Source organism: Xenopus laevis, chromosome 2S (genome assembly GCF_017654675.1).
Source record: "Xenopus laevis strain J_2021 chromosome 2S, Xenopus_laevis_v10.1, whole genome shotgun sequence".
NCBI lineage: Eukaryota > Metazoa > Chordata > Amphibia > Anura > Pipidae > Xenopus > Xenopus laevis.
The window spans coordinates 82,832,680-82,904,768 of NC_054374.1; the positions used below are offsets into that span (position 1 = coordinate 82,832,680).

Genomic DNA, 72,089 nt, shown 5'->3' on the forward strand with positions numbered 1-72,089 from the left:
GGGCTTTATGCCAGGGAAAACCACTGCCCTCAACATCAGACGGTTGCTATACAACCTTACTTCCGACTATACCAATGCAGGCACTAGAGCTATTGCTGTGCTGGATATCGCCAAGGCCTTTGACACAGTAGAATGGCCATACCTGTGGAAGGTCTTGGCGGCATTTGGTATAGGCCCAAAATTTATAGCCCTGATACAACTCCTATATAAAGCCCCTATGGCATCTCTCAGGGTAGGGAATGGGGACACATCCCCCTTCCCGCTCTCCAGAGGCACGCGGCAAGGCTGCCCCCTGTCACCCATGCTCTTCGCCCTCGCAATTGAGCCTTTTGCCGCAGCAGTCCGCCAGAACCTAAACATACAGGGCTGGGAGGCACAGGACCGAACAGACAAACTGCAGCTATATGCAGATGATACCATTATTTACCTGGGAGACAGGGACCAGTCACTCAAGGAACTTATAAGACTAACAGATACCTTTGGCACGGTCTCTGGTCTGAGAGTCAACAAATCGAAATCAAACCTATTCCTGGTAGACCCTCCTCAGCCTGATGAAAATCTAGCAAATAGTGACCTACCAGTTGCCCCCCAATTTACTTACCTAGGGGTGGTCATCTCCTTGCCAGTGTCCTCATACGTAAGCTTAAATATAAAACCATTACTTACATGGGTGCAAGGTAGGTGTGCGGCATGGGGCAACTTGCCAGTGGGGCCAGCAGGCCGCATACATCTAATCAAAATGTTTGTGCAACCGAAAATTTCATATATGCTGTGGCACTCCCCCAGGTCACCGACCCGGTCCTTCTTTAAAGAACTAGACGGAATTATTAGGAAGTTCATCTGGGGCAAGGGTAGACCCAGATTAGGTCTTCCCCTTCTGAAACGCCCTAGACAAGATGGAGGAGTCGCCCTCCCAGACTTCCACATCCTATATCTAGCTGCACAACTGTCACACCCCAGATGGGCCGTGCACTCCTCTCTACAAAAGCTGGCAACAGGGGTGCAATAAGCAGCTACCCACTTGGCAAGGCCTAATAAATATTCCCTTGAAGCCTGACAGGTCCCCACTAAACCAAGCATCCACATCTGCTTACACAGCTGCCAAAAAAATCATGAAATACATGACAATGGACCCGGCCACCCCCCTTTGGGGTAACAAAGCCCTAGGCAAATTAGCCGAAATGGTTCCCCCTAAGTGCTGGCCAGAATGTGGAATTGTAACTATTGGAGACGTCTGGGAAGGGGATGACATGATACCATTTGCAGCTCTTAGAAAACAGAGCAACCTACCTGCTAACCAATGGTTAACTTACTACAGAGTAAAGGGATACCTAGGGAAGGTGCACAGGTTCTCCCACATAAACATCGCAGAGTACCCAGTGTTAAGTCTAATTAAACAAGGCCCATCGAAATGTAAGATTTCAACCTTATATAAGCCCATCACTACTACTCAGCCGAACTCCACTAGTCTAAAAAGCAGACTCCTATGGGAAAGAGATGTAGGGGACTTGACAGACACCCAATGGAAATTAGCACTCAAAACCCCCAGGTTGGTCTCAAAGGACTGTAGGCATGAACTCCTCCAGCTTTATCTAATACACAGGGCCTACTACACTAAAGACAAACTGCACAGAATGTTCCCAGACCAATCCCCTTCGTGCAACAGATGTAAGACGGAGGTTGGATCCCTCATACACACTCTCTGGCAATGCTCAGCACTGCAACAGTTCTGGAAACAAGTCTTGGGTCTTACGAGCAAAGCCATAGATACATGCAGACCCGGTACTATGCATACTAGGGGTGACCACAGATCAGAGCATGCTGACAGAAAAGAAACAGCTCTTAACTAAAGCACTATTCCATGCCAGAAGGCTCATAACTGAAAATTGGAAATCAGAAATCCCCCCAAGTATTGAGGCATGGGTGGGGGCAATGCAGGATGCATGTAAGTTAGAACTGCATATATATAGGAGAAGAGTCACACTCCAGCACTTCACAAGGATATGGTCGGGGTGGATGGCTAATAATGCGGACATGGAGGACCCAAAAAGGGGTGACCCAGGGTAAAGCGCTCCAAGCAAGGTAGGGACAACTAACGCAATACTAAACTGAGTGATGATGATATGTTATATGCATAAATAATAACAATGTACACTGCTGAGAAATGTTCGGTGTTAAAGGTGAACTGTTATCTTTAAGGATTGTGCCAATCTGCGCATTGGCTTGTAATGTGAATGGACTATTGAGTACTCTGTCATGTTTGAACTGTTCAATAAACCTATTTTGAACCAAAAAAAAAAATTGTAGTGCTATAACATGAAGTAATCATGTATAGTGGGCAAGTTCTGTACATTTTAAGAAGGAATGGTCAGCTGCAGGTAAAAACAGGTGAGCTCAGAAGACATTTACAAGCCTTAAACTTTTTGTTTCTTTCTAGGCACGATTACCAGCATGGCATCTTTCAGTCAATTGGCTTCAAGGAATTCCATGAATACTTTATAAGTGAGAATAGTGCTCCAAGTGTAAAGGAGGTCCTGCTTCGAAAAGGTAAAGTATTGAGTGACTGCTCTTTAACAGTGTTTTTGTCTTTAGGTATTGATAGTCTAAAGCAAAGAACCCAGAAATATGTAAAGAAACAGAATCATTGGGTGCAGAACAGATTCATTAAGCGCACATGTTTTCAAAATATTTGCTAAAACCGCTGCCGGATGCCAAATAAATTGTAGAAACACAATGATCAGGGGCAGGGGCATAATGTTAGAGGAAGCAGACCCTGCGGCTGCAGGGGACCCAGGAGGTATAGGGGCCTCACAATTCAAATACAATTTCAATAAAACTGGTCAACCTCTAGATATTTTGGGGGCTTTGATAAATAATTTGTGGGGCCCAGTAATATCTAGTTATGCCACTGATCAGGGGAGTTCAAGCTAACATCTTACATTTGTCAAACTACATTTGTGCACCTTTTGTCATAATTATGTTCCCTTAAAGTCTTCATCTTGTAATTTGCAATCCCCTTTTCCCTCCTCTGGAATGCAGCCAAATTTAGCAGCTGGAACTCGAATCCTCATCTAGAGAACACAGTCTAGGACAGGTGCTAAGCCACACTCCTTTTCATATTCAAGAAACAGCAGGTGGAAAGCAAGCATAGTTTTGAATGTAATGGTCTCTTTGTTATCTTTTATCAGTGTAGGGCATTTTTGATGTCTTAAACAAAAACTAGATTTTAGACTTCTGCTGTAGAAACTATTGTTCTGAATTATCAAGACATGTTTCTACAGGATTTTCCCACCTTTTGAAAGGGCTAGTTCAACATTTCTCACTTATTTTGAGAATGCACATTCTGTGTGCATAGATGCTTGGACAAGTCTATAAAAATAAATAAAATACAGACAGTAATGCCATGGTCAGTAGAACCAACCAAATGAACATGGAAGAAGGGCTTACAAATAAGCAAATATACAGGTTTAAAAGGACAGATCGCGTTTCAGCTTATGGTGAGATTTTTTATGGTGAGAGTTTATCAGACATTATGGGGCAGATTCCTTAGGCGCCGAATTTGCGCTAGCGTCTGCTTCGCTCACATCGCAACACTTCGCCAGCCGTAAATTCACCCAGACATTGCTAATTCACTAACATGCAAAGTTGCGTCCAGGGCGAGGAATGCTGGTGAAGTTGTGCTAGCGTTACTTCGGCAAGCAAAGTGAAGTTGCCCTAGTGTTGGCTAATTTGCATACGTCAGGAAGTGAAAGTTTAATGGACGTAAATGTTGCAGCAAATACATTACACTACACAAGCCCAGGGAACCTTAAAAAAATAAAATAGAGTTGTTATAATGCCCTACACATGAGCCCAGTGTATAGTTTATGTGCCATATGTTAGGAAATGTAGGGGGGAACGTGGGTACCCAAAAACATTTTTACGGACATTTGCAGCCTATCACCCTCAAAAAGTGAAAAGACACCAGGGTTTTTTGGGACAAAAAAATTGAGGAAGTCCTATACACTCCATTGCACTTCACTGTTATAGTGCGAAGTTGCGCTAGTCTCTATCTCCTTCATTAGCGAAGTTACGCCTACGCCCAACAGTAAATTGGTGAAGTACCCAAATGACGTCACGCTGGTGAATTTTCAACAGCATTAGTCACTTCACCCTTTAGTAAATTTGCCCCTTTGTGTTAGCTTAGTAAAGAGTTCAGAAATTTCAAATCACATTCACCATCGCCACATCAGTAGTTTGACTATATGGATGCATGAGTGCAAATTTTAGAACCTTGTGGCAAGGACTTTTCTTGGAATCAAGTAAACTGATTTCCACATTAAGCCAACTGTTGGTATGTTTTAGGACAAGGACCTTCTGTGCCTAGGGTTGCCACCTTTTAAAATAATCTTTACCGGCAGGTGGAGGGGCAGGGTTAAAAGGGAGGGGCCGTGATGATAAAGGGGACGGGACCGTGACACGCTTTTGGCTGGCCGGGTCGTGACGTCAAAGGGGCGTAGCCAAACACGTGAATTTGGCAAGAAGCCCAGGAAAAAAGGTAAGTTTGAGCAGGCTGGGGGCAGGCCACTGGCTTTTTTTAGGTGTAATACAAATTTACCGGCAGCTACATTGCCGGTAAATTTGTAATATTGGCCCCGGCCTTGGCTGGTGTTTTACCGGCTAGGCCGGTAAAATACCGGCCGGGTGGCAACACTATCTGTGCCCCGTGTGCTGCTTAGATGTGACTGATATCTCAGTCTGGGACCAGTGTGTTCTGTAGCCAAGAAATTTTCGGTTAACTGCACACCAACACCACCCTTCTAGAACTTGTCACCTGGTGCACAACGATAGATCCCACTGGTGTCTAATAAAAGGGCAGCCAAGTTTGGGAGTTTTACTTTGAAAGCAGCTAGTAAGTTGCAGGTAAAACTTAGTCCCTTTGTAAAATGTATAATGAAGTAATAGAATTCTTAATGAATCAGATGAAAATTGAGCATAGGACTGGCCAGATATGGGATGACTTTGACGTAGTTGGCCAGCTTAAACATATTGCAATATATGGACAAACAATCCCTGTTTTGTTTAAAGGGTAAGGCCCATAATTGGTGATCTGGAATGGGCAGGTAGGGCACAACCTAGGAAAATGAGTTTTGTTTTTTTTCTTTTAGCAAAATGTTTATCTAATGTCTAATCTACATTGTCAGCTCACATCAAGTCTAAATCTCATCTTAATATTGCAAAAAAGAAGAGGAAATTAGAAGGTCAGTGTGATCTTGGAAACACCCAAGTGAAAAAAACGATTGTGCACCCAGGATCCAGAGAGTGTGAAAGAAAATGAAGGAGAAAGCACGTCTAATACTGAAACAGCATAGGAGTTGTCAGGTAACTCATGTATGACAAATAGGATTTAAGAGTACATTGATTTTGGGACTCATTAAGTAAGGGTTAAAAAAAGATGTTTGCATTCACGTGAAAAATGTTGATTTTTACATAAGAAATTACTTGGTAATGGAGGATGAAGAGAAAACAAACAAATATTGGTTTCACACTCCCACAAACCTTTGTAGATCTTGGACTGAGGAAGGAATCCTTCCAGGGATGTACAAAGATGGTGGTCTGAATCGCTACTAGGATGGCCTTAGACCATAAAGAACCTGGCAGTAGTGTAACTACATAGGAGCAAAGGGGAGTGGTGGGCCTGTATGGGTCAGGAGGCACATTCCTTCCTCTCCCTTGGTTGATGTGGAAACGAGCATGTGACGGGGAAGAACAGGGACCCCACTGCGGCAAAGGATTTTGCCACTGAATCTTTTTGTGCATATAACTTTTGTCTGCTTCTATCAGTCAAAAATAGGTTTGCAGACAAAGACAAACACTTAAATAAAATATTGTACTCAGGAAAAGCAATACACGTATTTTTCAGGAGACAGAATTTATTTTCATATGCTTTATATTTATTTCCGATTTTAATAAATGTTGTGATTTTACTTAACTGTTCCATATGTCTTATCTTAGTCTCTGTTTGGTGTTCATTCATTGATTACTACATTTCTGCTTGTGTGAATGAATGGCTAATGATACAAGGGGTGCTTTTCTGAATAGCCCCTACACCTACAATTTAAGTCAGTTGGATGTGCCTGTAGTGTGCATTCTAACTGTACAAATAGAAAGATAGTGGACAGCAGCATGATTCTACAATGAAGGATAAGTCTTTATGAGCTCTGGCTCCTTCTTCAGCAGATACATGATGAAGAGTTAGGAGCGGATAATATAAACTGGTTATTGTACTCAGTGTGCTTATTGCTCATTCTAATGTAGCACTTGTCATTTTCTCTGCTGGTGTAAAAAAAAACTGTTCCAATCCACCACAAGTTGTGTGACAAACTGCATCTGCCTATCAGTGTTCTCTTGGGGCAAACCCGAAAATGCTCAGTTTTGCGGTTTTGGGGAAAAAATATACAACACAGAGCAGATAGAAGATCTGTTTTTTTTATCACAATGCTATCGGATAGTTTAGCTGTAAAATTCCATAACAACAATGTGAATTTGCTACTATAATCAATGGAAATGTCAATGAGTTAGGCAGGGGTAATGCTATTGCCAAAAATGTGCACCTATTCTCTATTATAGGACAATAAATGAGACAATGCTGCATAATACTGTTTCCTTTACCTGCAAGGAGAACAAGTCTGTAGCTGTTGCTATATTGGCAGGTGTGTTTTTGATAAATGATCACGGGCTATGCACATTTTTGGGTGACAGTCACATGCCTATGCATTACTAATAAAGAACCATTCTTATGTAATCTCTCCCTCTTTAGTTCTATTTACGCTGTTGTGGTGTAGGTCAGATAGTGTGCAGGGTCATCTTTTCCACTATTGGACGTTTCCCATTCAAGCCAATGAGAGCTGGCTGGATATTTGACCCCAGAAACAGAAGGGACATAGGATCAGTTACAATTGCTTCTTCTTACATTTCCTTGCATGCAGCCTGGCTTTACTTCTTTATTTCACCTCTTTCAAATGCTTCTTTTCCCCTGTTTCCTTATTCCTTAGTCAGTAGTGCTCCAGCTTTTCATTCCTCCTCAATGCACCTTTTACATTCTTGCTTCTGTCATTTACTCACCCCTCCCCCCAAAAGACTGTAGGTCTCCCGCCACTGTTACCCGCCCCATATCCCTTTGGCGGCAAATTCTTTGTCTGGAACGCGGGGAAAGCATGACACTCCTTACACTTTGGAAGCTAGCCTTCCAAGTGTCACCTTTGTTCACAGTGACAAATGCATAGCTATTCAGGTAGATGTAAATATAGATAAGAAGCTAGTACATTTACAGAATAGGCTGTGCTCTCAGACTGTGGCCTGGCTAATGTTTGCCTCACATGTTTTCAGCATGGAAAAAAATCCAATTACTTGTACCACCAAGGAAAGCAAATGCTAAGGGGAGACAATGTATACAACAATTCATGCCATGCAGAGATACATTAAAATACTGTTGAATACCAACAGGGTCTCCTAGCCTAAACCACCTGAAATAGCCCCAGACTCTACAGGTGGCATTATGTATTCAGGCAGGTAGTATTCTCCTGACTTCTGCCAAACCCATACTCACCCATCAGATGGTGAAATGTTATTCATCATGCCAGGAAACATGTCTTTATTAGTTTAGAGTTCAATGGTAGCGATCTTTAAACCACTTCATCTGATGCTTGTCATTGTGCATCATGGTGTTAGATTTGTGCGCAGCTGTTTGCCCATGAAAAACCAGTGTAATTAAGCTTCTGATAAATAGTTGGTTTCAGAGAAAGTTCAGGCTCCAGATTAGCGGTTGCAATTTTTATGTGCTTCTAGATACACTGCTGTCCCTTTTGATGAGTCTGTGTGGTAAAACTTTTCTAAGATTACTTAGGTACCTGTCTCTTTAGGTTGGTGGCACACGGGGAGATTAGTCACTTAGTTTTCCGAAGTTCCCTCGCAAGGAAACTTTGGCAATTTCATAATACGAAGCTATGCAAATGCCATCCCACCGGTGATTCACATTCTTGTCGGTGGGAAGGCATTTCGGGGGGTAGGGGGTTCACCCGCAGAAGCGAAGATTTATTGATTGCCGACTAATCTCCCTGTGTGCCACCAACCTTAGGGTAATGGCTGACAGGGAGATTTATTGCCCATGGTTAAATCTTTGCTACGCGGACAACATCTCACAAAAATGCTTTATCACCAACAACTTTGGGCAACTTCAGAAAATGAAGGAGATTTGTTGCTCATGGTAGCAAAGATTTAGGGTCTGGCCACACGGGCAGATTCGGGGAGAATAGTCGCCAGGTGACAAATCTCCTTTTCTTCACGTTGACTAATTTCCCCGATCTGCCTTCCCCTGGCTTTGTTTTCCGAAGTCAGATAACTTGGAAATATGGCAAGTTTAAAGTCACTGAGCTATTTGGAACATACATGGTTGTGTGAAAATGATATACTGTCTGTTTCAGCCATAGGTGTGACATAAACAGCCATTGCCACTAACTAGAATGAATGTCTAGATACTTTTGGTCATGACATACGATTGTGTTCAGAAGAATAGCAGTCCTCCAACATCACTAACCTGATCAATCACGGTTTTTGTTAGAAATGATATTTCTATATGGCAAATAATTTACTATTAAGTATAGTAGAGTAATAAAAATCAACAGACCCAACAGACACTATAAACATGCTGCTGATTCTTTGTAATTGAATAATTAATTCAGGCTTGTTCAAAAAAAAAAATAGCAGTGCATAGTTCAGGTATTGATATCATTCGTTCTGTGTAAAAACAGGTGTCAATTATGGCCCATATTTAAGAAAGAAAGGCAGCAAATGTTGTGCATTCTGGTTATAGTGCATTTCTCTCTGAAAATCGGAGTAAAATGGGTCATTCCAGACATTGTTCAGAGGATTCAGAAGTTCAGAATATTGATTAAATACTTGATTGAAGATTGGATATAAAGAAGTTCAGAAAATAATAGGCTAAATAATCAGCTAAAATGATCTCAAATGCTTTAAAATGGCAACCAAAACCTGAAGGGTATGGAAGAAAACAGAAAACTACCATGGGTAGAAGATTAGCCAAAATGGCAAAGACTCTGCCAAAGATGTTACAATTAGAAGGCGCCTATGTACAGCCAAGCTATTTGCAAGAAGCCCCCACAAAGTCCCATTGTTGAAAAAAAGATGTGCTGAAGAGGTTACAATTTGCCAAAGAACAAACTGACTAGCCTAAAAAGAAATAGAGTATATTTGGCCTATTTATCACATACCTGTATCAGTTTCAATACATTGAAATACTAGAAGAGGACATGTTGACTTATGCCAAAAAGGAAATTCCCTTGAAATGGTTGTTTCAACAAGACAATGACCCCAAACACCCCAGTAAATGAGCAACATCTTGGTTCCAGACCAACAGGATTGACGTTATGGAGCGGCCAGCCCAATCCTCTGACCGTAATCAATTGAAAACTATTGGAGTGACACCAAGAAATGCAGAAGAATTGTGGAATGTAACAGGTGCCAGAAGTTGGTGGACTCCATACAACACAGATGTGCAGCAGTTCTCAGAAACACTGGTTATACAACTAAATATTAGTTCAGTGATTCAAAGGAAAGCAAAATCTTGAAACATTTTTCGGTTTATACAGTGAATCTTTGAGTTTGTAAAGAAAAATGCAGACACTGCTATATTAGAACAGCCTAATATTCCATTTTCTTCACTTTCTGTTAAGGAATAACACACATTTTTTTTCATGTTTTGATTTGGAAGTGAATGTTCATCGTTGCAAATGCATTTATGTGTAAGGGAAATAAAAGCTATTATAAGGATTTTGAGCATTATTCACTTTTTTAAACACACTGCTATTATTCTGAACACAACTGTGCATGAAGATACATTACCCATACCATTGTTCTCACATGCCTATGTTGTACAAATGTACCCTGGGCTAATGCATGCTTTAAGGAAGCGGAGCAATGGCCCAGGTTAGGACATATGAGGCACGCCCAGTGGTTTTATAATTCCTTTTCCTTAAATGGATAGTAGACGCCACTAGGATAGCACACACACACATAGTTTATAATACAGTAGTAATTACATGTGCCTTTAGTTTCTTTTCCTAATAAATCCATAGGATATTGCATGGTGTTATTCTGCATTTGTATGCCTATATCTCTTTCATTGTACATTGTTAGTTTTCCTCTGAACTGCCCTTCTCAAGAAACAAAACCAGTTTTCCAAGTCTCTAACTGCATTGTTTTTGATCTAAATGTGGATTCTGAAATGCATTTCTATCCTTGTCTGCCACCTCCTGGTCTTAAAAGTAAAGTTCACCGTTAATTTATGTTATAGATGAATCTTTAAAAGAAACTTTTCAGTTGGTCTTCAATCTTTTTTTATGATTTTCAAGTTATCCATCCTATTTTTCTTTGTTCTGACTTTAAACTGAAAATGTTCTACAAAATGTTCTACAGTTTTATTGTTATTTTTTATTGTCAATATTTCTATTTCGGCCTTGTATAGCTATGTTCCTCTATGATTTCATAACTTCTGCTTTGTTGCTATGTTAATAAAACCTAGCAACCAGATTGCTATTCATGTGAGAGACTGAGAGCTATACTACGGGCACATTATTCTAAAACAAGACATTAAAATTAATTTAATTTAGAATAATGCTCTCTGTAATGTACTAATATTTACTATGCCATTAATTAGCAGTACAGTTCAACAAAGTATCTAAATATGGTTCATCAAGCACATTACCACAGTGGTTTAGCTATAGAGGGAGATGATGGAGCTATGCTTGTGAAAGTACGTGTCTGCATTTCTATTTAGTCATAGATAATAATGCTAAAGGATAGATTTACTTATTAAAGGAAAACTATACCCCTCAAACAATGTAGGTCCCTATAACAAGATATTGCATAAAACAGCTCATATGTAAAAACATACTGGTTAGGTCACATGAGCCAATTAACAGACAGAGTTCTGTCTTTTGCTTCCACACTTCTTCCTGTTACAGTTACAGTTGTAGTATTTCTGGTCAGGTGATCTCTAATTGATATAAACTATTCATTTTGGGGGTATAGTTTTCTTTAAAGAGCATGTAAAGCCTACATCTTTCTACCATGTATATAAGTTGGGCATATCTTCCCCATAGGGTTGCCACCTTTTCTGGAAAAAAAATACATATTTCCCTATTAATAAGATTGGGATCAACCATCATTTTTACCGGTCAGGCTGGTAAAATACCGGCCAGGTGGAAACCCCACTTCCCCACCTAAGCCACATCAATTGTACTGCCATTACATTTTCCTAAAACAAATGGCAGCTTTCACCCAGCGACCATTTTTCCTCTGACACATCATCAGTAACATTGACATCTGCAAACAGGACATGTATGCTGTAAATTTCATGCCATGCAGAATGCAGGTTTACACAGGCACAACATACTTTGAAAAAAAAGTTCTGTTGGGGTTGAGCACTGTAATAGTTAAGCTGAGCTCAGGAGAGGTGGTTAGGATAAAAAATAGGATCAGACAGCGACAGCAGAGTTTCTATGGGAAACAGCAATGCTATCTTTTAATCTTAGATAATAATGCTAAAGGATAGCTTCTCTTATTAAAGGACATGTAAAGCCTACATTTTCCTACCATGTATATAAGTTATATCTTCCCCACCCAAGCCACAAATACCTGAATGTTTACATTTATAGGATTTACAATCATTATTATTCAATCCAGTTTGAAGGTCCTTGAATTCCCATGTACTTTGGTATTGTGAGATTGCAATAATGTAGACATCAACCTTTTAATCTAGGCTTAAAATCTGTTTTAAAAAGGAGGGGAAAAGGTAACACAGAGGGGTTAGAAGAATAGACAATAATAAGAGAATAGGCAAGTGAAATTGAGTCGGGATTTTATCTATTGATCTACCTACCAATATTTACATGATCCCTCATATTTCAGCAGGATCTAATTACATATGAATTGGCCCTTGCAGTGGCTCTTGTTTAAAACAAAAAAGTTTCTAACTACAAGAATACATGTCTATCCATACAGTGATAGCACTGTCCTGTTTCTACTGTTAAAAATGTATTCATACTTGTTTCACTCTACGTGTTCCTACCGTTAAAGTGTATTCATACATGTTTTAACCACTGGACTATTTCCCTACTGCCCTACCCTTTAGTCTGCTGCTTTTTTAAGGTTCATGAAGGTGGGTTCAGATTTCTGTTTTATTTTCCAGAGAGCACAATCAGATAATGATTACTTTGTCAGCTGCGCTGAGAACCAGCAATCATCATAGTAATTTTTATTCTTTGTAATAAAATTCATTTACATTAAATGTGATGAAGGATATATTTAGAGACAGTGTAAAACATGAAACGTTTTACAAAGATTGTTTCTTTAGAATCACTGCAGAGACAATTATATGACAGTGTCTTGTGAAATACAGTACATAAAGTAAAAATTGGGCATCAGTCTGAAGTATACAATATCAGTTACACTGCAAACATTAACTGAGACATAATATGCTTTAAGGTAAGTCCACACTGAGCGTTTTGGGGAGATTTGGTCGCCTGGCGACTAATCGCCTCGTTTTTGCGGCAAATCGTTTTCCGAAGTCGCCCGAAGTTTCCTCGTGAGCTGGTGTTTTTTTTCATTTTAGCTGGCGCAGAGTCAGGGAAGGCGTTTAGGGAGATTGTCGCCGCAAAAACGAGGCGATTAGTCGCCAGCCGACTGAATCTCAGTCCAGTGTGGCCTGACCCTAATGCTCCTTTTATCAGCTGTATGGACAAAGAATCGTCAGGTTGAGGAAGGCATAGATACAATGTGTGTGTATATGAATGAATAATATGCTGATATGCTTGCAAAATATTAATTGTTCCAAACGTTTATAATTTCTTTCAGTGGTATAGCGTATCCTCAAGCAACTAACTCAGTTACATCCCAGGCACAGTTCCAGTGTTGCAGATCTTTTAGTTGTACTAAGTGGAGACGTTGCTGTGTATTTGAAGAGGTTCAGATGGTTTTTCAGAGCAATCATACATGTGACTGTTGGAAAAACAATTGTGTATAAAAGTAGAACAACAAGTAATGTTGAAGCAACTGTGAAGAATATGGTTGTATATTACTATGGAATCTGCCAAATTAAGAGCATGGTTCAGCAGAATGAAATAACTACAGATTCACCTCCACATTCCCCCCATGAACAGCACCAGAGGTTTCAGTAGATACATATTCTCATGGGTTATAGTCCAGTAGTATAGTTATTTGCAAAACTTGGAAGGCTGGTAAGTTATTGCACATGGTTTTACAGAAATGTAAAAAAAAATCTTTGCAAAGTATTGCAGATGAACTTTGTGGTTGTTACACAGTTGCAGTTAAAGGTTGATGCACCCTTGGCTAAATTAGAGGTTTCCATTAAACTCTGTTGTACACACATGCATTCTTCACACTAACGATTCGATGATTTGTATAGACTGAAAGAAATGTGACTACAGCACATGCAAAGGTCTGAATATGCTTCTAGTTGATTCATCAATGCTCTTTTATGGTACTAAAACAAATATGTTGGGTGGGCTTTTAGAATTAGTCTGAGGATTTGCGAATTAAGTTAACTCTAAAGCAGTGGGGGGACTATAAAATGTTTTCGAAGTGCCTCAGAAACATTGATACATAATTGGAACTATTAAAGTCAACATTGCGATTGCTCCATTGTTAAAGTGTAGTCACCTTTGGAGTAGATGTATGCATGTCCACATACTATTAGTTGCACATTTAGTTGTATGTAATACCAAACAGAATCTGGACCAGTGAAACAGAAAAAAACATATAATCCATTTGTAGACAAAAAAGTGAAGCATTTGTAATAAAAACACCTGTAAGTTATCAAAGGCTAGGCAGATTTAAGTGAAGGATTACAAGTACATCTTTAAAGGTGGCAGGTCGAAATGCATGTAGAAGTTCATGCAGTTTGACAGGTGTGCCTTAAATAATGTTCATATATTTTATATGTGTGCACAAATGAATATTGGCAAACCGGTACAGCACATGAATTTTTGGCGCAATGTTGGGTACATTTCGTCTGAAAACAAAAAATAATATACACCAACCTAATGGTGCTCTGCTCTGCTAATGGCATGAATAAATAATCTTTGATACACATATCGGAGTGCTGCTGGAATTATTGCTTTACAATACACCAACCTAAGTGTGATAAATATAGGACACAGAGGAACAGATCTAGGAGCTTTAATAATAAAAATTTCTTTAGAATACCAATGTACACAGAATTCAGTGTAGGGTGTCTACATAAAGAATCTGGGATATACACACCAGCTCTGGAGTGCAGTGCTACTGCCAGGACTGGCTGCTGTGTATTTTGTATTGTTAGAGACCCTAAATCACAATGATGCAGCAACAACTAAATCTAAAAATCACAATCCTCTACCTGCAGATAATTGAACACAGGAGTAGGAAGGCAGGAGGGACGTATAACACAAGACACACAAAACCCTCTCCCCCTTGCTGTCTCAAATACAGTGAAAATGCACAGTTGTATTACTGGAGCAAAGCTCGGATCTGCTTGGATGTGGTATCATCATTTAGATGGCGGGTTGTATATCTGAGAAAAAAAGAACATAGTTATGTTGTTAAATCTGCATCACAGGTTCATATATTAATATAATACACAAAAGCCATGAATATCTTGTAAATTATATCCTTATAAACGGTGAGTTCTGATGTCATCAGTTATAAACGGTGAGTTCTGATGTCATTTCTGTCACATGACTGACTAAAACTTGTGTATTATAATAAATAAAGTACCCCCAGTTGCAAAATATGAGGATATTAGAAGTTACCTTGGAGTTCCATGACCTGTATAAAAACACTCGGCCTTCGGCCTCATGTTTTTATATGGTCATGAAACTCCTCGGTAACTTATAATATCCTTATATTTTACAAGAGGGGGTACTTTATTCACTATATATTGTAATGATGAACCATCTATTCTACCAAAGACATATTGTTACATACCTCAGAGCATTTAGAAGGCCCTCTGTGCTTGTGGATGGTTGATCCTTCAGCACTTTGATGCAACCTTTCATCTATAAGTGAGAGAATAAATCATTTATAGGAAGAGATAATCTACTGTGGAAATTGTAGAATCCCTTTCTTTTTGGAGTTAAACATACATGATCATTGACTGACCACCTGACTGAACCATTCAAGCTGATGCTAAATCATCAGATTCTGGCATGGATTAGTCAGATGGCTACCAGAATGTGTACTGATCTACATGTCATTGATCTGTTTGTTTGACCATTTTGTCGTACAGGCAAACTGGCCCATATTTACATAGTCTGGGGCCTCCATCAATCTGAACAATGTAATTAAGTTGTAGTTGCATGTGGTACATTCTACAGGAAAAAAACTAATTATCTTACTTTGTTCAGGTGGGTGAATCATTGCATGAGCAGGTTTGACAGGCATTACACCAACAAGCATGTGTGTATGTGTCTATACCACTGCATAACAAGATAATATAACTGTAAATATATATATATATATATATATATATATATATATATATATATATATATATATAAATATATATATATATACACACAGTGTAAGTGTGATCAGAGGTTAGTGAAACCATCTTATTAAACCTGAGTACTTACATCAATTTTGGAGGTTTTGGCAAAGGCTCCAACTGGGTGTACATGATCATACAAGATGATAACTCCAACCATGACTCGCATACAGAAGAGAAGTGTTTCATTGCTGGTAAAACGGCTGCGGTACCCTCTAAGAGATAATACGGGTTATTTACTAAAACTTGGGTTTTTTTCTCATATTTTCTCAGAAACAAACTCGACCTAACTCCCAAATATGGCTTATTAACTAAATCTGAATGTATGATTCATTTGCTTCATTTAGGAAGTCTGGCACTGAACTATTAACTGAGGTCGAATTTATATGTAAACAAACTCAAAAAATGTTAGTTTCAATTTGAACTGTACGACTTGGAATCACATTGGCACCGGAAAAACTTGAATTTAGTGAGTTTTCAAGTGAATACCAGCATCAAACACCCAAAAACTCCCAAAATTCATGAAGGTTAAGATCCTCAAATGGTTCAAGGGACAGCTGTCATTGGTTTTTACATGAATTTGGTTTTTCAGGTTCAGACTTTTAGCAGCGTTGGAGGATAATAAATCTCAAGAAAATCTATTTTTTTTCCTCTAAAAATGAGAGCAGAGACGTGGAGATTCGGGGAGATTAGTCGCCCAGCGACAAATCGCCTCTTCTTCGGGCGACTAATCTCCCCGCAATGCCTTCCCGCCGGCTGTAAGTCGCTGGCGGGATGGCACTCGGATCGATTCATTTTCCAAAGTCGCCCAAAGTTTCCTCGTGAGGCAACTTCGGACGACTTCAGAAAACGAAGCACTCTGAGTGCCATCCAGCCGGCTACATTCTAGCTGGCAGGAAGGCCATTAGTCGCCTGAAGAAGAGGCAATTTGTCGTCTGGGAGACTAAATCTCCCCGAATATCCACGTGTGTCTCCGCCCTTAGAGAATTTTTCACTAAAAAAAAACTTGACTAGACTTTATATATTATAGTCTGGAATATAATAAGCTGTTACATTACAGAAAACAAAAAGATTGTAATTTGCAGCTTCAACACAAATATGTAACGAACAAATAAATATAACATTTGACTGTCAAAATGTTAAATAAAAAGTTAAAAAAAAAAACTTGACTAGAATAAATCAAATTCTAATAAATAACCCCCAAAGTATTGATATATATCTGGAGGTGTGCTTGATTAATGACTTATTAGGACAACTATTGGTACTCACGGAGTCTCCAGCATTACTCTACACACACAGGCCATTGTGCTCAAACAGTCAGTTGTGTCTTCAATCGGCAAAGACTTGTTCTGCAAAATGTATAATAACTCTTGTGTTGTGGTCATAGATTTTTCATGTCCATTACTTTGTACTACAGCTTTTGCCAATATATAAATATTTGTACTGGCTTCTAACATGTGAAATGCAATAATCATTTATAGGCAATGCACAAAATACCATGTCCCAGTATTTATTTCTGTAATGCATTTTTGTGCTAACCCTAAGCTTCAGCATACAGCCATCATCTACTAAAAATATATCACATTGACATCAATTACATTAAGCTCTGGGGCACTTCCTCCTTCTTTAGACTATACTTCTGTATTTCAAAACAGTCAAGACATTACATCATTTCCCTTACCTCAGACACAAACTTAGTGGTTGCATTGCTCAGAGTCTTCAGCATGGGGGTGGCATCAGCATAAAACAAAGACATGCGATTGGCCATTTCATTGTTTACATCACTCTCTGCATCCACCTAAGAGACATTGTTACAGGCAAGGTTAGAGTTTTAGGTTTGCATACGCTTTGAGAAGACCAAACAATTTAAATTACCTGAAAATTGTTTAGTCGGTTGCGACTGACTGTTCGTCTGTAGTAGCTGAAGTCATTTTGTATTGCAGGATTTGTCATCTGAGGATGTATCAAATTAGAGACATTAAGCTATGGAAAAATAGAGCAGCACATTGCAGTTGCATTACTGTATAAGAAAGCTAATAGGTGTTCTCTCAAATGTTTTTGTTACAATTTAGAATTCCCTCCCCTAATTTTATGTTTTATGTCCTTAAGTTTTAGTTACATTATACAGGTATGAGATCTGTTATCCAGAAACCCATTATCTCTAAAGAGCCAAATTATGGGAGGGCCATGTCCCATAGACTCTACTTTCATTAAACTATTAAAAATGTTAAATATTATTTCATTTTTCTCTGGAATGATAAGAGTACATTGTACTTGATCCTAATTAAGATACAACAAATCCTTATTGGAGGAAAACCATCCTATTGGGTTTAATTAGTGTTTAAATTATTTTTTTAGCAGACTTAAATTATGGAGATCCAATTTAAGATCCCTTATCCGGAAAACTCCAGGTCCTGAGCATTCTGGATAACAGGTCGCATACCGGTATTAGATGTACCCATGGTTAGCAGGCTACAACACTGCACATGTCCCTACAGTTAAATTGATAATTTAGCCATGATAGCTGCATATGATGTGCAATGTGTTTTTTAATAAAATATATGTGGAACTCCGCATATTACACCATTGAAAATATTAGTTTAGAAATTTTTAGTTGTTTTAGTTGTTTATGGTCAACTGCAAACATGCCATGGATACCTTGTTTACAGTGACCTTAAAACGTATCCATCTTTTATGTGAAATAACATTCATCACAAGGTAAATCAACATTAATATTTACAAGTAGTAATGGGCGAATTTGTTGCGCTTCACTTTGCCAAAGAATTAGCGAATTTCCTGTGGAATTTGCAAAACGGCAAAGCGTGAATTTTGACGCCGCCGTCAATTCGCAGGCGTCAAAATTGATGCAGACGATAGCAAAAATTTTCCGTGCATTAAAGTCAATGGGCTCGCATTTAATTGTCGCCAGCGTCAGAATTGTCGTTGGCGTCAAAATTTGCCGGCTATTTTTGCCGGTGGCGAAACTCGAAGTTCGCCGTGAATTTGCGCCTGGTGACTAAATATGCCCATCACTATTTACAAAGTATAAATACATGAATACCTTAAGTTCATCAAAGCTAAGGGTGAAGTGCAGAATCTCAGCAAACTGTTTGGCCAGAGCTTGCTCTCTCTCCAGATGTTGAGTAGGGGCAAATGGGGGGGATGTGAGAGCTTCCAGGAGACTGTGCAAGGCATTCTCTAAATAAGACAAAATAAGGTAAACTGTAAATTCACACAACTAAGAGAAAAAACACCGTTTCTGAAAACGGTGCCATGAGCTTTTAAAAGAGAAACATGACTATTACTGTGTTGAGAGAAATATGTGTATGAAATGATAATCACCAAGTCGAAGGGAAAATTCATAGAAGCGCTTGAGTTTGGCTACCAAAGGACAGACAGCACGCCAGGCCTCCTCTTGTAGGTGCAGATCCAGTGGATTCTGAATTGCCTAATCACAAGAATTTACAGCAATTAATATAAATGACTGTGTGAGCAAATATTTCTAATAATCATAATTTTTGTCACAATAATCATTTGCTTGTAGGGGCTACGTAAAGTTTCCCCTGGGTCAGTAACCTAATCAGCAGTTAGCTTTATCTTTTGTAGAAAAGATAAGAAAAGTTAAAGCAAATATCCAATTGTTTAACAGGTTATTAGACACAGGCATCCATAAAGCTCCCCATAGACGCGACGATTCTTCTTGCCGAACGACCAATTTTTGAGAAGTCCGACCAATCCTTTGAAATTATTGTGCGGTTAGTGGGATTCGAACGATCGTACATCTTACGATTTTTCGGCCGACATCTGTCAGGAAATTGATCGGCCAGGTCAAAAAATCTTTGTCGGTCCCAGTGCAATCTATCTATGTTTGCAGGGCCAAGCAGGCAGCTCCCCTTTGTTTTCCTGGTAAATCGGTCTTTTTAGTTGATGGTCGATTCGTACGATCGTTCCGAGAAAATCGCGGTCTCATGATGAGGATCGAATCTTTTAAAAATCTCAACATCTATGGCCAGCTTTACTTATTTTGCTACACAAAGTTGATATGTTCACAATCAAGCAACATCAGTTATGGACACATAGTAGGTAATATACTGTACTTTGTATTATTTTATGCAAATGATTAGTGCCTTGGGATACCAAATGTACTTATATCAATTTTTTACCCCAAAATAACTGAAATAAGTATGGTCTGATGATTATAGCTAAGAGAGATGTATGATGTTATCGAATCTGCCTAGTAAAAGTTACTACCTTTCTATGACAACAGAAGGAGATCACAGGAACAAGTATACACATAAATTATATCACCATTAATACACAGAGTTAACCTCACTTAAGGACATATTAATGAAGCTAATGTGTAAAATGATTCATGGTGGGAAAAATACATTTTACAAAGTGTTTATAACGGTGTATGTCATTGTATGTCATGTGACATGATCTTTGTCTGCTAACGCAGAAGTGTTAATAAAGTTTTGACTTCTTGAAGCAAGAGAAGCTTGGTGTGCAGTTTAAGCTGCAACCCTGGTGGACCCGGGCCCCATAGTCTGACACTGTGGGCAGAGAGACCTATCGATGGCTGTATGTATGAGTTGTATGTATGAGATGTAGATCAATAACATTCAATTGATATAACCCTGAGTCCTTTCTACTTGCTTTACCTGTCTTATCTCTTGTCCTGCTCCCCTGTATGACTGCAGCTCAGCCAGGACACCTTGGGCTTCCTCCAGCACAGAATTCACTTGATTCCACACAGCGGTTTCTGCCTCAGTGGGCTGAGCATCTGCAGATTCCAAGCACAGGAAAGTAGTGAGAGCAAAATCTAGCTGGATCTGTAACAAATCTGTGTTTTGGTGAACTCTTTAACAGGTCTACACAGAAAAATGAGTTACATGGTTGTCCATTACACAAAGAGACTGTAGAACAGTTTGCTTTCAAGCTGTCACTTTACTTTGTAAAAGGAAAGTGGATTACTGAAAGTGCAAAACAAGAAGGAGTTGAGTTATTTAAATGACACTAAGGGGCAGATTTATCAAAGGTGGAAGTACATTTGAGGGAATTTTCGAAGTTAAAAAATTTGAATACTTCGACCATCAAATAGGATACTACGACTTCAAATTTACCTCGACTTCGATTTGAAGTTAAAATCGTTCGACTATTCGACCTTTCGATAATCGAAGTACTTTCTCCTTACAAAAACTAAAACTTCAATACTTCGCCAACTTAAACCTGCCGAAGTGCTATGTTAGCCTATGGGGACCTTCCAGAGCAATTTTCTAAGTTTTTTATATTTGAAGGAAAATCGGACGATTGTACGATAAAATCGTTAGAATCATACGATTCAGAGTACAATTGAAGGATCATACTACAATCCGAATACGATCGTACGATGAATAAAATCCACTTCGAAATTCGACCCTTGATAAATCTGCCCCTAAGGAATAGAAAGTATTAAAAACACCTAATTGATATTTTCCATATTAGATTTTTATACGAAATAGGGGCAAACAGAAAACAGAAAAGAATAGCAAATGATTTACTAGTTCATTGCAGTTATATAATTTACTACAATGTACAATCAGGTATTATGGGAAATGGAAACACACCGACTAGGCTACACACATAGTGGCCTAAATAAAGCAGTGCTCAGGCAGATCTAATTGTCTTGCTGTTGCCTAAAGGACTGGATCAAGTTGAGGAAGCCAGTAAATTTGGACAGCCGTTGCCATGCGGCAATCGCTTGTCATGTGCCATTGCCAAATTACCTGTTCGAATTGGAAACTGGTTCCTTTCAAGCCAAATAGAAGCAGATGACGGCTGGTTTGGTTTAAATTGTTTAAATTCATTGAGCCCACATGCAGTGTACCAGCTTTTTGTTCAGAGAGGTTTTGGTGTCAGAAAAAAACCTCTGTATTAGATAGTGGCATATTTCTGTACAAAAATTAAATGTGAATTTAAGACCATATGCTATATACATGCTAAAGGTATGAAGGTCTTTATATATGTGACACCAACTGTTAAAAAAAGTAACCAGAGTAGCAATAGTTGGACCTATAACAGGTAGGGTAGCATACTATTAGCTGCATTGCTCATCATTACAAGGAAAAGATCCATTTCCACCATCTCAATATTGTCAGGGAACTGGGCTGCACACTCTGTGATTGGTTTAGCAAAAATATCACCCATCCAGAAAGAACCACCATGCCCAGCAGTATAGGGAAATGCGCTTTACCAGTGAACTTAGTGTAAAATAAATATTAAAGTTTATGACGGGATGAAACAGAAACAAATAAAACAAATAAAAAAAACAAAAAAACAAAAACATGGAAAAATTAAAATGATCTCACGTTCAAAGTCAAGGAAAAAAGTGGGACACTGTTCTAGGTCGTTATAAGACAGGACTTTTAAAAGGTTCCCCATCTGACACCTGGAAAAAAAAAAGACAGAGAGGTGGGAATGACAGGGGCTACCAAGGGAATAGGTGGGATGGAGAGCAATCCTTATTGAAGAACAACAAATAAACATTTCACTTTGAGTTCACAAAAAGAAGCAATACATTAGTAAAGATTCCATATTGATTAAGTGCAACAATAAACGTTAATCTGTTTTGTTGCCAGGTTTTTCTCAAATCATGGAAAGACACAATCTGGAATACAGGTATGGGATCTGCTATCCAGAATGCTGGGAATCCTATTCAGGATTTACAATTGCTGTAATCTTTACTTCCGACTGAATAATGTAAACCACAGAAAATTACTCTAGCACTACTCTATGGCCTTTCAGGGTGTTTCCTATAAATTTTTCTATATACTAATTTCTACTAATAGTGTCCATATTATATTTCTTAGATACTGGGCTATACACAGCGCCGGATTTCTAAGACGGGCGCCCCTAGGCCGCGCGGTCTGACTAGGCGGCCGCGCGGTCCTAGCGCCCACCTCACCTCCCTTTCCCAGCGCGCCGGCGAAAAAACGCCGGCGCAGCTGCTGAAATTGAATGGGGACGCACACGTCCCCATAATGCGGCTGGGCGGCATGCCGCCCCTATTTTTTTGCCGCCCTAGGCCCGGGCCTATGCGGTCTTGCCGCAAATCCGGGCCTGGCTATACAGAGGCAGATTAATGCACAGGCTCCCCTGGCTATTGCCTAGGGGCCCAGTGTGATCAAGGGCCTATCTAGCTTTTTTGCTGTTTATATTTCTGTTTTTGTTTGCTCTGCTGGTTCTGGTTAGGTGCACAAGCATGTGCGTGCACCCAAATGCATGCAGATCCAGTTGTGTCACGAGAGTGCTCCAAAACTGCCCCAGTGTAGAGAGAACTTGGGTGCATACATGTCTCTATCTGCTCTCATCTGAATCCATCACAGTAGCCTAGAAGGTTGTGGATGTAGCTTAGGTGACCTACATTTCATGAATCCTCCACTGGAGTTATATACAATAGTTTACCATTTGGCCTTAGAAAAATATGAACTATTTCTCTTTTTTTGGAGAGTGCTTCTTATTTATGGTGCATTTAGCCACCAAGTTGCTTCCCGTGTTAGATGTACACATACCCAGCTGAAATAAACTTAAGACATTTTTCATCATCAGTAGTCTGCCATATCCTACACCAAGGGGGTTATTTAGTTTTTTTTTCAAATATTTTACCAGAATCAAAATCGACCTAACTAACATCCACAAATTTGGCTAATTCCCTTATAATTAAACTCGAAAAAAATAGGATTAAAAAAGCACAACAAATTAGAATTTTTACTTTATATACTTAAATACCCCACATTTTTCACGTTTAAATGCTTAAAGGTTTCAGGCTTAAAAACTTTGAATACCCCAAATGTATCAAGTTTTTAAGCGAAAACCAATATCAAACACCTCCAAAACTCCCAAAAAGGGTTAAAAACATCTTCAAATGGTCAAAGGGACAAAAGATTTTAGATGGAATATTTTCGAATTTGAACTTGTTGCAGCTTTGGGGCATAATACATCCCCCCAAAAAAATTTCTCTACAAATTTTAGGGATTTTTTTAGAGAAAAAAAATGGTTTCAATAAATAACCCCCTTAGTATGAGTGACAATTCCATCCATCGTTGTTCAAACTGTCCATCATAAAGCTGTAGATTTACTTAAAGACAGTGTTCTTACTGCTTGATGTATCTTTTGACAGACTTTTTTGGTGATTCTGGCAGATATAGTTACGCTGGGAGGCTGCAAGTTTGACATTAGTTATGTACCCTTCCTTCACAAGTAGAAACTCTAATGCCACAAGAAAGCCCAAAGCATTAGGCAGTATATGGCTTATTTGTAGCACAGCTACATGTAGGCACACTAATATATACTGTAGGAGAAGAGGAAAAGCTACGTAAGACCTATTTTCACTCGTCAGTTCAGTCAAGCTCACATGCAAGTTAGAAAACAAGTACACCAATCAAATGTATAGCCAGTATGAAAGCATACTTCAGTGCCCAACCTCCCTTTGCTGACAAAGGTTTTAAAAGATACCGCCAAATCAACAAATTAAAGGGAACATATATACTGATATATTATCTCAACTAAAAGTATGACCAAGACTACAATGTACTTCCACCCAGTTGCAGGCAGGGTATTTTACTCATTAAACAGGTATGGTATAGTGTTGCCACCTTTTCCAGAAAAAGGGGGCTTTGGTATAATTGACCTCTCTTTCATATTTATTTGGATCAAACAACTTATATACAGGCATGGACGGTATTTTACCAGCCTGGCAACCTGGTGACTGTATAATATTCTTTTTTATATCCTATTTATTCACATAGCCCATGTTAATAATTAGTAATACAATAGCTTAGAGTTAGATGATTTTAAATATATATAAAATGGTTATTGTTTCAATGTTTAACACTGCAGTCAGTAATACATGGTTACAAACAATTACTTGGCCGGCTACTCAACATAATCTTTCCATAGACTGGATACTAATATGTCTAATGTTCAAAATGGCTACAACTTAATAACACCCAATCTAGTCTGGAGGACAAATACACCCCAACCGCTACATCTTGTAATAATACATGAGAGGCGGCGCCACCAGCGGGAAGCCCTCCAGTACTCGATCCCTTGCCTTCCAGCTATTATTACACATCTATTACAAATATTTGCAACTGGTTACTGAAATAACCAGCTGCAAATGACCCCCTAACGTACATATATTCTTACACACTCTGGAGTTTGGATACTATCAATCAGTACCTCTAATATGTCATATTACAGGGGTACAATTACTTAAGTAGCCCAGTGTTAACTCTGTTGACTAACCCATTCTATCCACCTTAGTGGAATCAAATAAACATTGTCACAGATGTCACATGACATACCAATACAGACATAACATAGTTTTGCTTCTCTACCCATCAGATACTTCCTCTCCTAGTCTCACCAATTCCTTGATAAAAAAAACATTTTAGGTTCCCCAGAGACAGGAAGTGACAAAATATTTTATGCATACGAACCACAATAGAAAATAACATATATTTCTTTTTCCAAGTCTTAAGACCTACAATACATTCACCAATGATGAGCAGAATTTCCACATCCCTACCCTTGCCAATAAATCTTTTAATTTCTGTTTAAGATGTTCTGATTAGTAAAGATTTCTGCCTTTCCAATATTCATTAACAGTATGATTATTTCATGTGAACAACAAAAAAGGTATCATCATTTTTGATGCAAGACTGTCTCTCTGCTGTCTCCTCCTGGATGTCACAGCGCCACCTGAAACTGAACCTTTCTAAAACAGAACTCAGTATATTTCCTCCAAGATCTTCCCCTGTCCCTCAGATATCACTCACTGTAAACAACACCACCTTTCATTCCACCACACAGGCACGCTGCCTAGGAGTCATCTTAGACTCTCATCTGTCTTTTTCACCACACATTCAAACACTCGCAAAATCTTGCCGTATTCAACTGTGCAACATTGCTCGAATACGACCATATCTCAGTTCAGAATCAACTAATACACTGATTCAGTCTCTCATCATCTCCCGCCTTGATTACTGCAACTTACTCCTCACAGGTATTCCAACAAGTCACCTTTCACAACTCCAATCTATTCTAAACGCGGCCGCTAGATTCATTCATCTAGCTCGCCGCTCAACATCAGCTGCTCCCATATGTGTATCCCTTCACTGGCTCCCAATCTCTTCTAGAATCAAATTCAAATTACTTACACTCACATTCAAGGCCCTTAATAATGAAACCCCTCCCTATATTTCATCTCTAATCTCCAAATACACTCCTTCACGAAACCTACGCTCTGCTTCTGATCTTCGCCTCACTTCTCCTCTGGTCAATTCTGCCCATTCTCGTCTACAAGACTTCTCTCGGGCTTCTGCTTTTCTCTGGAACTCTCTGCCACAAGCTGTCAGACTTTCTCCTTCCTTCCAAACTTTCAAGTGCTCCTTAAAGACCCATCTGTTTAAAGAGGCCTATTCGATGTACCTTAATTAATCATTGCTGTATCAAAAATGACAAAGTGTTTATACAATCCTAATGTCTCAATTGTACCCTAACCTTTTAGTTTGTAAACCCTATTGTACTCTGTAATCCTTGTCTGTTAGCCACCATTTATTCCCTGTTTGCTATAACTGCAGTAAAGCACTGCGTATCTTGACAGCGCTATATAAATAAATGATGATGATGATGATGCAATGTGATTTACAATGGCATATTACCTTTACAGAAACTGACCTATCCTAGCAGGAGCTGCGAAAGGAATTCAGAATGCTGAAAATCATGGTGTCATTTATATAATGTTTCTATTTATTAAAATTCTAATTCACAGCAAATGTTTTTATCATGCAACTGTTAACCCCTTCTCCTAGTTCACTAAAGTTTTTTTTTAAATTTACTTTTAGTATGTGATAGAATAGTCAATTCTAAGCAACTTTTCCCATTAGTTTTCATTATTTATTTTTTACAGTTTTATAATTATTTGCCTTTTTCTTCTGACTTTCCAGCTTTCAAACATGTGCCGCTGACCCTATCGGAAAAGCAAATGCTCTGTAAGCCTACACATGTATTGTTATTGCTAATTTGTATTTCTCATCTAGTAAGAATTAATAGCAATGACAATAAATGAGGGGGAATTATTTTTTGAAAGCAGTTTGCTTCTTTCAACAATAAGTCTAGTTGGTCTTGCACATGGTTAAGTGAAACATACACTTTTGTAGCCTATGAAGTGGAGCTAGTAGCTGTTGGTTGCTGCTTTGTTTAGCTTTTATTTAACACAGTGACCACAAGTTTCAGTGCTGCATGGAACAAAAAACATTTGGTATATCTGCCTCTATATCAGAAAAATAGGATCTATTGGGGATTTTTGTGTTAGCACGGTGTGTGGGTGAATTTATATGGCACCCTGTATAAATATGCAACTTTTTGACTTTTCCACATTTTGTTACATTACAGCAGGGATCCACAACCTTTTATTAAACTGAAAAATATTTTATTGCAAAAAGCAGATATTTGTTCCATAGGTATTTACTGGATTTGGTAGCATCATAACATTTGGGCTGCTTTTCTTCAGAAGGGTCTGGGTATCTTGTTAAACTACAGGGACGGTGCAAAACACAGGTAAATATATTGCAAAAAAAACCCTTGGTAAAAAAATCGTAGAAAGTTAATGTTTCAGGTTATTTATAATACAAGGCAAATTAAGACTGGAATGTCTCCAGTGAATGCTTTGCAATGGCTCAATTAAGAGTTTGAAATCAATTCAGAGTCTGTGAGACTAACTGAAAACTTAGGTCACTGGACTAACTTAAATAACAATGATCAAATCCACTGGAAAGATCAGGCCTGGCAGGCCACTTCGCCATTCCCGGAGTATGCGCTAGGGTTGCCACCGTTCTGGATTTGACCTGAACAGCCCGGTTTTCAGAAGGGTTTAAGGAAAACCGGGCAGGATCTCCCATGATTGACATGGCGATCAGCTGATCGCCACGTCATATCCTCGCCTACTTAAAGTGGCACGCCCTATCCACAACATCACTGACCCGCCCCTGTGACATAATAACCCCACCCTCTGCCCGGATTGTGAGCCGCACAAAGGTGGCAACCCTAGTGTGTGCAATGTGACAATGCACGCGCGGGGGGAAGAGCGCTTACAAAGAGTGCTGGTGGGGGAACATGTGTCTGGACTGGGGGTAAGCAAAAGAAGAGGTACGTGCTTGGAGCTCCCACTTTGTTGCAACCTAAGCATGTGCCTCTTCTGCCTACCCCTAATTGCTCCCAAACACTATGCAAAACTGGTATGCACTTGCTTCACTAAATGTATAAAAGTACTGATTCATGGAGTAAATATTATTCGACAAACAGGTATCTACTATTTTAACTCTTGTGTCACAATAAAAATATTTTAATTTCAGGCTTTAAAACAACACATTATGCGTGAATATTGATGTAAACCACTGTAGGGCTCATTTACCAGCAAAAAGGGATTAATAATTGCAGCAGTGTTTTCGCCTTATTGTGCCATATTATGCCTGTTGTTCTCACAGGCACAGGGTGCAAAGGTGCCTTTTTCTTTATACCTGTAGTAATTCCATTGCAAAACACTACATCATGGGTAAGAAACGTGGTAACGATGTCACAGCAAGCTTATAAGGCAGCTGCTATCCTAAACAATCAGAGACAGTTTCTAGAGCTGTTTACTCCAGTAGGTAAAGCATTCTACAGAATAAATATAGCATTCTAGCTTGCACTGTTGTGCCTAATCTATTGGCAGTAAACTGCCTTGCTAGTTTTCCTTCTCCTTTAAGGAACCACTTGGTCATGAAAGTCTACCAAAATAACACTTTATTTAATTAAGTAATAACATGCCTGAGACAGCTACTAGTTATTAGTAATAGACTAAAGTAGGTCCAGCTGAGAACAGATCCAACTAGCTGTCAGCAGTGATTTTGGGGGTGTCAAATGCAAATAAATGTAAATGGAAGGTTATGTTTGAGTTTGAGTCTCATTTTATTACCCACTAATAATACGTTTCTATTGTTATAAATATTTTACTATACACCAAATTCAATGTTCAAAGCTAGGTTGTGACCTGGCATCCGTAATGATAGAGCAGACAGAAAAAATGGGACTGAGAGTTATACTGAGTTATATTTATTTTTCTTAATGTGAAAATGTGTGGGAGGAGAATGGCAGTGGCACTGCAGGTAAACTGTGATAAGGAAAGAGGTTTTGGGTTTAGTAAAAGCCACAATGGAGGTTGGTGGAACACAAAGATCATTTTTTGTCATAAAACACATATAATGGTGTAAAAGTGAGATCTAAATAAGATTTAGGACAAATAACAGAAAAAAGGTATAGTTGAGCTTAAATCTACATACTTTGCAAAATAAGTTTGATTTAGCCAGTAAGTCAAAACTACAGATTGTCAGTATCATGTCATTAGGTTCTATGTTGTTTAAATGCTCCAATGGTGTCTGCACCATTGTGGCAACACAACAAATATGGAGGAGCATTTTGAGTTCATTCATAAATCATCATTTATATACCACTTACTGACATATTGATGTGTTAACATGCAGCATACAGTGAAACACATACTGCTTTTTTTTTAAATTAGGCTTTGTGGTTGTATTACCGATTAATGTAATTTGTTATCTTTTTATTACTAAGTCAGATGGGAGACCACCTTTAAACTTGTTCTTAATATATATTTACTATATACAGGTATGGGACCTGTTGTAGGATGAATTATATCCTAGTTTGGATCATGTGCAAGGTACTACTTTATACAGAGAAAATGTAATATATGTATATATATATACTGGTATATATATATATATATATATATATATATATATATATATATATATAAAAAATACACAAAAGCCATGAATATCCTGTTAATGATGTCCTTATAAACGGCTCTTAGTGGTCATCAGTTATAAACCGAGCTTAGTGATGCCACTTTTGTCACATGACTTACTAAAACTTGTGTATTATAATAAATAAAGTACTCCTTGTTGTAAAATATGAGGATATTAGAAGTTACCTTGGAGTTCCGTGACTTATATAAAAGGCACGAGGCAGAAGGCTCGATGGTCATAGTGAATAAAGTACCCCCTGTTGTAAAATATAATAATATTATCCTTATCAGTCACCGGTGACTTATAATATCCTTATATTTTACAACAGGGGGTACATTATTTATTATAATACACAAGTTTTAGTAAGTCATGTGACAAAAGTGGCATCACTAAGCTCGGTTTCTAACTGCATTGCATTGATTCCCCCCCTGTTGCTAGTAGTGCCTTTTGTTTCAAAAATGTTTTTGGATGGATTTATGGCGGAAACTGTTCTCTTTGCAAAATATATAGTGTACTACTGGTGTAAATCAAACTAGTCTATGTTTCTATTTCAACATTTAGACATGCGTACATGACCAACTTTTTATATAAACCCTTACTTTACTGCTAGAAATCATAATTTTACACATTGTAGTGGAGCACATTGTATTTATTAGATACACAATACCAACTCTGACTCAAACACAGACACTCTTTAGTACAGTATAATCTACAGCTATATCAAGTATAATCAAACACATGTACAAACGTTTTTAAAATACCATTCAATTTCTAAATATTCTATATTCAGGGTGACACTATGTACTGGGAATTGCTAGGGTCCAAATTACCCTAGCAACCATGATTTAATTTGAATAAGAGACTGGAATATGAATAGGAGAGGATGTGAATAGAAAGAAGAGTAATAAAAAGTAGCAATTACAATAAATTTGTATCCTTACGCAGCATTTGTTTTTTGATGGGGTCAATGATCCCCATTTGAAAGCTGGAAAGTAGGAAGGCAAATAATTCAATAACTATTAAAAAGACAAAAATTAAGACCAATAGAAAAGTTGCATAGAATTAGCAATTCTATACTATACTAAAAGTTAACATAAAGGTGAACCACCCCTTTAATTCTTGAATAAGTGTAAGCTCTTGCACTGGCAGAAATGCCTAGGGGATGCCAAATAAGAACTGTGGTAGCCTACAGGAGGCTCTACTTGACAGTACAGCTAGATTCTTTGCATTTAAAACTTGACTCCAACCCTGGAATTCAAAAATAAGCACCTGCTTTGAGGACACTGGGAGCAACATCCAAAGGGTTGGAGAGCAACATGTTGCTTGTGAGCCACTGGTTGAGGATCACTGGCATATACACTTGCCAGCTCTATGCAAAACTGAAGCAGAGCTATGGTTATCATTGCTGCCTTGTATTCATGTAGTACTGGGTTTCTTTTAACCAAAGCACAATAGCATGGAGTTCGGATGTTTTCCTATGAATATGTGGATTTCCTCCCACAGTCCAAAAACATGCAGCAGGGTTAATTGGCTTCTGTTGAAATTGATTCTGTTTTGTGCACATGGTAGGGAGCTTTTATTTTAAGTTTGCAGAGCCCCATACACCAAACTGACAATATTTTGCCCATGACCAGCCCACACCCTGTCTGTTTTTGCAGGTAACAAGAATCCCTTTCATGGCGGTCTAGGCCCCCCAGATTGACAGGGGCCTTGATATCAGTTTTGCCTGTCTTTACTTTTGTGAATAACGACCTGTCTCTTTAAAGTGCTGATTTATATGCTTGTACTATATATAATAACAACAAAGCCTTATGAAGGGAAACTCGCCTTTTCACCAGTCTTTCCTCCTAGCCCTGCCCACTTATATGCTTGGTTTCACTGCTCAGGTATATACACAATAAGAGAGCAGAGTTACTTATGTAAGGGCTTAGTAGGAATTGGCTTGGGTTATACTATCAGTAGTATACACCTGCTCTATGTTGTATTGGTTGCAAATCATTTTGAGAAAACATTTTTTACTTGCGGTTCACAATGTGCCAAAGTACATTCACAGAACTGCAATGATGCATGTAAAATATTTCCAGGGACCTGTGTGGGGAGACAGGTCCCTGGAAATATTTTATCTGCAATTACTAGCGCACCCTACCCCATAATTTTCAAATTCGAACACAGTGGACAGGTGGATCCACAAAAATCAGCGGTGCAGCTTTAGCATATTTCAGTGTTCGCGCAAACCTCGACCCTACACAGTATAAAGGCAATGATGCATGTGTTTCTTGACTACATCAAAATTCCAAAGCAAGAAAAACCTTGACTAATATCTCTTAAAACTATGCACAATAATCAAATGAGCAGATGTGTATGCTTGTGATTTAGTACATCTATACTAAGGAATATGCCTGCACAGAAAACAGGAAACAAACTAAAAAGGCTTCTGCACAATGGACACAATCCGCTTTCACTGCTCCAATTCAGTAATCCTCACTCAGACTCTGTTAGTACCACTCAACCGCCAACCTTCATATCAGCCCCCTTTCATTGCATTTGCTTTGTGTCTTTTACCTTATAATGATTCTATATGTATTCCGCTCTCTAGTTCAAACACCTCTTCTATATACATTAGCAAGTACACAGTTATAAGCTCTCCCATGTAAAGCCATCTATTGGTAGCCTCCCCAAACTAAAATGACACCCTCCTCCCGTGTCTAAATACTCTTGTCACTTCTCTCAAACTCTCCAGTTATCTTTCTCCATTCATCAACAAACAGCACTTCTAATTTGCCCCTATTTTTTATTCTCATAGACACAATTTGTTAAACACAAACTGAACTTACTTTCAAAATCCAGGAAAAAATGAGGACAATTTTCTAAATCTTTTCCCAAAACCTTAATGAGGTTTCCCATGACCCGCAGACCTGAGGAAGACCAAAAAAAAGACAAAAATTACAGCAAGTCTTGATACGGCAAAGCCCCCACTATAACGACTCTTGTTTATCTGTGCCACCAAAGTGATCTGAAGTCATTTGTAATCTCCCGTGTCTCAGTAGTCATGCTTACATTTTTCTTTATATGCAGACTTCTCTCTGACTTTCTCTGCGGAAATGAAGTTTTTTGTGTTACCACTTCTGTTTTTGTCTATTTCTGAGAGGCAAGAGGAAGCTGCAAGCTAGTAAGTCTGCATTCTCTGCACTTCCTGTGTAAAAGCTGAACTCACTAAAGGTCCTAATGTTCCTATGAACAAGATTAAGATAATTGATCAAAGATATTATATAGAGATTGTAGCGTACCATTAAAATATGTTTTTTTACTCTTTAAACATAATAGAGTATAAAAGATGTAAAAAAAATGTGTATGTATATGTGTTTATATATGTACACCTTATTGCCCATTATAAAGATATTAGAAGTCACTGAAGACTTCCATGGCTATATAAAAGCATAAGCCCAAAGGCCAGATGCTTTAATACAGGCCATGGACTTCCTCAACAGGGGTCACAATATTTTTTATGATATAACATGTAAATTACACAAATTTCATCACTATGCACAAATATATAGCCCCAATAACGCCATTGCCATAAGATTTAGTTGGTGCAAGTCAGTTCTCTATGTAGACTCAAGATGCTAAGTACACCCCTGGATGTACCACCTCCTCAAAAGCAAGTCTTACTGCCAGGGCTACCATGCATCCATGTATTTTGCACTTCTGTGCAGTTGCACACAAATTATCAGTGCTGGCTGAACTATGGGGCAAATGTAATAAAAGAGAAAAACAATTTGCACAAATAAGAATACAAATTTGCACTTTGCAATGTAATATTCTTCCTTAGACTGTTACGGCATTGCAAATTTAAATTATGCATTGTGTACTTTTAAGAAGAGCTTGAAGGTGTCGTAATCTTTTGGAGCAAACATAACACATTTTTCAGTAAGAAGTTTTTATTACATACACTGCGTACTAGCGCAAAGGATAACATTCACAATCTTTCTTTCAGTATCGGAAGAGGTTGCTAAACATTTTCTGGGTTCTCAAAAGCTATATTAAATTTGTGTAAAAGAAAAATTGTTCGTGCAAGGACATACATTTTTGCATTGCGAATAGTTTTCTGTTAAGGACTTTTATTACATTCATCCAACACTACCCACAGAGCACCTGGTAGTATAAATATCAGTGACAATTTTATGTATAGTAACCTCAGAACACACAGCAGGATAAATGCAGTGCCAAACTCATCTATAATACTTCATTTCATCCGCGTTGGTTTGGAGAGGCTTAGTCTCCCCAAGCTTTCATTAAACTCTGCATATTCATTTATTGATCATCGCAGCTGCTGCTTGCCACTGAATGCAGCTTTTCAGCCTCCTGTCTACTCGCATTGCTAAACACTCTCTTATCACAGATTTACCCAAATGTATTCCATACCTTATTCTATAAGGTATAAGTAAAATAATGATTACCATGGTCTTGGTGCATTTATTAGAATTTAGTTGTACAACTAGAAATAACTGGACCCCATACAGGCCCGGATTTGTGGAAAAGCCACCTAGGCCCGGGCCTAGGGCGGCAGGATTTTAGGGGGGGTGGCATGCTGCTCAACCACACCCACATTGGTTCAAAAACACTGGGGATGAGCTGAAGATACAATCATTTTTTAAATTTCCCATGCGCCAATCCACATTGTTCCTGTCCCCCTGGAGTGAACATGGGCGACAAACGGTAATGGGCCTAGGGGCTCCCACAATGTAAATCCGGCACTGACCCCAAACATAAAATTTTACGGCCCTCCACCTTAAAGACAAGAGGGGTTATTTACGAGTTCCCTGGGTGCAAATCCGCCAGCTGAAAAAGCTGTATCAGAAGGCGACCCCAGCCCTGCCCTTACTGCCTGCCTAAAACAGTATAGATAAGACCCTGATGCAGGTTTCACCTCCTGCTGCTCCATACCTTGTGCGTCTGAATGAAGAGGAAGCCTACATGCCTCACCGTGCCACCTCTTTTGAGGCAGCACCTGATTCTAGAGGCAGTCCACAGATCACTGCAATGTTTCAATGTTTTAGTAGCCTTAAGGTATGGAGATCCAAATTACACATTGAAAAACACCAGGTCAAAGTATACCAGATAATAGATCTTTTACTATGATATCTCAACAGGACTGATAAAAGAGCTTTCATATTTTGTTTTAAAAATGAAACGTAGCTTTGAAATCTAGGCAATGCCTTAATTGCTCTAGTTCCTAAGAGAAGATTGACATAGCGCTACTAGAACAAGCAATGTAGGCCATTTATTTATTGCTCTGGTACTCATGAGATGCTCTGTGGGTAGGGTGGCCGGCTTTCCTATATATTTATCTTTTTTCCCTATTAACATTTGGATCAACCATCATGGGTCAAAAATACAAGGAATATGCCATTCTAATAAACTGGCCTACATCTACATGTCAGTCTATGAATAGACCATCAAGGTTTGTTTCAGAACAGGGTACAGATGACATTTATCCTGGATTAAAGTTACAAGATCATTGACACTTTTAATACATGCAATTTGCTGCTCTGTACTGATGGCAAATAAATTGCATTTGAACAAAGCAATCATGCAACCCATCTAGCAAGGTTTTCTAGCAGTGCCCTTAATTTTTTACAATTGGCTAGCCAAATTACGTTATATGTAATAACATATATGTGTGTGTGTGTGTGTGTGTGTGTGTGTGCATACTGTATATACGTACTTATGTGGGGTTGCCAAGTCTGCAGTTCTGCAGTTCTGCAGCTGGTACTGTACTACAACTACCACAATCCCACCAACAGCCAAGTACAGCTATCCTGCTTTGCCATTGGTCCACTTATATCTATTTCTGGATCTAGCATTAACTGTCCGTCATGAATACAATAGTCTACTGCCGCCTATAAGTAATGGAATGTGGTTTAGTTTAAAGGGATCCATCCTGTCATCGGAAAACATGTTTTTTTAAAAACACATCAGTTAATAGTGCTACTCCAGCAGAATTCTGCACTGAAATCCATTTCTCAAAAGAGCAAACAGATTTTTTTATATTCAATTTTGAAATCTGACATGGGGCTAGACATTTTGTCAATTTCCCAGCTGCCCCCAGTCATGTGACTTGTGCCTGCACTTTAGGAGAGAGAAATGCTTTCTAGCAGGCTGCTGTTTTTCCTTCTCAATGTAACTGAATGCGTCTCAGTGGGACATGGGTTTTTACTATTGAATGTTGTTCTTTGATCTACCAGGCAGCTGTTATCTTGTGTTAGGGAGCTGCTATATGGTTACCTTCCCATTTTTCTTTTGTTTGGCTGCTGGGGGGGGGGGAGGGATGGGGCAGATATCACTCCAACTTGCAGTACAGCAGTAAAGAGTGATTGAAGTTTATCAGAGCACAAGTCACATGACTTGGGGCAGCTGGGAAAATGACAAAATGTCTAGCCCCATGTCAGATTTCAAAATTGAATATAAAAAAATCTGTTTGCTCTTTTGAGAAATGGATTTCAGTGCAGAATTCTGCTGGAGCAGCACTATTAACTGATTCATTTTGAAAAAAAATTTTTTTCCCATGACAGTATCCCTTTAACTGAATCTTGTGCTTGGGAGATTTAGGCAATTGATCTAGGTAAAAGCCGAGTGCCATTAAAACTACAGAAATGGGCATCATTTTACTCAATTTGCCATAGGTTTTGTGCCATTCTTTCCCTGCGATAACTCTTTCACTGGATTCACTTGGAGCCTTACCAAGTACAGAGATCTATCAACAGCCGCTGCTGAACGGTTCCCTCCCGTCACTTCATCAGTACAGAAGGAGCTGCAAGAAACACACAGATGCAGTGAGTGCAATCAATAATTAAGCCTGCTTATAACGCTGCATGCCACTGTGAGTGTAAGCACTGTGATCAGTGCACTGCACAATAACCCTTCCCTCTTGCTTTTACTGCATTGTTCAAGATATTTATTGCACCTCAAATATCACCTAATATTTGAAATAATCATTAGCACTATGTAGTATGAAAGGGTATGATTCTGCCATGCAAGCTATTTTAGGTGTTTCTCAAGGGCAACCACCATACCAGATCTACAAACTAATATATGTATATTCACAGAAGGATTCACTTTAATGTAGCAGACATTTATATTGTTAAGACAATTTTACAGTTGCTTTCATTTGTTACAGTTTTTTCTATGACAAGGAATAAAAGAGGTGCTATAGAAGCCGTAAGCTTAAGCTGTCTTGTTTGTAAGGTCACTGTCCCTAGCAATCAGAAGCTGCATTTCTTATATATAGACATAACTAGAGAAGGCTTTAAGGGAAAGTTAAGTAATGGAAAGTCTTTATAGTAAAATGGAAACCTCACAGGCTGTCTGCTTTTTGGTTGCTGGGGTCACTGACCCTAGACACCTGATATCATTGCAAATACGAGTAAGATATACAGTAGGTAAATAAGTCAACAATCATATAAAAAGGGCAATATTTGCTTTGTACTTTGGGAATTTTTAGGTGGATTTCTTGCTCAAGGAACGAAAAAAATACATGAAAGGGTTGACCTTGAAGACTGCACCAGGGTGAAGCAATCTGCATGTAATCTGCAAAGCACAGTGCATTACTTTTCTATTACACTGCTGTATTCCAATCTGCTCTGCAATGGGCACTACAAGCTCTCCTTGCTCATTACTGCATTTTTCATTTCTGTTGATTTTCCATGAACAAAACTTACAGTTCCTCCTTTTACAGGGGAAGCAGAAACATGATTTTCTCAGATTTTAAAGCGTCATTATTGTGTAAATGTTCCTGGAACCAGCTAGGCTTGTCATCCTGTCACTAGTTCCCATGTCTTAATTAGATCAGAACCTATGGGTTATATTTATGAAATAACTTTAGTTACACCTCCTATTCCTTTTTTTTACTGGCAGACTATGTAGAAATGTGCCCCTTTGCCCACCCTCCTTGTCTAGCAATGTGACCCACTGCGCCGTGCATGCACAGTACCACTAGTGTCACTAAAGCCGCTTAGCACCTCCCACCTTCTCAACTCCTCTGCCTCTCCCATCAGCTGTATAGGAGACAAATCCATTATCTAGCAGCACTATGGGGGATCAGCTGGATGAGGAGGGGGAGAGGCAGAGTGCGGCAAGGGATGTGAAGGAGAGAAAATGGAGGGAAAAGGGTCAGGAAGATGAGATGGGAGGCAATAAAACATTGCTATAATTGGCATACAGTTTTAAGAACATTACTGTGCTTCATGCATACATAAGCAGGTGCATCAAGCATGCAGTGTATATGTGTGCTCTGTATATAGGACACATAATGTACAGAATCTCTGGATCATTTGAACACACATCCTCTGTTAACTGCTCAAGTTACATAGCATCTAGTAATACACATCTTGCACACCACGCACACTATTGCATGAAATGCTCTGTACAAGATTCCAGCTAAAAACCATGCCCTCTAGTGTAATGCAGATCAGATTAGCTGATGTACATATCTTCTATTCACTATACACACATTTAGCTCATCAGATATAATTTCTTAAATACACATTCTGCCTAAAAGCAACACATCTCTCCCAAGAAGACATGCACCCTCACTATGACAGAAATCCTTTGTTCTAACACACATTCTATTATAAATACACCTTGTGCATGGGCACACATCTGGTTAGTTATGTATTTTCTGTATCAGAAATGGCACAAATAACATGCAGGTATTAGCTGTGCCCTGCTTCCCCTCTCCACCCCTTGCTCACAGCACTCACCGCTCAGCCGGCTGCAGGAGCGTGTGAGGATAGGAGAATCACAGTGCGGCTGTGTATGGATGCGTATGCTTGTACCAAGGAGTCCTGCAGATGCTAACTGTGCAAAATGCATCACAAAAGCAGACACCCTCCCCCCCAGACCAACTGTGACGTCTGCATGGGCAGATTAACCCCCCATGTTCTTAGCACTGGCAAACTTAGCCTATGTATCAAGACAACGCATCTCTTACCTGCTTAGATTTAGAAAGATGAACCCTTTTTATGTTTAGTATTAGTAGAGATCCATCATTTTCTGCCTTTCAAGAAAAAATAATGTGAGTATCAGTACTCCTTATCATTCCCTCTCCTGTCATATCAAGTTTTATTAGCTGTTATGTAGAACTGTATTGTCCAGCCTTTCTAGTGAAGTGGACATGTGCTTACACCTGTGCATCTGTGCTTTTCTCATTGGTAGGTAAATCGGCTAGGTTTTAGGTGCTTAGTGACAGATATGGGGCTGGGGACCAACCATATATTTTTATATTATTTTAATAGGCATTCCTTTCAAAATGCAAGAATAAATAAATAAATAACTCCTGCTGAGCAACCACCACAGAAACATGAATGAAGGGACCAATAGAGTCGTCACTCCAGAACGCAAGCAGATGATTAGCTGAACTAGATGTCAGTCTCAGCCTGAGACACAGTAACCGCTGTACCAAGAATTGTTGCTATGGTGACTGCCAGTGAAAGGCCAGTATCGCTAGTACTGCTGGGACCCACACTTTAAGAAATGTGAAATTCAGGATGCAGCTGCTGTCTGGAATTACAGAGGGGCAATGGTACTGAGAAGACATCAACAGTGTATTGTCATAGTCATGAATAGTAACATTAAGAAGGGTTATTCACATAGAGGTCTGCCTCCAAGTTTTCTTCACTGCAAATGTTCCTCAGGGGGAACCTGTAGCAAAACAATTAAATGTGTCCAGGGAAGATTAATGTTCCAAAGGGCAAAGACCCCATTGTTACCCAACTGTAGACTAAAGAAACTCTAACATCTTGACTTCCCACTGTGTGGTTTGTTCCTGACCCTTGTTCCAAGTCAAAGAAGAATTTCATCTGTAATCCCATTCAAAAATCAATTGATCAGTCAACCGTCTGTTGCTTATGGAGGGGCTGATACGACATATGCAGTTGTGGGCCTATGCCTTGGAATATTTGAGTACTTAACAAATCATAGGTGAAATACATGTAAAGTAACAGTTTTCATGAGATTACATTACCACTTACTTACATATTTTATTTTTTATAAAACTTGCTTGAATATGCTGCATTTTTTTGTCACAAGTAAAAGTTGTATTCTACAAACTAAGTGAGACCCTAAATAAGTTCCCAGGTAATTAAGTCAAATCATTACTCACCATTGGTATGCTCACACCTCAAAGAAAGGGTGGGCAGCAAATATGGCACAAAATAACTAGAGACAGTTGACAAAAGCTGAGACGTGTTTAATATAGCAGTCGATCCAGATTAAAGCTATTCTTGGCAAACTAACCAACTCGTATGGCTTCCAATACCACATCTATGCTGCCGATACTCACATCTATCTCTCCTCTCCTGATCTCAAACCAGAACTCCTAACTCTGGTCTCCTCCTGCCTGTCCGCCATCTCTACTTGGATGTTGCAACTCTACCTTAAAGGAAAACTATAAAAAATGAATACTTAAGCAACAGATAGTTTATATCAAATTGAATGACATATTAAAGAATCTTACCAAATTGGAATATATATTTACATAAATATTGCCCTTTTACATCTCTTGCCTTGAACCACCATTTCATGACTCTATCTGTGCTGCCTCAGAGATCACCTGACCAGAAATACTACAACACTAACTGTAACAGGAAGAAGTGAGGAAGCAAAAGGCAGAACTCTGTCTGTTAATTGGCTCATGTGACCTTACATGTGGTTTGTATGTGTGCACAGTGAATCGTACGATCTCAGGGGGCGGCCCTTATTTTTTAAAATGGCAATTTTCTATTTAAGATTACCCAATGGCACATACTACTAAAAAAGTATATTATTATGATAATGGTTCATTTACATGAAGCAGGGTTTTACACATGAGCTGTTTTACTCAGTATCTTTTAATAGAGACCTACATTGTTTGGGGGGTATAGTTTTCCTTTAAATGAAACCTCTCTAAAACAGAAATGGTTCTCTTTCCTCAAACTAACACCCATAACATCCCAGAAGTATCTATCGTAGTTAACAATTCCACTATCGTCCTGTCTCCCCAGGCCCGGTGCCTTGGGGTTATCCTAGATTCGGCCCTGTCCTTCACTCCTCATATCAAGTCACTTATTAAATCAAGTCACTTCCACCTAAGGAACTGTAGCATGTGACGTGCTACTGACTGACCTGCTGGGTTTCATTAGCCTCAGGTGGCTAATCAGCACGTCTTAAAACCCAGGCTGGTCATCTCACAGGATCCCTGACTGAGATAGACTGGAAAAGAGAGTTTGGGATCCTGACAGTAAGAATCCTATGTACCTGTGCACACACACACAGTAACCGACATGAAAGGTCTGTTATTTGACTGCCTTTTTGTTATCGTTATTTTTACTGCTACTGAAAGACATTTCTATGGTATTGGAAAGAAACCTGCCTCTATTTTTACCTGTTTGCTGCCAGCTGGAAATAAAAGCCATTTTTCTTTAAGAGACTTTTTTCTGTCCTGACACTTACTCTGTGGTAACCTGTCATAGGAACATATACAAAATACGATCATTTATCACCCATGATACCGCCAAAATGTTTTATTCACTCTCTCGTCATATCACTGCTATACTACTGTAACTCTCTCCAGTCCAAAATGAAAACTGTTGCCAGGCTTATACACCTCAGCAACCGCTCCTCCTCTGCCATGCCACTCTGCCAATCCCTGCACTGGCTTTACGAATAGAATTCAAATGAATGACCCTGACATTCAAAGCACTTCATAACTCTGCCCCAGCCTACATCTCTGAACTCATCTCTATATACTCACCCAGCCACTTACTACGCTCCTCTACTGACCTGCTACTCAACTCTTCTCTCATTACCTCTTTACATGCTCGCATTCAAGACTTTGCAAGGACTGCACCCCTCCTCTGGAATACTCCCTCCAACGGTCTGTCTGACTTTCTTCCAACCGTTCTGCTTTCATAAAATCTCTTTTCATAAAATCTCTTAAAATGCACATATTTAGAGAAGCTTACCCTCACTCTGCTTAACTACCAAATGCAATACCACATACAGTACCACAACTCTCACCCACTTAATTCTGATCTTGCCCACTCCCATACCTTGTGTCTTATTCCCTTCCCTTTAGATTGTAAGCTCTTTTGCACAGGGCCTTCCTCACCTTTTGTACCTGTATTGGTTGTAATGTATGTAACTCCATATGTTCTACGTAGGTAATTCATGTGATTTTGTTGTATAAACACATTTACTTTACAGTGCAGCGCAATATGGTGGCGCTCTATAAATACATGTTAATAATAATAATAATAATAATCTTTATATATTATAATGTTATAATAAAGTTGATTTAATCACACTCTACATTTTTCTATGCATTTTTGGTGGATCTTACTTATGTAATGATTCCTTCAGCCCAGTAGGTCCATCTAATATATTTGTGTATGACTTTAGACTAATGACACATGGGTGTAGATTTTGGATTAGGATACACACTGACATATTTTTTGTTTTCAATATTAATGTGAAAGATCCAATAATAGCTCTTTTGAATGGAAAATGTGAAGGTTTCTCCAAGATACAACAAACTCTTAACGTTTATTTTTATGGCTGCGAAACAAACCATAGCTAAGGCGTGGAAGGCCGGATCTTTTCTTATACTTGCCTTCAAACGTAAAATGGACTGGATTATGGTGAACAAAAAATGAACAACACCCATGACAAATACCTAAGAATTTGGCAACCCTGGTTGGAGTATAGGCGCTGTGATCCCATTGCTAGTCAGCTCCTTTCTATCTGATTCTCATGTGATCCCATTGCTAGTCAGCTCCTTTCTATCTGATTCTCATCCTATGCCATATTATTTTACTTTTGAGGTATGCCAACCTTCTGTGATCTATTCTGTAATTTCTCAGTCTTTAATTAGCATTCTGGGATGCAGTGGTGTCCTGACTATATAGGTGGCTCATTGAATTTTACTGATTAATAGTTATAAAAGGATAAAAGTTTGACACCTAATGCAATATATCAGGTACTAACAGTAGATGTGAATAAAAATCTTCCTATTTAAATTTTCTTGGCATAAATATGGAATTATTGTCATCTCGGTGTAAATGCCCAATTTTCTATTTAGCTGCTGTTTAACTACATACATAAACAGTGGAAACAGCAATGCGGCCAGCCACATGGCCCCCCATTGGGAAGAACCCCAGCAGCCAGTGAGTGGACATGGACCAGGACTAGGGGTAAAGCTCCCAGAGACACGACAATTCTTCTTGCTGAACGATCGATTTTAGGGAAGACCGACCAATCCTTCGAAATTATCGTGCGGTTAGTGGTATTCGAACGATCGTACATCTTACGATTTTTCGGCCGACATTGATTGGCCAGGCAAAAAATCTTTGTTGGTCCCAGTGCAATCTATCTATGTTTGCAGGGCCAAGCAGGCAGCTCCCCTTTGTTTTCCTGGCAAATTGGTCTTTTTAGTTGATGGTAAATTCGTACGATCGTACGATCGTTCTGAGAAGATCGTGGTCTCACGATCAGGATCTGATCTTTTAAAAATCTCAACATCTATGGCCAGCTTAAGTGTCAGAAGGGATATGTGCCTTGTGCCTCCCCTCCCCAGTGTTGCACCCTAGCCATGTGCCTCTACCTACCCCTAGTTACAGCCCTGGGTGGAAAGCTTTCATAGGATATTGTGGATTATCAACAGCTAGATAGAGATGGGCGAATTTTTCCCGTTTCTGTTCGCCGAAAAATTTGCGAATTTCCTTCAAAATTCACGAAATGGCAAAGAATTTGTGGAAAAAATTGTGAAATCTGAAAGTTTCACAAAAAAATAGTGAAAGTCGGACATTTTCACAAAAAAATCGTGAAAATCTGACATTTTCACCAAAAAAAATCGTGAAAAATCTGACATTTTCACGAAAAATCTTGAAAATCAGAAATTGATGCCCACGTCCAAGCTGAAGCTGGCGTTAAAGTCAATGGGCATCCGAATAGTGTCCAAAAATTGTTTGATGCCGGCGAATTTTCGCAGGAGATTCGTGAATTTATTCGCTGGCGGCGACGGCAGAAATTTGCCATGAATTAGTGGCAGGCAAATTTATTCGCCCATCACTACACCTAGATCCTATTTCTTTAGTATTAAGTAAAACCTAGTCTACAGACTTCAGGCAAGTCTGTGTTTACAGTCTTACGGAGTGCCCTGGAAGTACAGTAACTGTTTCACTGCACATATTTAAACCTGACTAAACAACAGAAATGTATTATTTTTATATGGCAGGAACCACACAGTGTATGCAGCCATTCATGGCTCTTTCAAAAGTAGCCACTCAGATATTCACATCACTCACAATATGTTTTACTCCTCTGCCCACTTGTAAGATTTATTGTTTACTATAGCACATAATGGCCTCATTACATCTGGCGTTTTTCATACAGATTGCAGAAAACGGCCTCTTACAACTTCCAGCCTGAATTAAAAAAATTATCTGAACATCTGAACAGGCCAGACATGACTCTGCCTGGCACAGGGTTATAATACTATACCCTGTCACCTGTGTATGATTTATGCATTTGTAGAAGTTTTCATATTGCTACAACCTTGTAATGAGTTAAAGGTGAGATGTGACAGAACTGAAATAGTCTGATCACTGATGAAAAATGTGGTTTATTTACCATAAACACAACACCTATACAGTGTATTAGCCCTAATTAATTTCAGGTTTTTTTTATTAAGCATGAAGAATGCAGTTTTTATGAGTATTTTATTTTTAAAGACTTTATTGTGGAAATGTTAACAAAATACATAGAAAGTTTTTGGAACATTGTATCTGATGTCACACGAAAGTCGAAAGAGCAAGTTAACAAAGTCAGGATGTATTTATGGGTATATATTAACCCATATTCATCAAATCCATGCACATTTAAGTGGATAGCTCATAATGTTGTATACTAGCTTGATGTCTTTCTGAATAGACTTAACTGATAGAGAACTGTAATGAAATTCCACCCAATCTCTGTAGTATCATGGCTTTCTGTGCAGTACAGTATAGGGTTCTATATAACAGCTTGCTTAATAATGCTAAATCACCTATAACTACAAGCAGACAAGCCACTGGAGACATAACCTAAGATAAGTCAAGGCAGTCACTTTGGGACTACATTATGTCCCTCCAAAATGTTTAAATTAAGAGTCAAGACCAGCATAGCTGTCTACTTGTGCACATGTATCACATACATAAACAGACCTATACTAATGTCTATAATACTTAACTGTAGTATAATACTTAACTGACACTAAAAATGTTATCAAAATATTAGGAACATGGGAGTGAGAAAGGTATTGTAAAAACATTGGGCAAATATTTTATGGCACAATTATATATAGCATTCAAAGACAATGTTATGATATAAAAAAGTTATTATCTCTTAAAGATCATAATCCCACCATGACAGGAAGCTAGTGTGGCCACAAACCCCCACTGCACAGCTCTGTCTTTTAAATGTAGTTTTGGTAGGAACAAGGTAATCTGGGTGGTTTTCTTCTTGTGGTTGGAAAGAGAGAGTGGGGAACTTGTATTGGGTTTTATTCTCCTTTCCAATCTCCCATGAGTGCACTACAGATTTAGTGTCTTCCCTGTACCCAAAAAGCCTGCTTAAAGGGGAACTCCACAAAAACATAACTTTTTGAAATGTAAACATAATTTCAAGCAACTTTATATACATCATTTAAAAAATATGCAGACTTTTCATGATTTTTAATGGTTTCTGATAGTTCCCTAAGCCTAGCCCCTTGCTCTCCTGCTGATCTTTCTAACTACTTTGCAGAGCTGGCTGACTACTGTTACTTTGTATCCAGGGCCACCATCAGGGGGGCACAGGGGGTACAAGTGTTCCGGGCCCGGGCCTGAAGGGGGGCCCGGCAGTGCTGAACTTTTCGTATGAGCTGGGTCCCCCTTGACAGCGTCGAAGCCGTGCCGCCTCCTTCTGAAGCCCCGAACAGCCGAAATGCGGAAGTGCCGAAAAGCTGAACAGCCAAAGTACCGAAGCGACAAAAAGACCCGAAGCCACGAAAATAGCCGAAGTCCCGAAGCAGCGAAAAGACCCGAAGTCACAAAAACATCTGAAATTTAATTCCTGAAGCATCGAAAAGACCCGAAGTCATGTAAACAGCTGAGATTGAATTCCTGAATCGGCGAAAAGACCCAAAGTCGCGAAAACAGCAGAAATTTAAGTCCTGAAGTGGCGAAAAGACCCAAAGTCATGAAAGAAGGCTAAGTTGAAGTCCTGAAGCCATGAGTTCAATTCCTCTGAACACCAATGTGTGTTTTTTTTATATTATTTTTAATCCCCTGGCCACCAATGTATTATTTTAATACTCTACTACTACTACTATAGGCCCCTGCCACCAATGTTTTTTAAAAAAATATTCTTTGGGGCCCCAATTAGTTTTTGAACTTGTGCGGGGGGCCCTGGCGCCAATGTTTTTTAAAAAATATTCTTTGGGGCCTCAATGTTTCTTTTAACTTGTAAGGGGGCCATACCACCAATGTTTTTTTAAAGAAATATTCTATTGGGTCCCAATTTTTTTTCTACTTGTAAGGGGGGCCCTGGCAACAATGCTTTTTAAAAAAAAATCTTTTAAGGGGGCCCTGGCACCAATGTTTTTTTTTAACCTATACGGGGCCCTTGTCCCCAATAGCTTTTTATAACTTGTGTGTGTGTGGGGTTACCTTTTATAGCGCTGATTTCTATGTCATCTTTTAACTGTGATGTGGAGTTGGCAGGATCTGGGGTGGGGCTTGGGGAAAAATTTTGTTGTACGTGCTCCATATTTTCTAACATCGGCCCTGTTTGTATCAACAGCCATCTGTCCTCAGCACAAATCCCTGCACACATGATTTCAATAAGGAAAAAAACAGCATAGTGCAATGCATTGTGGGTTATGTAGTTCCTGCATGCTGTCTGTCAGCTGTGGAGAAGTTGTTACAATTTGTAACATCAGTGTTTAGTCCCTCCTTCCCTGCCAGGATTTCAAATGATGCAGAAAGAGTAGAACTGTTAAACAGCTGGATTTCAGCATAGAAAATGTAATTTATTCATATTTTTTGAAGAAACAGGTAATTGTGATGGGTATATTAGGGGTTTCTGTGTTATGTTTATCAAATTTTAGTTTGGAAGCCAGAGCCAAACTTTTAAAGAATGCCATAAAATTATGGGGTGCCATTTGTCCCAAATACATTCTGTATACAAAACTATCCCTAATACACAGAATGAATGTCTCTCATGTTATATAAGTATTTGTGACCATACACAGAGAAAACAAATATACGAAAGACTTATTTCTATTAAAGAATGAAAACAAAATCTGGTTAGTGCACAAAAGGATGTCTTTATATCACAAACTCCATTCTGTACAGTTTAACAAGCAATCTGTCGCACAAATGTATAACCTCCATGTAACGGACACACTTATGTGCAAAGTTACTTACAGAATGAATTATGTAAAAACAAAGTTGGACATAATATATAATAGTGTAACTAACTAGTGCTTGTCAAGCTAGATTTGACTGACAAAATAGATATCTGTGACAGAAAGCAAGATTTTATAGTACAGGATTCATTCTTTCCACAAAATGACAGTTTTGTTTCACAAAACAGATAAAATAACCATTCTGTGAAGCAACACTGTCAGTCACATTCCTGAACCAATAAGAACAAAGCTTATTGCCATATACAAACAAGATGAGAAGTGGCCAGCTCTGCTCCACATGGCTAAGGCAAAGTATCTGGCCTGCTATAGAGGGCGCCCTCTAATGTCCCCTGTGCTGCATAGTAATAAACATGAACAAACCTTTCCTTAAAGAGCTGCTGTTAAACACTACAGGTTCATAAATGGAAGTTTTTGCAAATGGCTGAGAAATATAATGCTGCACTTATAATGATTGTAGAGAAAGAAAAGTATGCAAAACTTATATAAATATGATCATTTTAGGTGATATGGCTATTCTTATTGTATTAACCTGCTTGTGTGGCCATTTTGGTTAAGGGCATTCCTGCTGTTTTGCCATTATCTTATGACTCACTCCTGTTCCTCTTCCTGTCTAAGATGAGAGTAATAATGGGACAGGCCACACCCACCTTCCATGTTGTATTAAATGTACCAGAAGTTACAGTGCTTGTCTGGCTGCTTTGCCTGACTCTCAGAGTCAGCTATAAGTTTTGTATATGATAGTTAGACTCCAATGTCTCCTCCTAGCTGTAATCTTGCACCAATTAGCTTGTAGTAGTCTCTTAATAATGTGCTTAGCTATAGTCCAACTACTACATAATAGCTTTAGCCAGAGACTTGGGACTGATCATGTGCACACATACCTCCCAACTGTCCCTTTTTCAGATGGACAGTCCCTCTTTTGACAGCTCAACCTGAGGTCCCTCATTTGTACTGGAAAGTCCCTCTTTTCTCTGCACTGAACAGCCAAAGTTTCTAACTTAATTGGCTTTTGGCAGAGAGGCCAGTACAGCTAACAGTACAGCTAAGATGCTTTATAACAATTTTGAGATAAGAAAATAAGTAATTTTAACAGTTTAGATAAGGAGAAATATTTTCACATTTTTATAACCTGCCAAACTTTGTAAAATGAACATGGTAATTAGGGGGTGTGACCACAAAATGGGTGTGGTCAAATAAATTGCTGCACTACATGCAAAATAATTTTTTGTCTCTCTTTATATTTCCAAAATGTTGGGAGGTATGGTTCAACTACTACATAATAGCTTTAGCCAGAGACTTGGGACTGATCATGTGCACAGTCGCATTCTCTATAGTATGATGTGTATGTTATATGAGCAGCCACTCCTGAGTACTGTGTCATTTAGTACTGGGTCATTTAGGCAGGGGCAATTTTAGGGGATCATAATCTATTTATATAGAAGCAACAAGCTGCACAATGCTTTATATTTATTTATAACAAAAGACTCTAATGATGCTGTCCCCCTTACCTGCCCAGTGCTTAACCCTTTCACATCAGAGTGGGTCGAGGGGGGCACAACACTAGAGCAGAGAGCACAACTGCGCCCATGTCACATGAATGTCCAGGGCCGCCAGCAGGGGGGGGACAAGTGTTCCGGGCCTGAAGGGGGGCCCAGAAGTGCTGCATTTTTCAAAGAGCCCCCCTTTACGAGCGCCCGAGTCATGCGGCCATTTCGCATATTACAGAATGCGGAAGTGCCGAAAAGACGAAGCTGAAGTCCCAAAGCGGCGAAAAGACCCAAATTCATGAAAGGAGGTGAAGTCCTAAAGCCTTTTGTTTACACATAGTACTCAGGAGTGGCTGCTCATATAACCTACACATCATACTAAACACAATGTGTGTGCACATGATCAGTCCCAAGTCTCTGGCTAAAACTATTATATAGTAGTTGAACTATAGCTAAGCACATTATTAAGAGACTACTACAAGCTAATTGGTGCAAGATTACAGCTAGGAGGAGACATTGGAGTCTAACTATCATGTACAAAACTTATAACTGACTCTGAGAGTCAGGCAAAGGAGCCAGAGAAGCACAGTAACTTCTGGTACATTTAATACAACATTGCAGGTGGGTGTGGCCTGTCCCATAATTACTTTCAGCTTAGACAGGAAGAGGAACAGGAGTGAGTCATAAGATAATGGCAAAACAGCAGGAATGCCCTTAACCAAAATGGCCACACAAGCAGGTTAATACAATAAGAATAGCCATATCACCTAAAATGATCATATTTATATAAGTTTTGCATACTTTTCTTTCTCTACAATCATTATAAGTGCAGCATTATATTTCTCAGCCATTTGCAAAAACTTCCATTTATGAACCTGTAGTGTTTAACAGCAGCTCTTTAAGGAAAGGTTTGTTCATGTTTATTACTATGCAGCACAGGGGACATTAGAGGGCGCCCTCTATAGCAGGCCAGATACTTTTCCTTAGCCATGTGGAGCAGAGCTGGCCACTTCTCATCTTGTTTGTATATGGCAATAAGCTTTGTTCTTATTGGTTCAGGAATGTGACTGACAGTGTTGCTTCACAGAATGGTTATTTTATCTGTTTTGTGAAACAAAACTGTCATTTTGTGGAAAGAATGAATCCTGTACTATAAAATCTTGCTTTCTGTCACAGATATCTATTTTGTCAGTCAAATCTAGCTTGACAAGCACTAGTTAGTTACACTATTATATATTATGTCCAACTTTGTTTTTACATAATTCATTCTGTAAGTAACTTTGCACATAAGTGTGTCCGTTACATGGAGGTTATACATTTGTGCGACAGATTGCTTGTTAAACTGTACAGTATGGAGTTTGTGATATAATGACATCCTTTTGTGCACTAACCAGATTTTGTTTTCATTCTTTAATAGAAATAAGTCTTTCGTATATTTGTTTTCTCTGTGTATGGTCACAAATACTTATATAACATGAGAGACATTCATTCTGTGTATTAGGGATAGTTTTGTATACAGAATGTATTTGGGACAAACGGCACCCCATATAAAATGAAGTGCTACTTTCAGAGCCATCACTCCCTTGTCTATGTCACCTGGCAACTGTATACTTTATGTCTTTATGTCTAGCTATCTTTATAACAGAGCTTTCTGTCACTGTGGCAGAGATCATTCATATGTATGGGATTTGTTTTAACCTATGATTTAAATGCATAGTTTGATAAGATTACAAATGTTAACCTTTACTTAAGGGTAACCTGTCCTTTTTTCATATATTTATGTGTATGTATAGAAAATTCCGATAATGTTCTTTAATAATACCCCAACACAATTTAACCTGTTTGTTCTACAATATTCATATATTGTGTTATATCTAGGGTTGTCACCTTTTCTTATACCCTTTTTGAACGGTATTACAAATTTACCGGCAGCTACATTGCCAGTAAATTTGTAATACCGGCCCCGGCCTTGGCAGGTGTTTTACCGGCTAGGCCGGTAAAATACCGGCCGGGTGGCAACCCTAGTTATATCTATATGGTAACCTATTGTTTTATTATACTATTTAAAACTGTGTTATATTTCTATAACTTGGATCACCTTTAGGTTAACTTATAATATGTTATTGTATAGTATTTAAAACATTTGTCTTCTTCTGACTCTTTCCACTGACTCCAGAAGCCAAAAACTATTGGTCTGTGAAACTACAGTTTTATTGTTATTGTTACTTTTTGATTACCTATCTTTCTATTTGTCCCCTCTCTTTTTCATATTTCCATCTCTTGTGCAAACCACTGCCTGGTTGCTAGGGTAAATAAGAGCCTTGCAACCAGATAGCTGTTGAAATACTAAACTGCTGCTGAACAAAAGGCTAAATAGCTAAAATCCCATATGAAGACCAATTGCAAATGGTCTTAAAATATCTATGTCATGGTACTTAGGGGTTGATTTTTTAAAATGTGAGAGTACAAAAAATTCACATACTTTCTGTCAATGTCTATAGGATTTTGAGAAGCATATTTATCAATGGGTAAAAGTTAGAGTTCACCATTTGATAAATACTCTTCTAAAAATTCTATAGGAATGAATGGAAAATATGTAATTTTTTTTTACTGTGAGCGCTAAACTCACATTTTGATCAATCTGCCCCTAAAAGTTAATTTAAAGGCAAACTATCCTTTTAACATGCACATTCGTAATATTCCTTTATATATGCAATAGAAAACAAATGAACAAATGCTCAACGAATATTTTGGCTCAAGAAACATTATATAAGGTAATATCTGGATGGTATATGGTCCCCACGAAATTGCATAAATTTTATCCTAATTCCAGCCCGCTCTGCTTTCGTAATTGCGGCATGGATGGTACTATGCTACATATTTGGTGGCAATGTAGACAGGCTTTCAGATTTTGGTCCAGAATATTTACGTTGATTGATTCCATTATGGGGATCAAACTTCGAAAAGATCCCATGATGGTGTTACTTAACACGACTATTCCAGCCCCGAATAAATATCATCGCAAACTCATACAATTTATCTTTACAGCAGCGAAACAGACTATTGCTACATCCTGGAAAAAGTGTTCAATTCCTATAATTATGTTCAGGTTCAAAATGAACTGGATTATGGTAAATGAGAGAATGTTAAGTATTACTGCAGATAAATATAATGTTTACGCCAAAATCTGGACGCCTTGGATATCATATACCAGGTTATAATAAATATGTTGGATGCGACCTTTCTGGTTTAATTTTCTATAATTGTACAAGTGTAGCACATGGTAAGATTGGATGGAGTTGACAACTACAGGATGGTACTTTGCGTGATTTTAAGTACTGCATTAGGAGCAATACTGTAACTTCATATTAAACACGGACACGGAAACGGTTGTTTAAGTTCATTGGTTTAATTCTTGTTAATAAGCAATTTCCAATACTAGAATGTTCTGATTTATGCTGTATAACTGTGACAAATGATGGAAACAAAAGTTTTTTCTTTCTTCACCCTCAGGGTATTTGAATCTGATGGGAATGTCCTCCTCTGCGTAGGAGAGTATCAATTATCTGAAAGTAAAAATGTACAAAAAACAGCTATGACGAAAATGAATGCTGTAATGTTGTCAAACAAAAAAGTTTTAAAAGAAAACAAATGACTGCTCTGAGCTCCCTCTCCAACGATACTCTGCTAATGCAGCTCCTACGTGTGTAATCCCAGGTGCTCAGCCTCCAGCGTCCCAAAATAAATACACCATAAAGCACAAGTTAGGCAGCTCTCCACATTAATATGTAGTTTATTTATTAGCCTGTTGCTATAAACAAATTATTAATCCGGAGTGCCGCCTATCTTGTGCTTTATGATGTATTAACCTTTATATAACCTATAGTTTTCTGACCTATTATCCTAATCACGGTCGGACTGGGCTGGCAGGACACCAGGAAAAAACCCCGGTGGGCCCTCGGCTCTTGTGGGCAGATCCGCACACGGCTCTTGTGGGCAGATCCGCACACAAATTTGCAATATGCAGGCTCCTTCCTGCTGCAACAGCCAAAAAACATAGAACACATGCGCATGTGTGCGTCGGTGCAGCAGGGGGGCCGGAGGGGGCCCTGGACAGCAGCCCCTGTGGGCCCCGGGCCGCCAGTCCGACCCTGATCCTAATACTTTAATATATTTCACCTTACCCTATTGATGTGTATGTCACTAGCCTAAGAGTTTCTACCCCTTTAAAACCAGAACATATTTAAAACAAATGCTACATGGCTGATGGGGAAGTATTTCAGGTGCCTGTTGCGGCCTGTGCTGATGTTTAGGCAGCCATTCAGCATCCATCTCCATTAATTGCAAAGTGATATGTATCCCAAAAGGCAGCACTGGTGGTACTGCTACCTTGCAGCCTGCTTTTTAATAATTATCAGATTTTGAGGTTAAGAGTTAGCAGGCCTTGCTAAGATCCAGAAGTTCAGAGATTGATGTGTGGATATCTTTATCATCCTTTTGTTTCAAGAAATATCCTAAAGTGCCACTATACTATATTTTTGGGGGTTTGGGGTTAAAAAAATTTTCACAATCTTGTCAATCACTCACAAAGCATTTAAGTTAATACCATTTCCCATTCCTTTTAAACATGTTTTACACATGATTGCAGCTCCATCTTCTGGTCAATTGGTTCACTGCCTATTAAACATAGACACAATGCTTTACTATAACCTTTTTTAACAGGTCAGTAAAAATGAATGCAGAATGTATTGCCTAGAATTTAATTTATGTTGCTCTTTGTTTGCTCAGAGATATAATATAAATTGTTTTACCTGTTAATGTTCTTGGTCTCCTCTTGGTATTTGAGTGCTTTGGTGAGACTGACATGCAGATAGATCTCACAGTATGGAGGAAGAGATGCAGAGATGAGAGGCTTAGCCATTAGAGGGCACATGCACATTAGGAAAGATAGTCTATTGGGATAACGACACTCTGGGCCTGGGTTTCATTGCATACATATGTATTCATATGTAAAGGATTTTAGAAAAACATTACACTACAACAGACTTATATAGGGATGTATCTGAGAGCCTTGCCTCTGGTGGCATGTAATATTAATTAAGTGCAGACCTTCATGTTATTTATTCTTGGAGAGCATAACAACATTCTCTAAATTAGCAATCTTGCCCCATGCCCTCCCACCTTTCAGGTCCAGATTGAGAATCGAAATAGACCAACATTTCAAGTACTCAGAGGCCCATTAGCCCCCATAGGCCCCCAGAAGATGCACCTGCCTAATGTGCAATGACTGGGAGGTGCTGGGCAGGTGCTTCTAGAAAAGCCTTCTGCCGACCCCTAGTCTAGGATTTCTTGCTTTTGCTGGCTCTTGTCTGTGCTATTATGCACAGGGGAGCGAGGAGGCAGGCCGGGTTGCCTCGTGCCTCATCGGCTTTGCCTGCAACCTGCAGCCTCTGCATCTTAGGCCTGGGTAGGAAGACAGGTAAATATAGAAGAGGGGCCCGAACTGCCCCAGTTCCTACTTCTACCAATGAATATCAGATTTAAAATTAATTTGCTGTTTAAATTAAAAAAATCCCATTAAGATATAGTAAAGGAGTAAGAAGTAAACAACATTTGTATACTCTGACATGAGATGGGGCATCAGGGGGCAGGATGGGGATGTTAGATCACCTGTCCAGAAATACTGCAGCCTCTAACAGGAAGAAGTGTTGAAGCAAAAGACAGAACTCTGGCTGTTAATTGGCTCCTGTGACCTAAGTATGGTTTGTTTGGTATGTTTGTGTGCACAGTGAATCGTACTATCCAATGGGACGGCCCTTATTTTTTAAAATGGCAATTTTCTATTTATGATTACCCAATGGCACATACTACTAGAAAAGTATATTATTATGAAAATGGTTTATTTACATGAAGCAGGGTTTTACATATGAGCTGTATTATGCAATATCTTTTTATAGAGACCTACATTGTTTGGGGGGTATAGTTTATACTATGTGTATATTATATATATTATAAGTCTCTTTCAGTTCTGTTGCTTACAGTTCTTGGTATAACTCTCGGGGTAGAAGTGGGACAGCTGCTGGCAGTGTGAAGAATAGTATTACAGTCAATGGGATTTCTAAATAGACATGTTCCTAAACTGTCACCTGACATGTAGATTTAAAGGTCTAAGAAATCAATAGTCTAAACATCAAATGTGAGGGTCAGTTTAACTGGAGTATTCAACATGTTAACCATCTGGTGAAAAGGTGTGATTGTCTTGCTGCTAACCTTTCAAATTACAAACATATCATACCTATAGCGTAGGCATAAAATTATGTGAGGTACTGTGCTTAGACTAATATATGTCTGTTCAAAGTGTAACATAAACAGATTTGCATAGGATGGTAATAGTGGACTTCCCATAGTTGACCCAGAGATTTGCAGAAAGAATGTTTTGCAAAGTTACATGTCAGTGTCACTTCTAGCAGGTCAATAAGGAACACTGTTAGGATTGCTTTGTCAGGATGTGCTTGAAGTGCCCCCCACATGCAGAGATCCTAACCTGCTTGGATTCAGAATTATGGTATACAGGCATTTCACATTTTCGTGGTTAAGAGACAATCACCTTGCAAAATCTCCAAATCTCACATGTATTGCGTATATGTTGGTGTTAATTTAACCAAAGGCTGCAAAAAATAGCCATCTACCTGAAGGGTCCATGAGGAATTTGCTAATATTCGGGATTGTATATATAAAAGGCATATGTGGCTAGTCTGTGGTTAAAAATTGTGTTTGGATTAATCCAGCCTGCATGAAGGGCAGTACGAAGTTTAGCATGAAGTATTCATTTAAACTTGGAGGAAGGGCCCCTGGGTAATATATGATATGTAGACCAATCAGAAAATTGGGACTATATTTCCTCATTATGGTAGGAGTAGTCCATAAGCACCATGCTGCCCCTATTTTATGGGTTTTTTCCTTACGCACAAATTTGCCAAATGTTCGAAACTGCAGTTGGTGTGTTAGGCTATGTGGCTTAAACTTAGCATAGAAAAACTTTTCTATGGAATTTTGAGGTGGCCGAAGCCTCTATCATTGTGCACTAGGTGATTAATACATGAAGGGTGGTGTTGGTGTGCGGTTAACCAAAATTTCTTGACTATTAAACTTAGCATAGCACATTTATCCCTGAAATGCTCTCTGAGTTTAGGTTTATGGGGAAATCTATGTATATTCACCAAAAGGTCTAATGAATCACGAGTTGTTTTAAGAATAAATGAGAGACCTTTTATAATTGAAAAGTGTTCACCACGGGTGGGAAAATATCTACTGAGATTGAACATCATGGTCTCTTTTATCACTTTCTTTTTTCTTTAAATCCAACAGTTCATGGTATATATTAATTGGTCATTTACTCATAGAGCTATCTAATTGCATTTAGGGAGTCAGCTGTTGTAAAACAAAAATCCATAGTGATTGTGAATTGGGATTTCATCATCTTAATTCCTGTGTTTGCTTGATGAGGACAACTAAAAATGGGTATTGAAAAATAGATACCTAACAGTGACTGATTGGTCAAATCAACTATGTCTCAAAATGAAAGCATACAACTCAAAAACTGTGTAAAGCAAAGAGGATGGACCAATTCCTTGTGTTTGAAGAGTTATGTAAGGTTCACACCATAAACAGTTCCTTTACCTGGGTGCCTGTGCTATGAAACATCATAAACAATGCAGGTGAATGGCAAATGATTTGCGGAATTAGTCATGCACATTTAAACCCCCCCCCCACAACTTCCTGGTGTGAAAAATGGTTACCTAGCACCCACAGGAAGTATACATAGCAAGAATGTCACCTGTGGCAACTGTTTATCATGTTGTACTTGAATTTATCTAACAGTTGTTAGAAGTAGGAATACCAGAGATTTTAAGCTTAGATCAGAGAGAGAAAAAAAGTGCTGTCATTCTTTGTTCTCTATATATATTTGTGTTTGTATGGGCACCCAGGTGGTATAGTACATGTACATATAGATAGTTAGATAGATAGTTAGTTAGATAGATGGATGGATGGATAGATAAATAGATGGACAGGCAGACAGACAGACAGTCAGACAGACAGACAAACAGATAGATAGTTAGACAGACAGACAGGCAGATATATAGATGAGAATCGCTGGCAGGATGAGACTTGGATCGCTTCGGCTTCCGAAGTTGCCTGAGGAAACCTTGGAAAACCAAAGCGATCTGAGTGCCATCCCACTGGCAATTCACATTCTTGCGGGAAGGCATTTCGGGGAGATTAGTCGCCCGAAGAAGAGGAGATCTCTCTGGTATAGCCACATCTGACAACAGCTTAAAAAGCCAGTTTCAGGTAAAACTCCTGTGAAAAAGTTATACTGAAATAATAGAATTCTTAATGAATCAGATGAAAGTTAGTGTAAATACTGGCAGACCAGGGATGACTTTGACGCAGTTGGCCAGCTTGGATATATTGCAAAATATGGACATCCCTGTTTTCTTTAAAGGGGAGTGCATTTTTTTTAATAGCTGTGCGCACAAAATGTCTTACCCCTATACCCATCAATAATATGTTTGCTTTTAAACAAGTGACCAGTAAATATTCCTGGTCATTGGTTGCTATGGGTTACTGCTTCAGGTCAAATTTAGTGTCTTTTAATATGTAACACCATTAATGTCCTAAGTTCCCTTATATATTGATAATGGTTGAGTGCAGAGGATCTTTGTCTTTGTCGATTGCTCTCATTCATGATCTAGACTCTTTTGGTTGAAGTACATTACCTTTGTTGATTTATAACAAAATACTGTAGATGATGAATCTTCTATTAAAAGGACACTGGACAGTAAAAACACTTGGTCTTCCAGATCATTCATAAAGTGTATGTGTCACTCAGAATTTAGATTTGTAGTTGTGACTGGGAGGTGCAGCTTTGGGGATATTCCCTCCAGAATTATTTCTATCTGTCTTTAACACGTTTATTATGGAGGAGGCTAAGGTCAGGCTTGCACGGCCATATTTCCTGTGAGAACATACATCTCAGACTGATTTTATTCTTGCATAATGATGATCCGTAAACTATGAACAAGTATACTCTGCTGATAATAATAAACAAACACTCATGCTGAATATATCTGGTTTGTCTTTTGCATTTTTTGGTTCTACGCCATGTATTATTCAGACATTATGTACACAAAAACATATGCAAAATAACTGCTTGAAAAACTGCATAGGTCTGCACCACCAGGTATGCATTCATGTGTTTCTTTTCTTACAGAGCTACAACACACATAACACGTCCTTGTATATATCTGCATGAATTTTTGTTTTTCTCTTATTTCATTCCTTCAGAGCACAGCATCTTAGTTCCATGGATACTGTTTCTATGGAAACCCTATGTGGAGCTTTTTTTACTTGCCTAGACATTTTCCCACTAACTTGCCTCCTCTGCAACCACTAGCCAAATCTGTCCCCTGTGACACACAGTGGCATCCTGAGCCACACGGACATTTCACCTTGTTAACATATCTCTCTACCAATAGCACAAACCAGTCTATATGGGAGGGTGGGACTATGCAAATAAGGTGTGACATGCAAACATCGTGATCTGGGTTCTGCTTACTGCCCCCCAAAAACATCTCACTGTGAGCAAGTGACAGCTAGAGAAAACAAGAGCAGAATAGACGGACCATCACAGAGAATACAGAAGTATATCTTTCACTGTTAAGGTACTGTATAAATGCTTTTGCTTTACATGAAGATGGTGGCCCTAAGCTGACTGTTTAAGGGAACAGAGTTTTCAGTATTATCCTTTGTATAGCAGGTTGGGGGGTCTAGGAGATGATTTCCATGACTCATACAATTTTAGTACATCAAGACCAATTATCCTTCATGCAAGGCTGTTTATTATTGCCTCTCTCTGTTCTGTGTCCTGCTCCTTTTGCTAATGGCAACAGAAGGGACATTACAGTTCTGTAAATGTGTTTTCTGTGTCTACTTCAAAAGACCTTTCAGCAGGTGATTTTAGAACGCATCGTCGTTTAGTGTGTGCCTAGAGCTTTTTTGTGTAATTGCGCAGGTTTAATAATTCACATCTGTGTAGTATATTTGTGTGCCCGAATGATAAAAATTGCAACAGGGATATAAACTGACTTTTAACTCGTTTCTTGCCAATGATTTCTTGCGCAATGATATTCACATCATAAATGTTGCTGCATAAATGAAGAGGCAGTCTTTTGCTGTATACGTGATAGAGCAACAAGAGTTGTGACATTACATACGCGGCAATAGTTCTTCAGCATATTAATTCAGAGAATGGATAGTGGGTCAAAAATATACAGGAAATATGTATATTATTGTTATATAACCTATAGATACTTCACTGATCCAATTTCCATTTCAGTCTGGTAAACCATTATAAAATTTTACACATTTCAGATTCCTACTTTACATGCCTGTGAAACAGAGTAAGATCCTGTGTTTACCATAAGCATGAAATTTGTTTCTCAGGGCAAATATTCCAATGAAGGGGATGATGAGAGAAAAGTAAAATAAATATACAGACTCTCAGAGTGCACTCTGGGAGTCCTATGTGTACCAGGCAGCAGTTGTCATAGTAACCACCTCAGCACCAGCTCACACTTACACAGGATGGAAAATGGTGCTGTTGTTTCAGCAAAGAGAGAAAAATACAAAGAGAGAAACTGTTATGACAAGCAGCCATGAACACTGACTTACAGACACATATACACTGAAAAGCTCAGTAATATACAAAAGATGCAAAGATTAATTACTGAGCATAATGCTTACAAGATCTATAAGCACAGACATACAATATACATATACATACATACAGGAATAGTGCTAATGTTAACACTATGTCAGGCACAACACTAGCATATTGATTTTTTTTCCATTAACAGACCGTGAAATACTGAAATGTATACATATACTCTTGCAAAGCTCTTCGAATGGATGTTGTAATTGTAAGATGGTACACTTACCAATGCTGTTATAGAGATCTCTGATTAAAAGCTATTCCTTCTACTTCCTTATTTGTTTTCAGCAAATGTTGCGCAAAAAATACTCTATGGCATTGTTCTGTAAATGTCCCCCCCACAGAAAAACTGTTAAAAAAATGTGGTTCAGGAATCAAACAACAGTCAGGAAGGACAGATATTAATCAGTTGGAAGAGTTCTAAAATTTCATAATGTAATTATTTATTATGACTGACACTATTTACACACAAACCATATTAATCGGTATATCCACAATGGATAAAGAAAAGTCAAAACTACTGACTGACAGTTTGAGTATTTTTTTTTCTCACACAAAACGGCACAAGTCATCATGCAATGCTGAGGATTATTACCCAGCAAGCCACAAAAATACATAATAAAGAAAGTTGTAGATTGAGTAAGGCTGTTAAAGTGTATTCATTTATGCTGAAAAAGTATGCTGTTAAAGTTGCAATTGTTGCAAAATTGGACAGTAAGGACAGTGCTAGTTGTGCCCCCTGAAGCATTTATCTGCACCTCAAGGCAGTTTTTTATTGGGTTCAAGATGTAGACCATAGTCAGACTGTGGTAAGAAGTGTCTTGTGCAGTGGCATAACAAGAGGGTGCCATACCCCCCCCCAGCAAAAAATCTTCTGGCTTCTGGGCCAGCCAGCACTTACATGAGCCCCCCTCCCCCAGCCTGCTTGCATGGTAGTGTGCTAATATTTAAAGAAGATAAACAGTTTAGGAGAGAGGACTTCTGGTCTGTAGAGAAAGCAGGCCCCCCTGTGACCACAGGGACCTCTTCTTCTGTAGTTACACCACTGTTTATTTCTTTCCCCTGGTCTGTTGTAAATTACTCCTTTGTGTTATAGTAACAGTGAAAAAGTGGTAATCAGTCTTCATATTTCAGTCAATCCGAATTTGAAAGGTATTGGGCAAAATATAGGCCATATAGGCTATGTGTAGTGGGAAAACTGCTTGTATGCTATGATTACCAACAAAGACCCAAATAAGCATCATGACGTGTTGAATTGTGTATCAGATAACAATGAAAGTTTTACTTTAGAGCTGTTTAGTAACATCAAAAATATTTCATTTTTAAATCAACAAGACCTCCTAAATACTGTAGATATTCAAAAGATATAACTGCAGGCGTCACACAGAGTTTTGCCATTCAGGTAGTGGGCCAAATCATTCTGGACTACAATAAGTATCTGTGACCCATCAGTAGAGAACCACATTAGGCTTATCCCTGACAAGATATTGATTAGAATGGACATTATTTTGGTCTGCCAACTTGTTCTGGAGTGGTCAGGTTTGCAGTTACTGTCAGCCCATGTATGGAGAATAAAAATGTCTATTTGGACTTCATTTAGCATAAACTCATTGTTTGAGGGTACACGACCCAAAATGAACACACTCTATATGTTAGAACAAGTTTTCTGAACTAGTCGAACCCTTATTAGCTCATTTACTAAGGCAGTGAAAAATAAAGGCACAAACCACAGTTTTTTCCCCCCTTACAATACAAGCACTTGGTAAATCTTAAGAAAAAATCTATTTTTTTACTCAGTTGTGGATAAATTATGTCATTTCCAAATTATTAAACAATAATCACAGAAAAGACAGATCCTCTTTAAAGCAGCAGTACGGTGGGTACATAAAATCAAGGTCATATTGTGTATCTATACTTTTTGTCATTTCTTGTACAAAACAGGTCAAACTCTGAAACTGAAAGTAAATTTACATTCTATTCACTGTTCCTATTGAGCAAAATCAAAGAAAACAGCAATTTACTGAGGACCCCTCTATATAATGAGCTACTCTTTAAATAAAACCCTTATAGGCTGTAGCAGGAGGAAAGTGTTTTATATAAACTGCTTTACAGAATATTGTCACAATGCTCATTTATGATTTCTAGGTGCACTGATAGGTAATAAAATAGACACAGATACATAATTACACCTATTTATGCTCATCTATCTACTCATGATAGAACTTTATGCAGTTTGCCCATTGCATCTACTTGAGGGCATCAGGTATAAGGAGCAATGTGCACTCAATTTAGTGCAATGGAACCATATACAAAACACCTGCCTTTACCAGATGGTACATACAGGGCTTCCTTTGTGTCCGGTGCCTATAGCTGCTCAACATTACTAACATTAGTATCTGGTTCAAATCTTTCCACCTTTAGTTTCTATTTCAAATGGAATGACATTAAATGGAACAAATCAACAAGATATTAGGTAGGTTTAAATTTGGAGAGGGGTGCATAAATGTGATAATAGTCTTTGTCTGATGGGTATCCATAGGCCTGCAGCTTAATCCAGTATGTGGGTGGTGAAATCAGGAAATGATTTGTTTGTTTGGCATCCTTGCCAAACCCTGTTAGACGTGTGTATTATCATAATATCATACATACATTTTCAAAGCTGAGTTTCCCCTTTAGTGTAACATACTTTTCTAGCCTCTTTCTTTACAGAGTTCTAACACATCCACATAACAGTACCTTCCTGTAGAAGACGATGCTTTAGAAGTGCTGACTTGCAGATTATATAGCAAAAAGCTTCAACAATGTAGAAAAGGCTCACTTACCTTACAAGCAGAAGCCAGAAAAATAGTTCTTTTTTGAGGAAATGCTGCACTCTGAGGTTACTGCTATTTGTGAATCAAGAATATAGTAGTAGTGGTTTCCTTTTGTTACTGATAGCCAGGAGGAGTGTGTGTTTTTCATACCATTAGTGAATGCCGAACACATGCCAAAAGGGAAAACCTGTGGCAGGAACAGTGGTTGCTAGCTGACTATCTGAAAAGGTAGGATTTTTAGAAGACATTGGGGCAAATTCACTAAGATGCGAAGTTGCGCCAGGCGCAACTTCGCCGCACTTCACCAGGCGTAGTTTCGCCAGCGCTCCGCAAATTCACTAAAATCCGAAGTTGCACTCAGGGGTAGCGTAAGGTTGCGAAGTTGCGCTAGCGTTGATTTGCTATGTAAAGCGAAGTTACACTAGCGAAGGCTAATTTGCATACGGCGCCAAATTCAATTTCAATGGAGGAACACGTATCAGCACTACAAATGCCAAGAAAACCTTCAAATCATCAAATAAAATTTTTATTTTGCCCTACACATGTGCCCACTGTCTAGGTAAGTTGCCATGAGTCAGGAAATGTAGGGGGGAAGGAGGGGAGCCCCAAAAAAATTTTCTGATCTTTTTCAGCCTATCACCCATCATGTAGAAAACACGCCAGCGTTTTTTGGGACTTAGAAAAAAAATGGACTTTTTTTGAAACAATCCCTATCTACTCTATTGCGCTTCGCCAGGTCTGAGGTGGCGAAGGAAGTCTAGCGTAAAAGGTAGCGTTCACTACACTGCGCAAGTTAGTGAATTTGCGTAGTTACATCGCTAGCGAAACTTCGCCTGGCGTAAGGGTGCGAAGTAACACTAGCGAAACTACTCCAGCATTCGTTAGTGAATTTGCGCAGTAACGAAAATTCCAAACGCTAGCGAATTAACGCTAGCGTTCGGCACTTAGTGAATTTGCCCCATTGTGTCTGAGTAACAGGCTCAATTGTGCAGGAAATCCAAAAGTTTGCCACTGACAAAGGGGTGTAAGGCTCTTGAAAAATAAGGTTACTTTGTCTGCACTCTGCAAGAAACACTTTGGAGGTATTTTTACACCTATGAAGTTGTGCGTGTGTGTGCATCCTCTCTACTTCAACCTTCGGGCTGTTTGAAAGGGGGTGGGTTTTCATCCAACCGGTTGATGAAGACTGATGGGAGATTTGGCAAGACTTGCAGTTCCACAAGAGGTGCTTGACATTCCTAGTTACATTATAATTAAATACCTCTCAACTGTCCTGTGTTCTGCAGGACAGTCCCAATTTTGATCTCCTGCACTCACGCCAGTTTGAATAAATTTAAGACAAGCAAAGATCCTATTGTAACAATTTAAGATAAGCAGGTCTCTTGGGAGAACTTTGAATTACAGCTTAAAGGGAAATTTCAGCTTCATTAGCAAAACGAATGTGTTATAATGTAATAACACATAAAACATGAAATTTGTAACATCGACATGGTAGTTAGGAGGTGTGGCCATAAAGTGGGTGCGTTGTGTGGCTGATGTTTTTGTCTCTCATGTTTTAAATGTTGGGAGGCATGTCATTTTTCCTACCTCAGATGGGTCCCAGTTTTCCTCTAGTACCAGTGTCCTCCTGTTTTAACCTCTAACCCTGTATCCAAAGCTGAGGAAATTAGCAAAGCATTAGGTTTGGGTTTTTCGTTTATTAAGTATCTGCTCTGCTCATTTGCAGTTCCATACTGAGATTCACAATAGGCCCTGGTATTTCAAGTACACAGAAGCCCAAACAGCCCCCCACCAGCCCAATAAGTAATGATGTACTATGACATTTTACAGCAGCATTTTCTAGAATCTATAAATGCCAGTCTGGGCCTCCTCGCTAATTATACAGTACCTGTGGAACAATGAGTTGCAGTGTGCTTGGAATCACTTTAATTGTTGACTTGAATTTGCACTTCCTCTTAAGCATCATCATCAACAGATTATTCAAGTCAGAACTGTGGCCATTTTTTCACACTTTGCTCTTTATTGTGTTACTACTCCCCACAGTATGATCATTTCAGATCTGCAATTTGGCTCAGCACTAAAGTGGCTAAATCTGCTCATTTGGCATTATATAAGCAAGCAGATGTTAATTTGTGTGGTTAGTCCTGAAACTATTTGTAGCAGCTACTAATCTCCCTGTATATATAATCCTTACATTCTGTATAAAATGTGATGTACAATCACCAGTACTATATAAAAAGATAATGATGTACAAGTATGGGACCTATTATCCAGAAAGCTCGTGGGTTTCTGGATAATGGATTCTTCTGTACTTTGTATGTTCACACCTTAAGTCTACTAGAAAATCATGTATATATAAAATAAACCCAATAGGATGGTTCTGCTAGAAATGAGGATTGTATGGATCATGCACAAGGTACTGTTTAAATCTTACAGAAAATTTTGGATTATTTGCATAAAATGGAGTCTATGGGAGACAGCCTTTCCGTAATTCAGATCTTTCCAGATAATGGGGTTCTGGATCCCATACCTGTATGTTGTCTCCTATATGAAAAGTGGAATGATCTCTAAATGATTATTTTGACATTGGCTCCCTGTAGTGAGTGCACAAAGGCAAATGTTGCTTCTTACCCTACAGATCAATATCCTAAAAAAATTTAATTCGAAGGACAAAGAGAAAGGTATTATTTTTGTCAGCTTACCTCCTTTTCTGTGAAAAAAATTCCCCTTACTTGTAGCATTTTGGTACGCTGTTCAGTACAATGTAACATGTCAGGCATTCCGAGACCTGGACTACACCACATGTAAATTAAAACTTCTAAAGGGTAAAGCACCCTTCTTTCCATTAGATACTGCAATGTGTATACCAAAAAGCTCAGTGAGACCTCTAGCATGATGCCACTAACACAATGCTAATTAAAGAGCCTTGCAGTCTGTGAAAAATAATAATAATAAGTGACTGGGGTTGTGTTAGGGTACACTGTAAAAATGGCTCTAAATTTCTCATACATTTGCCTCTGTTTTGAAACCTAATGTATTTGCTTCAATTAGCTGCATGACATATATGCAGATATCTACAGTATGTGCAGGAACAGTTGGTTCACTGACAAAGGATACACAGACCAAATCATAAAGTGACAATCTTAATTCCTTGATGTGATTTTGTTAGTTGCTTGTTATACATTTTTTTGTTATGTTATTATAAATAAATTCTTAGAATGAAAATCATTCACAATCCACATGACAGTCTGAAAAATATTCTTAAAGAGAACTATCACAAAATGAAAATGTAATCAGGGCCGGATTTCCCTGCACTACCCCCTCCCCCTCAGAGCCCGCGCACGCATGCGCTGGAGCACTGGGGAGCTGCATGTCCCCAGTGCTCCCCAGAAAGCGGCTAGGTGGCATGCCAGCCCTAATATAAAGGCCCTAGTGTGGCCTAGCCACAAATCTGGCCTGAATATAATACAAGCTTCATCATACTAAAATAAGACATTTTCTAAATATAATCAATTAAAAATTCTTAACCATTTTTTAAAATAAGTTTCAGCATCTGTCTCTCTTCATTTTCTCTTCATACAGGAGTTGGGAGTTTGATTTTGAATGACTGTTGGCTCCAATGTAGCCTTGGTGAGGGGTCATTTTGCCTAGTAGATTTAAGTATTAGTAGAAGTATTAGAGCTCATTCTTCTTAAATCACCAGAAATACTCTCTCTCTCTCTCCATGCTTGTTTCCAAAGCCAGTCTTTGTTTTTTCTGATTTTGTTTGTTCCAAAAAAAAGGAATGGTACAGAATTTTTAATTGATTATATATATATAAAAAAATCCATGTCAGTATGCTAAAGCCTATTTAAAATTTTCATTTTTGTGATAGTTCCCCTTTAATATAATCTTTTCACAGTTGGCACCAGGCATTCCATTCAAGCTGTAGGTTCTAGAATGAGATTATAGAAGGTAATAACAGAAGTATAATACATCTTACTGAACTGGTCAGCAGTACAAGCTTTAGCAGAGGAGGGCCAAACCGATCGGGCGCCCAAGTCAACCTGGCCGGCCACCCCATGTGTGCACACTCGCGAACGTCTGAGCGCCTCACCTATAACGTTCACACGGGGAAGGGAGCAAGCGAGGGGGTGCAATCAGGGAGAGAGGCAGCAGGAGCAGGAAAGCCTGGACTAGGGGTAGGCAGACGACCGTTTAAAAGGTACCTGCCTGTGGCACCTCATCCTTGCACCCTAAGCAGGTGCCTACTCTGCCCACCCCTAGTTCTGGCCGTGAGTTTTATAACCTCTTCTTCTTCAGGATAAACGATACTGAACCTGAAGACCTGTGACAATAAAATATATCACATCAGCTCGTCCATCTACAACAACACAGACTATGGCCTTTCCCTATCATTCGTGCTCTAGCATTAGGTGAAAATGGTGGCGAGTTTCTGCTACCCTTAGTGATGGAGTGGCACTTAGTATATACAAATCATTGGCTCTGGAAAATGTAAGTTAATATGAACCTGCCTTGTGAAGTAAATATAAATACAATTACCAAGCAGACCACAGAGCCACATCTTTCTTAATCCAATTAGCTTTGCTATAAGAGCAAATTCATATAAGGCAAACTCAGTTCCTACCTTTGATCAAAGGATGGAAGTTACTGACTACGGGTGCTGACCCTAGGATATACGGACTTGTGCAAATCAATCTAGCTGGTTTCTCCTCAACGATTAAAAAAATTCAATTTGCTTGATTATCTGTGCAAATAAAGAACAGGGTGGTCAGTTTAGTGGCCTAAATCCAAGAAGCCACTCTTTGCAGATGCACAGAAAAAAAAACATTCTAAATTTCTAAAAAGCAACTTTGGTTAGTTACAAGGTAGTTGTGACTTTATCCTTCAACTTAACATAGCCTAGGCTTTGTGTTTATAAGGTAAGCCTTCTTTTTTCTTGTTTCCTCGTATGGTTTCATTAGACCTCTAGTTTCAATAATAACCAGTTTTGCAAACGGTGTTTTACACTCAGATTAATTCTCCGAAATCTGTGTCTCTCTCAAAAGAAATGGGGAAACCAAACAGCAAGCTGGCACCTGAGATGCTGCAGGACCTAGTTCAGAGCACAGAGTTCAGTGAGCAGGAACTAAAGCACTGGTACAAAGGTTTCTTGAAGGACTGTCCATCAGGCATCCTCAATCTACAAGAGTTTCAGCAACTCTACATTAAGGTATCTTCATCTTTCATTTCAGTTATGGAAAAGGTAATGCATTTCATTTCTTTAGTACTTAAAAACATCTTTAAAAATGATAAGCCCGTTGTATGGGACGCATGACTGATGCAGAAAGTATAGAATCAGACATAATTCAGTGTAATATGAAGAATCTGTGCAACAAGAGAAAATAAAAATAGACCATCACATAAAAGAACCACCAGAGGTCGCTGTGTGATATGCAAATAAATGGAATATGTAATTAATGTAGCTTTGCATAAAACCCAAAAGTATTTATACAAAAAAAATACATGTAGGATACTTGCCAATAATACAAATGAGAATCAGTTTACATTAAATTATTATACGATCCCATTGTTTATGAGGTTTAAGAATATCTTTGGAAGAAAGGAATTCACTTGGTCAGCATTGAGAGATATCAGTGTTTGAGAGTTTTTGTGGAAACACATAGGTGCATATTTATCAAAGAAGAAGAATTGAATTGACTTTGGCCTATGGAACTGATCCATACTTTGTAATTTGCTATATCAGAGCTTATTGTTTTTGTTTATCTGTTTACTTCTTGATTTTTTCCTTTTTCTCCTTTCTTCCTTATCTATTCTTTCACTTTATGACACATGTACGTACTACCCCATGTTGTTTATTTACTATTTCGGACCTCTGGTAGGTCCAAACGATTTTCGTTGATGTACATGATCGACCTTTAATAAAAACAAGTTAAAAAAAAAAAGAAGAAGAAGAAGAAAAGAAGAGCTCATTGTTTGGGGACACAGTGCAAGTGCAAACCACCCCTCCTCTTGTAAGGCATTGTATCCATGTTGTGCTTTGATTATTTAGCCAGGCATAGATATAGCATACTCTCACACTTGCATCTTAGGCAATGTTAAAGGAATTGTTCAGTATAAAAATAAAAACTGTGTAAATAGATAGGCTGTGCAAAATAAAAAATGTTTCCAATATACTTAGTTAGCCAAAAATGTAATGTATAAAGACTGGAGTGACTGGATGTCTAACATAATAGAAACAACTCTACTTCCTGCTTTACAGCTCTCTTAACAGTCACTTAACAGTTATGTCCCATGTGGCCCTCTTCAGGTCGCTGATTAACTCAGAGTTAGAGAGATGAAAAGCAGGAAGTAGTGTTCTGTTATATTAGACATCCGGTTAGAATTTTTTTTCTTTTGTACGGCCTTTTTACCCAGTTTTTATTTTTACACTGAACTGTAGCTTTAAATGACCCCTATAGATAAAGGTAAACACAGCTTACTCTTTTTTTACATATTGTCACAGTTTGATTTCCCTAAAATTCTTATACTAGTATGCTGTGTGATCCATTCCTTTAGAACAGCGATTCCCAACCAGTGGCATGTGAGCAGCATGTTGCTCACCAACCCCTTGGATGTTGCCCCCCTTGGCCTCAAAGCATTGGCTCATTTTTTAATTCCAGACTTGGAGGCATGTTTTGTTTGCATAAAATGTTGGTGTACTGCCAAACAGAGACTTTCAGTCTACAGGAGTCAATCACAGGGGCTAAAAAATCACAGCATTTATTTTGCACCACTCAGGGCCATTTTTAATGCTTGTGTTGCTTCCCAACTGTTTTGATATCTGAATGGTCACGGGTAAAAAAGGTTGGGGACTCCCTCTTTAGAATAACTGATTTGAGGACATCTTATCATTTTACCCCATTCATAAAGTAAATTTATGTCAATACAGTTAAAATGTTTACTAAGTTAACCAAGTGTAGGAGGTTAAAGTTTACCATGGGCGTCCGCAGATAGGGGCAAGGGGGGGCACTTGCCCCACCCCTGGACTTGTACAGAACGCATTTGAGGACATCATCAGAAGAACACCGACTCCTGCATGCGCTCTCCTAACAAAGAAGTATGCAGACTCACCTTTTACTCACTGATGCGAAGAGCTTGCAGTCACACCTCCGTGCTGCTCACACTTGCTGTTGCAAACTCCCCCCCCCTCTTAGCTCGGTCCTCTCTCCTTAGCCCTCAGTCGTCCCTTCTCAGCCCTCTTCGCTTCGGTTGTCAGCCTTGAGCACAGAGGCGGGCTAAGGAGGGAGAGCTAAATGAGGGCCCCTCATGCCCCCCCCTGAAAATTATCTAAACGGCTCTGAAGGTTACCTTTACCCCCATAAGGATTTATGCAGCCAAGGGCTGGGACAATTTTTTTTAAGGTTAAAGTATTCCCTGGCAGTACTGTAGTTGGTTACGGTTGTCATGTGCCCCTACTTTTTAAAAAGGGAAGTTACCATGTTCTTATGGTGATTGGTACTGGAGAGCCTGGGGTGAAGTTATGCCTCAGTATAAGAAGATGCAATCTGTAAGAAACTGTTATCTGTAATAGCTCAAACTAGAAGTGAGAGATAGGATCAGTGTAGTTAGTAGAGCATCTAGAAGCTCCAACAGGAGACCAAGAGAGTAAGTACCCTGCAATGTCATGGTGCAGCATACAGATTCAAGCTGTTAGGTTCAGGAATAGGAGATTCCTGGAAAAATGCACCACTGTAAGCATCGAGCATCTGGGTGTTGTGTGTGTCTAATTAGTCGTTTTTGTTCATTTCAGTTCTTCCCATATGGTGATGCTTCTAAGTTTGCTCAACATGCCTTCCGTACATTTGACAAGAATGGAGATGGGACAATAGATTTCCGGGAATTCATTTGTGCTTTGAGTGTCACCTCACGGGGGAGCTTTGAGCAGAAACTCAACTGGGCCTTTGAGATGTATGATCTGGATGGAGATGGCAAGATCACACGACTGGAGATGCTGGAAATAATAGAGGTATGATGAAAATAATAAGGGCGTTCAAATGGCAGTCAGGGAGGTAGAGCTGTAAGACACAAAAAGGAGCAAAGGAAGACAATAATGAGTAGAATGAAGAGTATATTTTTTACATTACAGAAAATGCCACTATTTTAATCTGCCTTTCTAATGACAGATCTGTTTCTAGAGCAAAGATAGTAAAGCAGGTGCTCTGTGTAATTCATGGTTAATGGTTATTGGGTAAATATAGCTCTATGATTACTAACACACAGAAATAAAACTGTTCATGGGATGTGCTAAATAAAATGCTCTTGAGGTTTTATAGCATAACAAAATATAATTTGTTAATCAATACTGATAACAGGATTGTAATTTTCGAGTATGGATTTTAGGGGTACGTATATTTTTCAGTCAAACTATGTTTGCTCCATTAGCTTTCCTGCAGACATTGTGTTATTAGCACAAAGAAAACCATATATTGTGCTTGTCTAGATTCCCAGTACCATGTGAAATCCAAACGACTGAAGTCTTTCAAGATGGTTTTGTGATTGCTTTCTTAACCCCAGTATAAAGTGGCCTTTGCTGTGACTCCTAGCATATTTACATATTATTTGTTCTTAACGAATAATGAAAATTTCTTTGCTGCTAAATGTTGTAGTTCCAGACCTAGAACTAAAAGCCCAATATATATTGTTAACAATTAGTGTGTTTTTTATTACTAAATATTTGCCTTAAACAAAAACTTACAGTGAGTAAGGGCAGTGCACTTCTGTACTCTTAGGCATAGACAGCTGCTCACCTATAAAATGTATACTGTAGAAGGTTAACTTTAATAAACACCCCTTTAATAAACAAATTTCTGGTGTGAATACATTAGCTTAGACTATATTGTAATGTTATATGTTTGCTGTTATCTTGGGCCTGATTATACTAAAACACTGGTGGTATCATACAAGCAATTATTCAGTTTAGCCCTTAGAAGGCCTGCACGTGGCTCCCAGGCCTCAAGTAGGATAGCCTTCCTCTGAACATATTTAAGATATACTAATGCTCATGGTTCAGTCCTTTCTCCAGCCAACCGCAGAACACACTGAGCTCTTTCAGAACCAGCACTGACATTACCTTTCTTCTTCCTTCTTTCCTCCCACAGGCTATCTATAAAATGGTTGGTACTGTCATTATGATGCGAATGAATCAGGATGGTCTTACCCCACAACAAAGAGTTGATAAAATCTTTGCAAAGATGGACAAAGACAAAGATGACCAGATCACCTTGGAAGAATTTAAGGAAGCAGCAAAAAGTGACCCCTCTATAGTGCTGCTCCTTCAATGTGACATGCAGAAATAACACTCACAGAGCCCCAGTAACTCCTGTGAGCTCCCTGCATGCATGTCACCACCTTTCCAGTTCCACAGTGTACAGGTCCTTCAACCTGTCTCTCATGCTGGACTGCCCCGTCATGTAAGATGAACCTAACAATGCGACAACTTGCAAATCAGGATTCTCAATCCAAAAATCTTGTTATATGAAATATATGCATAGAAACAAATGTAAAACCATTGTAGGGCAGTTTGGTTCATTGATTCTTGTTATGCCTATTATATTTTTGGATTTGAAATAAGGTTGTTTGAAGATCATGCACCTATTTTTTATTTTAAAAGGCACTACAACTTATAGTGGAATCCTATGCTGCCATACGTTTACTCTTCTTTACTCTATATTAGTTATTAGAAAACCTAGGGAGTTGTCCCTGCAATGAACAGTTTCATTGCATGTTTTGTCTGACTTGCCTTGCTGCACATAATGTCAGCTCCTGGTTCCCATTCTGTTAGACTGTGCAACTTCTATTATAATGCTTAATTAGGGCTATGGAAGGCTTTCAAAAGTTAGTCTGAGACAATGGTAGCACAGACAACAATAAACTTATAGATGCTATGGAAAAAAAAGCTAAAGGAAAATAGATAATCATTCACCTCTTAATATTTACATTCAACAAATATAAAAAAAATATAAAATCAAATTATAGTGGCCCTTTAAATAATTTTTAAAACTACACATTTAGAGGGCATTTTCGAGTCACTAATGAACAGTGAC

At 38.7% G+C, this 72,089-nt stretch overlaps 2 protein-coding genes across 5 annotated transcripts in view; one reads left to right on the top strand and one right to left on the bottom strand.

Annotated features, from left to right (window-relative positions):
- Positions 1-14,240: 14,240 nt before the first annotated feature.
- On the bottom strand, positions 14,241-38,345 carry LOC108705016 (CYFIP-related Rac1 interactor A). 3 transcript variants are annotated; one of them, XM_041584079.1, is made up of 13 exons: positions 38,208-38,345; positions 36,190-36,259; positions 32,283-32,363; positions 21,949-22,028; positions 20,263-20,384; positions 18,944-19,049; positions 18,663-18,799; positions 17,477-17,554; positions 17,283-17,399; positions 16,871-16,950; positions 15,690-15,816; positions 15,043-15,113; positions 14,241-14,629 (listed from the first exon to the last, which is right to left on the bottom strand). In XM_041584079.1, exons 4-13 carry the CDS (start codon positions 22,019-22,021, stop codon positions 14,566-14,568), a joined length of 975 nt encoding a protein of 324 aa, XP_041440013.1. In that variant the 5' UTR covers positions 22,022-22,028; positions 32,283-32,363; positions 36,190-36,259; positions 38,208-38,345; the 3' UTR covers positions 14,241-14,565. The 3 variants fall into 3 exon arrangements, with proteins under 3 accessions (XP_041440013.1, XP_041440014.1, XP_041440015.1); XM_041584080.1 differs by lacking the exon at positions 21,949-22,028; XM_041584081.1 differs by lacking the exons at positions 21,949-22,028; positions 36,190-36,259; positions 38,208-38,345 and adding an exon at positions 32,506-32,591.
- Positions 38,346-57,855: 19,510 nt separating this feature from the next.
- hpcal4.S (hippocalcin like 4 S homeolog) overlaps positions 57,856-72,089 on the top strand; it is a 14,857-nt gene continuing 623 nt past the window's right edge. Inside the window, exons 1-5 of one of the 2 annotated variants that reach the window (XM_041584082.1) lie at positions 57,856-58,142; positions 58,235-58,237; positions 67,053-67,216; positions 69,797-70,012; positions 71,145-72,089. The exon at positions 71,145-72,089 is cut by the window's right edge and continues 623 nt beyond it. In XM_041584082.1, coding sequence (XP_041440016.1) covers positions 67,055-67,216; positions 69,797-70,012; positions 71,145-71,342 — 576 coding nt within the window. In that variant the 5' untranslated portion in view covers positions 57,856-58,142; positions 58,235-58,237; positions 67,053-67,054 and the 3' untranslated portion in view covers positions 71,343-72,089. The remainder of the gene's footprint in view (positions 58,143-58,234; positions 58,238-67,052; positions 67,217-69,796; positions 70,013-71,144) is intronic. The other variant, XM_018241787.2, reaches the window with a different exon arrangement.

Excerpts from the sequence above, each read along its gene's own strand:
- LOC108705016 (XM_041584079.1), bottom strand. The coding sequence starts at position 22,021 with ATGGGGAACCTTTTAAAAGTCCTGTCTTATAACGACCTAGAACAGTGT. Across the intron at positions 18,800-18,943 it reads TGAATTTTCCCTTCGACTTG|AGAATGCCTTGCACAGTCTC; the intron begins GTGATTATCATT and ends TGTCTTATTTAG. Across the intron at positions 15,817-16,870 it reads AGAGTAATGCTGGAGACTCC|AGGGTACCGCAGCCGTTTTA; the intron begins GTGAGTACCAAT and ends ATTATCTCTTAG.